Source organism: Diadema antillarum, unplaced genomic scaffold, assembly GCF_040938485.1.
Source record: "Diadema antillarum isolate AM-2024a unplaced genomic scaffold, OU_Dant_1.0 scf00000210, whole genome shotgun sequence".
Classification (NCBI taxonomy): domain Eukaryota; kingdom Metazoa; phylum Echinodermata; class Echinoidea; order Diadematoida; family Diadematidae; genus Diadema; species Diadema antillarum.
Genome location: NW_027271099.1, coordinates 455259 through 527347, shown reverse-complemented (window position 1 = coordinate 527347; position 72089 = coordinate 455259). Strand labels below are relative to the sequence as shown.

Sequence of the window (72089 nt, the reverse complement as noted above, 5' to 3'; positions counted from 1 at the left end):
GAAAACCAAACTGTTGTGGAATCAGAACATCTCTCTTCAATAGAATATCGTTTAAACGCTTGTAGAATATTTTCTCTAAAATCTTAGAAAAAATTGGTAAAAGCGCTATAGGTCTGTAATTAGTCAGATTCTTAGTATTATCTTTTTTATACACAGGAACTATTTTAGCTATATATCTTTAGCTTGTCAGGCAAAATTCCTTGCGACAATGATGAAATAGATTGACATGGAAAAAAGATGGGAGTTCCAGAAAAGCAAATCATTGTTTGATATCATGAATGACAGCGCCCCGTCTTATTTGAGTGACATATTCACATTGTCCACCCGCACTCACGGATATAGAACACGAAGTTCCGAGAATTTTGGTGTTATCATTCCAAGAGTAAAAACAGAATGCGGTAAACGTGCCTTTTCAGTTGACGGTGCTCTACTGTGGAATAGCCTGTCACCCCCAGTGCGAAATGCTCAGAGTAAGAACGCTTTTTGTTCACAGTATTTGAAATGGTGTTCTGGGTAATAACTGTTATCACTTTTTTTCTTCTTCGTTGGATCCTGATTTATTTTATAGCGAAGGGTAGTATAAGAAGCAGATTGTATGTTGTTCAATATTGTAAGATGATTGATGTTGTTTATTATTGATTTTCGTTGTTAGAAATGAATGCTGAATTTTGAAGTATAGAAGAGAATAATGTATAAGTGAATTAAGAGTTTAGATATAGTTATTTTTGGGGTATATTGATAGAACAAAAATCAATGGTTGTGTTATCTTTTTTTTTCAGGCACGTATATTTTGATACATATTTGATTGAATCATTTCTTTATTCAAGAAAATGTTTATACATAACCAGGTCAATTATCTCTTTAGGTAATTGCAGGTACACATTGAACATACAACACAAATAACATCCATAAGATTAATGTGCCAGTATCAACAATAATGTTCAACACTAACAATCACTATAACATTTATATCAATTCTTTAGAATATATATATATATATATATATATATATATATATATATGTCGGACGTTTATAGAAACTTCACACTCCGGGCGTACCAATAATCAGTCGATGTTCTGCATTTTTTTTTCTGATTTCGTTTCGTACAAAATCAAAAACTCCATTTACTTCCCCATTGAAAAAAAGAAAATCCGTGGTCCTAAAAACTGAAATGAGCCTTCTTTCGGTATATCTAATGCCATATTACATATTCAAATATAGAATATTACACATATACTATACTAATCAACAAACTTTAACATTTTGCATGCTATAGAAATAAACCCATGGACTGAGAGTGAGCGTTGAAATCTGATAAAAATAAAATGTATATCTATATATACTTTTTGTTTACTTTGGTAATGACGTTTAATCGTCTGCATAAAGGGTATTAATGATATTTTGTCCGTTTAAGTCATAACCATGTTTACATTGAAAAAAAATATATATGTATATTCCAGGAGAGGGTTAAAACAATAAAAAAAATATAACTGGGGATGGATGGTCGCCTTAAAAAAATGTTCCCACAAAGGGGCTGACACACATCTCTGAAGCCTGCTCTACAATCAATTGATGTAATCTACCAGGAGGGTGCCCTGAATCTACTGAACTGGGTACATTGTAGCAAAGAAGAAAAAAAAAGAATATTTTTTTATTGTTATACTTATTATAGAAGGTTCATTTTTCTTTATAAACTCAGTCAGTTAGATTCTTTTTTTTTCATCCTGGTTACAAACTGATATCTCATTCCTTATTTTCTCATTTTTATGAACAGTTCTGTTCTGTATGATGTATGACCCATTGTGTTATGTTCATGTTATTTGTTGTGATTGTTACTTTGCATGTATGTGTTTACAGGGCCCCCTGGAAAACAGTACTTGATTACTGACGGGGCCACCCTGTATAAATAAGACGAAATAATAATGATATTGATAATAATAATGATTTTTTTTTGAAAATATCACATAATGGATCAGCAATAAAATGAATGAATTCCTTGATAACCCGAGGGGCATTATCATCCGACCCACTTGACTTCGATGACTTAAGCGAGGATACAAATTTAGTGATTTCAAATACAGAAGTTGGACTAAAAAACAAGGATGAATTATCACTACTTGGCTTTAAAGGAGACCTCCGGATGATTTTCAGATTTTTATATTTGAACAACTATAAATTAGTTATACTGAGGACAGAGTTTCAGAATTTGTGATGATTGGGATGAAGAATAAGAATATTTTCTAAATTTAGAACAAATTGCAATGAATAAGGATGATGACATGGCAGAGTCACCATAAGAATGCATGAGTTGGGGCTCATGGAAGCTGCAGAACAAAAGAAGAAGGCACGCATAGATTATGCACAGGTGAACTCGCAAGCAAGCGGTATTGTAATGAAATTACACTGCTTAATTTCTGAAATATGTGAACCTCTTATAGCTGTGTTCAGACGGAGGCAGTTTTGGTCGGAGTAACTTCGGAGGAAGGGTCGGAGGAAGCTAGGTCGGAGTAACTTCAGAGGATAGGTCGGAGTAGTGCCCGTCTGAACAAGGTCGTGGTAACTTCCTCCGACCGGAGGAACTTACCACGACCTCTTCCTCCGAACGAGATACTCCTGAGTTTTCTCAGGAGTATCTCGCTACCACGACTAGCCGGTCGGAGTAAATTGCCCGTGCGGACAAGCCCTCGGAGTATCTATGAACTTACATACCTTACGACCTAGGTAAAACTTCCGGGGTCAAATCGCAATGTTGACATTTTGCAACTACACGTGCGCGTGTACAGTGCAATTCTAACCTAGTCGATCGCGACGAAGAAGCTAGCGCTCATGCAGAAATTTCCATCAACAAGAATGGAGAAGACTAATGCCACAGACAAAAAACAATCGCATGGTCGACGTGCGCGACGCTACCACTTCCGGAAGTTACACCGACCCTCGCATATAAATTGGTCGGAGTTTCTTCCCACGACCGTCGTGTGGACACAAGGGTCGTGGTAAGATATGCATCAATTTGAATTTTAATTGCCGTGCCATAAATGTTAACTCCGACTAGAAATACGTCTGAACATGGCTTATGTCATCATCCTTGTTCAGTGTAATTTGTTTAAGGTTTTTCAAAGTATTGTTTCTCTGCTCAAGAACCACAATAAATTCCACAACTCTATACATGGAATTGTCAATTTATGTACTACATGATGTGAAATCATGAAAATCATCTGGAATGTCCCTTTTATTCATAAAAAGACTGTGGAACTGAAGGAATCTCTCTACTTATTTTAGCGGGTAATCCTATAAAATACCTGTTAAAAGCTTCCGCCTTCTGTTTACTCGACACCAGAGATGATCCTTTATGAAACATCATTACACTGATTTATTGCTATCATTATTATCATTTTCATCATCATCACAAGAAACTTGTGCCCTCAAAAAACATGATCTCGTGTGCTGGATCGTGTTTGTTTGTTTGTTTTTAATGTTTGTCTTCGGATTCGATCGGTCGGCGGTTGATTTGCTTGTGTTGTTTCCGTTATAAAGTATTCATACACAGATGAATACAAAATACATGTAAGCAACAAAAAAAAAGTGTTTAAACAAATATTTCATTGTATCCTCTATTGACGAGATGAATATCCTTCCATACAAATGAATATGAATATGGTGATAAATGCAAGTGTGTCTGAGTTAGAAATGAAGAAGATCAGATGAAAGAAGAGGCCACCTGTGAATAGGCAGTGATCATCAGTCGTGTCATTGCAGTTAAGCTATATTTCATCGTGTCACTGTTCTGCACTGTGTGAGTGTGTGTGTGTGCCAATAAAAAAGCCCAGAACATTGATAAAACATCTCGTGTAAATCTAAATTGTAAAATCATACATTATGTAAACAACAAAGAACAAAAGCACAAAGACATTATGCGTTGCATTTGACTGAGCACTGAACGTATAGACATGATATGCAGTGAAGTGTGTTTTTAAGGCTGTTCAACATGATCTTAGCAACTTTTTATTGCATGCGTATTTACGGGTGTGTGAAAAAGGTTTGGCTAAACAGTTACTGCTGCATTCGGGCCGTAGGAATAACCATATCATTTCGAATAATGAATCTCAGGAATAACGAACCCTCAGAATGAAGGGCCGTCGTATAAAAGGAGCTGTAACAGTATTACTGATAAGTTTGAGGTATGTGATATTGTAAAATTCCATAATGTTTGGGTTTTATGCTGGTCGTCTGATTTGAATTCCACTCGAACAATATATTTAATTGTATTTTGATTTATAAAAGTGGTCTGCTGAACAAGAAATATAAGGGAATATACTATTCTTGGCCAATGATTTTATATTCGTATTGGGCTTAGAACAAAGACATCCGATATCATGCAAAACGCTATACAAACATAACGTAAGTTCAATTTCCGGTGTGACGCGCGCACACACACACACACACACACACACCACACACGTTCCAGATGTGAAATATGTGGCACAGCAATAAACACCCACTGCAGAAAAACAGTCGTTTGCGTTTTGGAGGAACGTATATGAACGGTCTAGTTGCGGAACAAGACGAACAAATAACGCACTTGGGGCGATTGTGTACAGGACAGTGGAACGTACGCAAAGGCATGAGAAACGAATATGAACCGCGCTCATGCCCACCAGACAAAATGCGAGGAACAAAAATGAGTGACGTATGAGACGTACATCGAACGTCAGAGGACGACGTTTTTGTATGTCATTGCAGGAATCAGTTGCAGAAAGGCCGGTATATATTCGTTTGACATCAGCTTCATGTCCTGTTCATATGTGCCTTTACATAATTCTAGTCGGTGACATGAATTGTGATATTCTGTCAAAATCTTTATCAGCTATGAGTAAACGATATCAAGAAATCAATAATATGTTCGGTCTGGTACAAGCAAACGAAACCACACCAACTAGAATCACTCCCGTCTCAGCAACTTTGGTAGATCACATGATTACTAACTGCCCGTATAAGGTAAAGAAATTTGGAGTAGCTCACAACGGTATGAGCGATCATTCTATTAAGCTACTTATTTTGGAATTGTGGACCAACTTCGACTTCAAGACTTATATCCTTTAGAAATGGCAAAAATCTTGATCCAGACAAGTTCAGGGACGATGTTCGTGGACAGGATTGGTCAAAGATTACCGAGTGCAATACAATCGATCAAGCCGTTGACGCATGGCAGAGCCTTCTGTTAAATGTAATAAATAAACACATGCCGATGCGTACTAAGAGGATTAGGGATAGGGATTCGCCCTGGATGAAATCTGATATCTACAAACTTATGAAAAAACGTGATAAAGTGAAAAAAAAGCTTCTCAACTAAATGATGATAAACTTATGTGTGAATATAGAAAATTGCGTAACAAAGTAGCAGCAGAGATTGCAAAGGCAAAGAGGAAATACTACTCCGATAAATTGGCACAGTGTAATGATTCAAAAAATACCCGGAAAACCTTTAAATCAATCATACCTAACAAAAAGGTGATTCTACAATAAATTCTGACTATGTTTTAAAAACTGCAGACAAATTTAATAATTTCTTCGCTAAGGTCGGAAGTAATCTTGCAAATAAATTGTCCAATATTCCCTTTCTTCAGGAAAACACTAAAACAATAGATGAACCATTTGAATTTACCCCTGTTAAGGAAAATGACGTCATAGATATTGTACGAAATCTAAGGAACACAAAGTCTGTGGGACTAGATGATATCTCGGTTTTTGTTTTGAAATTATTATGTGCCCATGAAATAGCTCCTAGCATTACTTACTTGATGAACCTCTCCTTAATAAGTGGCCAATTTCCTAAGCGATGGAAGATTGCTAAAATCATTCCGATACATAAAAGTGGTGATAAAGACACTCCATCAAATTTCAGGCCCATCTCCCTCCTCCCGTGTGTATCAAAAATCTTAGAACGCATCGTCCAGCGACAAATAGTTTCATACTTACATAAACATAATATCCTCTCACCAGCACAGTCCGGGTTTCGTGCAAAACACTCAACGATTACAACCCTGATATAAGGTAACGGATGATTGGTTCCACGCAATTGATAGGAAGGAATACACAGGGGCGGTGTTTGTTGATCTAAAAAAGGCCTTCGATACCGTAGATTGGGATATTCTTTTTGAAAAGCTTAGAAACATTGGAATTAAAGGTAAAGCATTGATATGGATGGAAAGGTACTTATCTTAACGGGTAGAGTCTGTAGGACACGTGTCAACTCAGAACTTTCTACCGAATCGAGCATTACTTGTGTAGTCCCGCAAGGCTCATTACTTGGGCCTTTGTTTTTTTATTATTTACATAAATGATTTAGTAGATTGTGTTAAGTCATGCCAGGTCCAGTTGTACGCCGATGACACTGTTCTTTATTTCTCACACTCATCGACCAAAAAAATTGAGGCAGCTCTTAATTCTGATCTTGAGAATGTTAACAGCTGGATGAGCAAAAACAAGTTAACTGTCTATTGTAAGAAAACAGAATGCATGCTGATTGGAAGCAAACACATGCTAGCTAAACAAAATGTTTTAAATGTAGTTTTAAATGAATCCCCATTAAACCAAGTACGGCAACTTAAGTACCTAGGATTGATTTGAGCTGGAATCACCACATTGAAACTTTACTTGAGAAAGCTGGTAAAATGGTAGGATTTCTTGGACGATTAAGACGTTCTTTGAATGAGTCGGTGGTGAACTCAGTATGTAAAGCCCTTATTCTACCATATTTTGATCATGGTGACATAATTAATATCTCAGCCTATGATAAATATGTTGACAAACTCCAAAAATTACAAAATAGAGCGGCTCGTATTATACTCACAGTAAAGCCAGAATCATCTACCGCTGAAATGCATAATGCACTGGACTGGAAATTCCTCGAAAAGAGAAGACATCATCATTCTGTTATATTATTTATGTACAAGGTAATGCATGAACTGACTCCCTCGTATTTACGTAGTGAATTCGACCTTGCTCCCCAACATTACTCTTCCCGACTACAGGCGAAAAACTACTTTTACCGAAACCACGAACAGAATCTCTAAAGAAGTCATTTGAATACCGAGGTGCGAAGGCGTACAACGCCTTACCTTCTCATATAAAATCTTCTACCACAATATTGATGTTTTCAGATCCAAAATAGCACTAATTCCGTTAGAGTTAAATTTAAACTTATTTATGAATTTTTTGTTTTTATTTTTTCATCCTATGAGGTAAAACTTTCAAGCTATTCAAGTACATGTACTGTTCAAATTTTGACCATAACCACTTCATTTTTCCCATTCGCTAACAATTGAGTATTATAAGAACGACCCAAGTCCATGGAAGACCATTTCGAGTAAACTTAAAAGAAAAACCTTCATATCTTTTTTATTTGTCCAATAATATTCTATTTAACTGTGATGGGAAGGCAACATTGTACATACAAATTAGAATATATATTATTATGACAATTAACATTAACGTTTTTTGTGGAGAGGCCATTTTGTGTGATGGACTTGGGTCGTTCTTTGAATCATACACATGATATTCTGCCATAGAGATGAGAGAAGGATGAGAGGGGGCGCTATAATATGAATGTAAGAATGACCCAAGTCCTTCATTCTTACATTTATAAGATTTAAATCATTCGTTTCAGGCACTTCCGGGGGTAATTAGGATTTATCATTTATACACAAGATGAGTCCATGCATAAGCTACAATTTCCCTTGTCAAACTGAATTTGGCCAAAAATTGGACTTGGGTCGTTCTTATATTCAGGTCTTCAATTGTTATTCAACCCTCGTACTTGATTTTGTAATTGTGTTTTTACTGTTCTCAGATTTATGTCATACTTGTTATTTAAGTTTCATTCAATTGTTTTCTTGAAGTTATATACAACGAGATATATTCTATTTTAGTGTAGCATGTTTTCTTAACTTGTTTCTCTCCATTTCAGTAGTGTGATTGCATGCCTATATTAATTTTCAATTGCTTTATCTATTCTTTGAATTTGCTCTTGGATTTCTATGATTTGTTTATGATTTTAAACCTATGTAAATGAGTATTTATACAATCAGTACCAGTTAATACTATTTTGTTATTTTTTTCTCACAACTTATGACATTTGAAATTCCGAATCAGCTTTCCCACCCATTCCACATTTCAAAATATTTTTTAATTACTATTTATAAATTGTACCTGTTTTATTCATTGAATTATTATCCTTTGATTTCGATGCGTTTTTTCTGTTCTTAGATTTATTTCATATTTGTTTTTCAAATCTCACTTTTTTTTAGTTATATATAACGTGATATAATCTGTTTTGGAGTAGCGTTTTTCTTAATTTTTTTTCTTTTCATTTCTTTATTGTGATTGCATGCCTAGTAGTAATTTTCAATTGTTTTATTTATTCTTTGAATTTGCTCTTGAATCTCTGTCATTTGTTTATGATTTTAACCCTATGTAAATGAGTATTTATGCAATCCGTACCAGTTAATACTATTTCATTATTTTTTTTCTCACAACTCATGACATTTTAAATTCCGAATCAGTTTTCTCACCCATTCCATCTTTCAAAATATTTCTTAAAAACTGTTTACAAATTGTACCTGTTTTATCCACTGAATTATTATCCTTTGATTTCGATGCAATTATTATATGCCTCACGTTTAGTTTTCCTTAACATATCACTTGCCACGAATTTTAGTTTTCTAAAGTTGTCATAGATCCATCTAAGTATTTTGTACCAGTCTCCTGTTTCTTTTTCATTCGTTTCTTACGTATTTCTATCTAAATTTATCAAAGTAATTACCTTACAACATTCTGGTTTTTTTTTCTTTCACTGCATAAGTATGATTGAGGATTTTACTTCCAAACACTCCATTTTTATATTTAAACATATTTTGATTTGTTCATTGTTATACTTAATTGCCTGTAAGACCTTTCCATTATCATTTGGTTTTTTATCTCTCATTTTACTGTTTTTGTTTCCACCTGCATGTTTGTATAAACGTTGGTTTCATTTTGTACGTGTCCATTTTAAATAGTATATTGTATTCATTGTATGTGGACCCCTGGAAGAACAGCGTTGCCATGTTGGCAACGCTGAATATGGGCAATCCACCCGTATTTATTGTTTTTATACGGAAATAAATACCATACTATACCATATGTGAATGTGCTGTAGATATCCTGCAGATATGCTGTAATCGTCACTTATATGGCCGTTCTGTCCGTTTGTCATCCGTAACTACATTTTTGTCCCCGCCGAACGAGTTCGAGCAGGGGACTATGAAACGGGCTCCGTACGTGTGTGTGTCCGTGTGTCCGTGTGTGATCAAAATGTTCAATTTGCTACTTCTCTGTCATTTATGAGCCAATTTTGATTCTGTTTGCTTTATATGATAGCACTACATGGGAGCTTTGAAACTTCTACACAGAATTTCAGTTGTGACCTTTGACCTTGACCTTTGACCTATATTGTACATTTTGCACAAAATGTTACTCCTTCGCCATTTCTAACCCGATTTCGATTCCGTTTGCTTTGTGTGGTGGCACTAGGTGAGGGCTTCAAAACTTCTACACAGAATTTTGACCTTAGCGGATCGAAACGCATGGAAAAACGACAAAGCACAGTGCAGAATACAGAAGAAAACGTACAACTATCGGACAAAACGGTCAAATCGCGCTATCCGTTTTTGGCGAGAAAAGAAAAATTGTATGCGTAACGTTTTCTGGCCGCTGTGACGGAAATCATCGGAAGATAAAATTCCACCCAAATGATACGAAGAACATGAAACACATTTTAACGGATATCGACGGATGCTAAAAATCGACAATCATTTCTTTTGTGCGTTTGTGGTATCCGGCAAAGTGTGACAGGGACTTTACTCTTCTCCCACTACGTCTATCTCAATAGCCATTTCGTCTCAACCCACATGATCTAATAAGCCAGTTCGGAGATAGCTCATGTGCACATTGGTACAAATGACCTTTCATTTTTGTCAGTTGGTTAGGCACTTCACTCTATTTAAAGCGACATAATGCAGCAGCTTGCCGAACATAGCAATTTGTTGAACTCGTACTCTAACAAAGAATGAACCTGTGTAGATGAGATTAGTGACCAGAATGGTTCGTCGATCAACCCTTTGGGAAGCATCTATTTCATTGTGCTGTTTTGAATACGTTAAGAAACTTTTTCTGTTAACATTGCCAAATACCAGGCTTGCTGTCAGGTGGATGTTCTGGCAGGCACCATTTATAAGGATTCTATGAATAATCATAGCATTACAGATGCTTATCTCAGTAGGCGTTTTCACATCAGCCCGATAACAATCCAAGCTCGAGATATTTTTTAATATCCCAAGTCAGAAAAATATCGCGCTATTTCGAAACATCGGGCTGATGTGAAAACGCCTATTGAAATGAAAAACCAACCTGTCTCTCGGTATATACAAATGACCTCTTTTCTGCTCATGCTCAAACTGGAACCCCGAACTGGCTTATTCTGTTTCGTCTAATGAACATTTAGTCCAATTGCCACTTGGCCTCATTAGGCCTATACCACTTCGCCTACTTCCAAATGAGTCATGTGGGTTATGCTAATTTCATCTAATACCCTCAGTTTAAAATGGGGAAATAAATCCAAAGAGACAAGATTAGACCATCGACGGTCATTAGACGAAACGGTAAATAGCCAAACTGGGCATCAGATCAAGTGAGGATGAGACCAAACGACATTAGACGAAATCAATAGTAGACCAAATTAGTTTAACCATGCTGGTGTTAGACGAACTTGGAAGTAGACCATCTGATATCAGACCAAGTTAGTGGCGATAAGCCATTCTGTGTACCTGCTCCCATACTCTGCTCTTGTATTCATTCATTTTTCCCCATTTTATTTTTTTACAGGAGGACCTAAATGCGACCATTTTGACTTCAGCCGAGTTTGGAACCCACGGTGTTGTGTTCTGGGGTAGTGTCCAGGATGACGGTAATCGCCAAACGTGCCTCGAGTTGCGTGATTACATCGAGACAGCTCTCGGCCCGACGCTGCTGATGGCGAGAGATGGGGCTGAGGCGTGCAGTAGCCGAGTTTGCTCCGGGCATGGCCGATGCGTCGGCAAAATTTTGTCGTGCACGGGAACTTCTCGTCTAAACAGAAAACAGCCAGAGTTAAATCCTGGACAGAAGAATTGGTCACATTCCGGAGGACTTGAAGAAACTTATTGTTCCTGTAGATGTTTCCATGGATGGCAAGGGGACGACTGTAGCCGTCCAGAATAATGTGTAGTCCAAATAAGGCTGTTATAAGCGAACTTACCCATGGTGCATTTGGGGTGGGTAGTGAGGCACAGTCAATTAATAATAATAATATTGATGATAATAAAGTACATTTATAATGCACCGTATCTATCATTACTGATACTCTCGGCGCATGAGAGCCTGCATAATTCAACAAATACTGTGTACACATAAACAGCTAATAGTATACAACCTTCCAAAACCCAGTCCGTATCCAATATTACATTAATTAAACTCTATTTTCTATCAGAACTTCAACAATTCGATAAAAAAGAATAAAATAAAACAGAACAAAAACGAGAAAAAGCAAGAGATAATAAACAGCAAAGTTGTCAACACAAACAAATCATGCATGCTATAGACGTGATTCGTATTATAATCTCAAGGAATCATAGGTTGTTAGCACACTAATACATTCAACAAACTAACCAAGTTCAGCAAATTCGTAAGGTGAAGTAAACCTAATTTTATCCTTATCTTTCATTTTGTCAAATTCAAACTAATATTAAAAGGTGATTTTGACAGATGAAGCAATATGTTTCCAACCCTTTACAGTCTATTGCCACTGTTTTTGTTTTTGTTTTGTTTTGTTTTGTTTTTGAAATGAGGTCATCATCAAGACAGAGAAAATGAATCCTCTAAAGCGTGGTTAACCTGTGCGTGCGTGTGTGTGTGTGTGTGTGTGCAGTGTGTATGGGTTATAATCTTTGCAATGATTTTTTTTTTACACAGGAGAAAAGTTGTAACACATGTCATTTGCTGCATAAGTGGAAATATTCGCGCATTTCACGCAACGAGAAACTAGCGCGAAAATAAAAGCACTCGAATATCTTTGCTTGCAAGAATGTTCCAGTAGATGATGTCTTGATTCCGCAGAATTAAAAACACGCGAAACTCTTCTTACCCCTATACGAGCGCGAAAACTTAGTCGTGCGAAAATATCCACTTTTACAGAGTACGTAGTTCAACGTATTGCAACAATACGATATTCTCTCATAGCTGCAATATATTAATTCTAGGAAGAAATCGACCCTGGCTTTTCAAGTTGGATATGCTCTAATGAATATCATGAAATATTCAAAATATGGTTAATTACGACGTGTGACTGACACACTGAAATTCAACATTTTTGCTGTAAATGATAAAACCAAGAATTGCATGAAGATGTGGTAAATATATCTACATATTCCATTCTATCCAAATTTGGAAAGTAATTTGGAGGCCTAATTGCCTAAAGTTAATGTTTACCGAAATGTGGTTGATTCATGATGCCTATACAGCTACCAAGTATAATGAGCGATAATGTGTGTTTTACAACACGGCACGTATGTGACCCCACGGTCGACGGTTAGGTGATTACACCTAAAACATATCATTATATTTGCTAGTTGTGTGGTGAAAGAAGACATTGAAAATGTGATTTCTATTGGTCATTGCGCTTTTTTTTTTTTGAGAAGTAAGGGTGACACAAGATTGAAGACTGTAATGGAAAACGTTCCAAACGAAATCAGGTGATAATATGAATGAATATTAAAATCTATTTAAAGAAAAAACGTATACCTTTAAGCATTAGAGTTAGCTGATACATGGATATAAGTAATGCATTTCATGCATTCAACTTCTCTCAGAGTTATGTTTCTGTTTGAAATTGAAAATAAACGAAAGAATGAGGAAATACAATTTATATCTAATGTTACGTGCTTTTACTTGTGACTCACATGATATTAGACTAATTAGGGCCTATCGTATCATGATGACAGATAAGAGAGATAGATGGATAGAAAGGTACAGAAAAAGAATGGTAAAGATAAAGATATCATGTCAACGATTTTAAGCATGCAGATGAAGATTAATGTTGAGTTAGCAAACAGCTGGCAAATATAAGGGAAATACGCAATACACATCATTTGCAACACAGGATCGAGGAAATCGATGCACCAATAAAACAAGGATATAAATATAATTAAGCAAAACAACAATAATATTAGATCTTAATTTCCTCATTCACTATGACAGGCATCGTTGGGTCCTTGGAAATCAATGAATTAGTATTTAAAGAAGAAATTCAGTTTAAATATAAGTTAGTCTGATATAAAAAAAAAGTGTAAAATGTGACTGAAATCGGATGAAAAATAAGGAGGTAATGGCATTTTGAAGTTTTTCGGATTTCTGCAAAACAGTTCTTGTACAGTGGATATGAATATGTAAATGAGTGAGCTAATCATGTCATACCCTCACAATTTTCCATTGATCGTGTACCAAATAATAATAATAATAATAATAATAATAATAATAATAAAATGACGAAAATTCAATGTTTCTGTCACTGAAGTCTGAAACATGTTATTCCTGGTTGAATAACTTCAGAATATGCGAAGATTTGAGCCTCGGACAAAATTGCGTTTGAATGAAAAACTGGAAATTTCAATTTTTATGTACAAACTATATGGTAAGTTGTGAGTGAATGACATGCTCACTTTCCATTTGCATAATTCATATTGACTGTTCAAGAACTGTTTCCCTCCAAAATAGCGAAACTTCAAAATGACATAACTTCCTTATGTTTTATCCGATTACGATCAAAATTACACCGTTGAACTCGCAGTATTTTACTTTTCTTATCAGACTCACTTATATTTGGACTGAATTTCTTCTTTAAGCTAACACATCGACGAATCTTAATAAATGAGTAAAACATTATAATATCATAAGGATTAGGATTATTTCTCTTCATTAACGTCTTAATACATTTATTCTTTATTGAATTCGGCAACAATTTTGGATATACATGGCCGGCGGAACCGTAGGGGCCGTGGGGGCTCGGGCCCCCACACTTTTTGTGCATCATACAAAGGAATACATAAGGTGTCATCACGTCGGGTCCCCACACTTTTTTTTTAACCCGGAAGTACGTAAGTGGCATTAAATAGAAATAGAGATCTTGAAGTGTGAGCGCAGTAAGGTTATGTTTTTCCACTGAAGAAATTTTTTTTTTTTTTACTTGACAACTGAAAAAAAAAACCCGAAAATGGAAGTTTTTGTTTTTTGTTTTTTGTTTTGTTTTTGGCTTGTTAGCTCATGAAACTCAGAAGTGGGCCCCCACACTTTTGAAAACGCTCCGCCGGCCCTGATATATACCTCATCATAATTTCAGTGGGTTTTCTATATAATCAGCACATTTATAAACATTATTCTCTACTTTAAACACGCGTCCTTAAGTCGATTCTATAGTTTTTAGTGTCGCCTCTTTCCCACGTCCCGGAGATTGTACATCGCCAGGCGATTACCCACGATTACCAAGGCGAGTGGCCCACATTCTTGTCTTCTACGTGGGTCCCTCTTTTCCATCAACGTAATTATTTTGAATAATATATTATTAGTTCCATAATAATGCATTTGCTGTTGTTGTCGTAGCTGTTGTAATACATTGTACGTTTTGTTTTCTTTGAATCTGTATCTACAACAAACAAAACACGTGTTATTGGAAACAAAATTTGATCTGAATTTAATTTAATTACTTTTAGGAAGCCTCCCTCCCCCCCCCCCTTTCGTAGCCTTACTTATATTGCAACTTCTATGATTTTGGTGGACAGACTCTCGGAATGGCGCCAAACAGTGGCCCGACGACACTGTTTCGACATCATGTGACCGTGATACTCTCTCCTTGGCCTTGCTACTACTACTATTAATTAGCAGTGATGTCCCTATGCGCTAAAAAAATGGAAAGATTATACAAAAACATACAATGATGGTACCGAGTTTAATTTTGCTTACACTGCAAACAAATGCATTTTCAAAGCAGACTTGAATCTATCATTTGTAGATTACGTAGACAAATCATTGGTATAAATTCATATTATGCATTTATACCAGTGATTTGTCTTGAATTCTGGGTAGATTATTTCATAAGTTAGGGATATTAAAAGCAAATGTTCGTTTTCCGTACAATTTTGTTCTTCTGTTCGGAATAACAGATATATCTTTGCTTTTTGAATGAAGGTTCCTCTCTGGTGTGTATGTGGAGCAATATAAATTCTAGAAACATTCAAATGTTAGTACCCAGTGGCGGATCAAAAGGGGGCGCAGCGAGCGCGCGACCCCTCTTTATTTTTTGTTAAAACAAAAGAAATATAAAGAAAAAAATGGGAGGTGCGCGCATCCCCTTTAATTTTGCAATGGCGCCTCCCCTTTAGGAATTCCTGGATCCTCCCCTATGTAGTTACCAATATATCTTCAAATTCAAATTCAAATTTATTCCGTTTTTCGACAATAAAAAATAACATGGCATACATCACTCTTTCTTTAGTGACAGGAATCATATAAAAGAACAAACAAAGTGAGTTTAACAAAGTAAAGCAGTCCTTATAATACTTACAGTAAAGATACATTGCAATGCCTGAAGTAAATTGAAATAAAGTGGAATATCAACGTACACAAGGCGAAAAACGGAGGGACCCACTAAAAAGACGGAGCTTGTAGAGTGTGGGCCCCTCGGGAGAGAGAGAGATTCAGTGGATGATATTGGTAGCAATCGGCATCAGAACAGAACAAGAATGACTGAAGCAACAACAGCAGGAAATAGTTGTAACAGCAAAAAAAGAAAAAGTAAAGAAAGAAGAAAATAGAAAAAAATTAAAACATTTGACAAAGTAAAAATAGAAATAAACAAAATGAAAATAGAAATGGAGGCCCACACAGTCAGATAGAAAAGGGAAAAAAACACACATAATGACAGCACTAACATATAAACAGACATGAAGCGACAAAGGGACATCGACGAGGCTAGTTAGGAGCAAAAGACAGGCTACGACAGGAAGCAAGACTAGCACAACGGAGATAACGATACATGGGGTTGGACGATGGCTAACAAAATTTAGACAAAAACGGGACAAGACGGGAAGAACTCCCTCATTATATAAGCGTACAGAGAAGAAAATCCTAATCAATTTAACCCAAAACTTTATTCACGTACTTGGTGATGGTCATCCAGTGCGAGCAACAATGTCAAGAAACTATGCGGATTATACAAAGGAGGTATCAGCATGAAGAATTTATTAAACTAATCCGATTCATTACAGATGTTATTGTAAAATTGCAAAAGAAAAGATTTTAGTTTCCGTTTAAATGAATACAAAGAGGGAGCTATTTTTATATCGTGGTTTAGAGAATTCCAATAATTTGGACCAGTGTAGGTAAAGAATTTTCCCCTAAAATTGTTCGGAAAAGAGGTAATTGGAATTCATTTGACCGTCGAGTGGGGTAGGAGTGAAATGCTTGGTTTTTTAGGAACATAGAATCAAAAATAGACGGAAGTAAACTGTTGTTAAACATGTACATAAATTGACCTAAGTTGAATAAAGACAACTAATTTATTTTTAGTAACTTATTAGACGCAAACAGTAAATTTGTATGTGAACGTGTAGGAGAGTGATAAATAATACGGAGGGCCTTTTTCTGCAGTAACAACACTCTATTCAAAAGGGTCTGGTGAGTATTTCCCCACGCTATAATTCCATAATTCAAATAAGGCTTAAACTTAAACTTAAACTGAATCCCACTTTTGTTTCTCATATGATTTTGGATACTACTCGTGCAGCAGAGTTTTGGATTGATTGTAATCTCTGTATCTGTTTGACGGCAGTCCATAAAGCAATCCGTTACAAAAATCAAGGTGGGCACATGACAAAAGCATGAACTAATTATTCTGCGATATGTTTGTCAATAAATTCTCGAATTTTCCCAATTTTGTATAAAGTGCAAATGAAGCAGAGCGACATTTTTGCGACCCAAAATTTTCCATGAGCAATTTATCATTCAAGATTACACCTCAATTTTTAAGCGTGTGCTGCATGGATTGTAGTACCATCGAAATCAAGAGACTGTATGGATTCTACTGCACAAAAACGCGAAGAGATAGGCCTAATGGAGATATTCTACGACGAGGAAGTGCATAAAAACAAAACCAAAGACAAAGACGGCATCGTCCCTTGCAGCTCTGGGCACGAAAGATTACTTCCGCTTCACACACAAGCCTAAAGCACAAAGCATGGACCTATATCCATACTACACAGCTCAATGGTCAAAGTAATGTACAGTGTTCTTGCTGGTTATACTAATAGCAAAACCTTGGAAGAGAACGACCCAAATTGCACTATACCGTAACTTTTATTACAGAACCACTGAGAGTGCCTGATGGGTTTAGTTCTCTGTGCGTCTAAAATACTGCACTATTGACCGATTCGGGTTCGTTGAGGGCAGCAGACATTTCATAGCACTGGGCGCAGCCCAAAGAGATTATACCTATTGACCGATTCGGGTTCGTTGAGGGCAGCAGACATTTTACGGCACAGGGCGTAGCCATAGTGGGTGTATCAGCCGACCCCCCCCCCCCCCTGCTCTCCCCCACCCCGGGGCAACATGTTTATCGCGCACTTGTGACAAAGGTTCGCGCACTAGCAAGCATTCGCGCACTCAGTACGAGACGCCCATTGGCTGAAGCAGTTTTTCATTCTGCGCGCGTGCTAATGTAGGGAGAGGGGTGGGGGAGTGCGGAGGGGGGGGGGGGGGGGGGTCGGCTGATACACCCACTATGGCTGTGCCCATGCCAAAAATACACATAGCGCGTCACAGAATCGGTCAATAGAGTAAGTAGTCGCCATACGCGTGCGTACAAATAGTGCGTCCAAAATTGAAGAGGGAGCGCACACTCGGCTCCTGGCACTGGATCTAAGTCTACGTTCAAGTCATATCTTCTCATATCATATCTGGGCCCCGTTGCTAGAAACTTTGCGTTTAAACGCAACTTGCAACTGATTGTCACTGGCCAATCAAAATCATTGTTGCATGCATGTCTTCTTAATAGGGCAAACCCTGAGCCAATCAGAATGATTGTTTCAAAATTAGCAATTATTTGCAATTGATTGCAACTTTCTTGCAACGGGGCCCTGGAATGATATGTTATTCTTCATTACACATGTCCATTTTCAGAATCACAATGTGGTTAATTGTTTAGATATTAGTTTCTACGATGATATCATATCATTTGAACCATTTGGTAGAGTCCAGACCTTTTTGTTGTTCGCAAAATAAACAGTGGGAACTTGGGTGTAGACTAGACAGTACTTGAGCATTATGACGTTTGTTTCGCGTACATTCCCACTCACGTCATAAAATCAAACAACATCAGCACCATTATGATGCTTAGACATGACCATTGTGACGTCATGATAAAACAACGCAAGGTCACTGCGCCGAATATTCAAGTCGAGCGCATTAAACAGTGCGCTGCCATCTACTGTACAGGGGTGGCATTCTGAACACCGTTTTATCTCTGTTGTAACTTGTGTTGTAACTTGTGTTGTAAGTCTGTGAGTTACAACACCGCTAAAACAGTTGTAAATCGGTATTCTGAAAACTGTTTTAACGGTGTTGTAAGTCATGATAACCACGCCCATCGCAATAATCATATCCAATAGGAAATATCGTTAGAAGTAGCATCTAAGACATTTCAACCAATAAGATTGCTCCCTTGGGCAAATGCGCCTTGCTTAACTCTGCGCGTTTTAACAAGCGCTCATTCTCTGGCGTGCGCACAAATAGGACAATGGCATGCGCAGGTAGAGAGAGCCAGAGATGAAATAAAGTTACAACATTATACCTTCTTACCGGTTTTGACGGATAGTTGGTGCGGTAGGGGATTCGCAAAACTATCTGAAATTGAGTCTTTTTATTTGAAATTTTGTTGAAAAAATAAGATATCTGGCGTTCATATATTGAGGAACGCAAATTTCATGGTTTATGGGGAGCTAGCCGCTTCTAAATTAAGTTGAGCCATTGCAATGCCATGTCATTATCATTGTTATTCTATTATTATCATTGTTATTATTATTGTTGTTGTTGTTGTCACTATCTTCAGAAGATATCTCATGCAGATCAATATCACGTCAAGTTCTATCATGGAACCTTAGACTTCTAATACTTTTCTCAAGATTCGCGCCATCCTCAGCAATAAATATTTTTCAAACACCCAAAGGTACTGATAATGAATTCTTATTGGTGAAGATAGTGAAATCATATAAAAGAATGTTTAATATTTTGAAAGATATGTTTGAAATGAATAGTGCTTAAAACAAACTGCCGATGATGCCGGTAACCTTTCTGTTTGTGTTTTATCTATGTGCATAATTATACTACGCGTATGTCGTCGGTGTTTTCACGAACCGACGCTATTTCGATTTTGGTCAAAATTTTCAAAATCGAGATATTGGTACCAAATGAAAGTGCTTTCAAAACTCTACCAAATCCCAAAATTTTAGATCACAAAATTAATTATTCTTAATTTTATCAAAGAAAGAAAAAAACGACGGTACTCGAAATATCGAGAAATTGAGAAAAAGGGGTTTCACGAACCGACGCAGTAAAGATACGCCGGTTCGTGAAACCCGAATTGCTAGGGTGAAGAGCAATGCGGGTTTTACGAACCGTCGCAGTTGTATTATTTTGAGCTTTGTTCAACTTACTGGCCTAGAATTAGGTTTTTGCCCTAATCCAGATCTCAGAGTGAGAACCAAACCTTCTGAAAGATGAATGACGACCTAAGCCAGCCCACTGTCCACGAGTGAAGTGAATGGTAAGCTATAATCCTATCAAAATCATGCTCAAAATAACAGTTTCAGTTGGACTACCATAACCATTAATTGCGGTAGAGTGTAGTCCCATGTATTCAATCGCGTGATGCTTATGAAGCCTAGTCTGTAAACGCCATCCAATTTCAAATTAGATCCCAAATCATATTATTTATAGTTTCTTTTCAACTTATGTCGTTACTTCTTAGACTACTGAGTATTGTAGTCGTAACGTCTGTGTGCAAGACATGCAAGATGTCAGTCTCGAAGACACTCGTGGCTATGCCTTGACTTGAGTTGAAAATGAAATCATGAGATTGACAAAGTAGGCCTACTAAACTAAAAAAAAGTAAAAAGTCTAAAAGTAAAACTCAAAGGAAGAGTAAAGAATAAAGTTAGACATGTTAGACTTTAACTTTCAAGTTTAACTATTAAGTCTAAGTTAAGACTTTACTTGTAATGCCAGTTACTAAAACTAAGATCAGCTGAAGTCTAAGACCAAGTCAAATTAACACAGAGTCTATAGTCTAGCTCTAGATCTACATCTAGACTAGTGGTAATAGTAGGTAGAGTCCACCCATTTTCCCCCCAATTTTTACTGGTCCATTCCTGAAAAAGTTACTGGTCAGTGTCCAACAGTGATTTTTCCTGGTCAGGGACCGTCGGACCAGTTCCAGTGTGCAGCGTTGGTGTAGATGTCATCTATGACAGTATGTGGTCTAGTGATACTACCTAAACACTACGAGTAGTACTCTACAGGTTAGGTGGCTTTCCTGTACAGTGCAGTGTTATAGTATACTTGTGAATTCAGCCCTAGTACCGTACTGTGTGTAGATATGTGACATTATGTCTAACGTTAGTTCGAGTGGAGTACCTTTGAAGCACAGCGGTGGGGCTTTTTTTCCCTAAAACTTGTGAATGCGGCCCAACCAAATGGCGTTTACATATTTACGCGTGATTGATAGTGATACAGTAGCGCTGTCGATTTCCACAGCAGCCATACATAATCTTTTGTCCTTTCTTCTTTCCTTTTTTCCCTTTGTTCTTTCACCCTTTTTATTCTTGGAATCGAAGGCTTCTAAGAAATGTCCCTCGACTGATTTAACCAGGACTCTTGAGTCCTGGTAGACCTAACCCGTTAACATTTGTTAGGCCTAACATAACAGTAACACTGACTTAGCCCTGTATTGACTTTGTCTTTGGCCGACTTACTGAGATGGCGAGTCTAACTCTTTAACGTTAGTCTAAATGTAGTCGTTAGATCTGTCAGTGTCAGTGTCACCGGTTATTGTATGGTGCCATCTCTAACGTACGTTAACAAGTTGATGTTAGTTATCTATGTCAACTTACTGATTCAGTAATAGTGGTACTGTCATCCTGTTGGATATCGCCGCAATATCATTCGTGACGTGTTAATTTCGTGTCACAAAGACAAAAGTTGCCAAGATCTAATAGTATTAGATGTCTAGATCTAGATGTAGTCTAGATCTATAATATATATTTTGTGAACCACTGGTAACTTAAAAGTGAAAGGTCTAGACTTCACTTAGTCTATAATTAGACCAGACATTCATGAGGCAAAGGCCTATTTAGTAGATCTATTATTCTATTTTAACGTCAATTCCTACTAACTCGCCACGTGTTATTCCTAAGGCCAAGGACTTCCGGGTTAGTGACTTTTTTTTTTCATAAATACCAAACAGCAGACGTGTTTCATTTGCATTCTTGTGCAGACTTCATGAAAATATGTGCAGTATCAAAGAAATATGATGCACATGACAATGCCAGTGTTTTATAGGTGAATGGTTAATACCTTTAAAAGCTGAATGATAATGTAGAGTCTAGGTCTAATCAAGATGTTACAGTCTCTGATAAGAAACAGGTTTGATTGTCATAGACTGTTTCCCAAATGCAGGTACATGTAGTAATATTCAGCTATTTCAATGCAATGCCATGTTTACAAATACATGTAGATTTATATTCATGTGAATGATAATTCAATTTCTACATGAGACATACTAAGTGCTAAACATAATATCTTGCATCAGTAAAATGTGTAAATGACGAGACAATTTGAATATGCATCAAATACAAACAGCAGCATTTTTTGACATTCTTTGATCCTGCGTAGGCCTACCATTTTGTTTTATGTTTAATATAAATAGAGCAAAATAATTTCAACTTCAGTTTTGTTGGCTGATTTTTTTTTTCTTCTCAAAATTAAAGTTGTATCTTGTGCCATGATGTTTGATTTTAATCAAAAGTTCTTTTCTTTCAGATGACTGGTGCCATGTAGTAGCGAAGAACTGGACTGTCTCAGAAAAGAAAAGGAAAAGTACAGGGTCGTGTACATCACCAACGGATGTGAATACAATGGTAATGTAGAGTCTAGGTCTAATTAAGATGTTAAAGTCTCTGATAATAATCAAGTTTGATTGTCGTAGACTGTTTCCCAAATGCAATTAGTAATATTCAGCTTTTTCAAAGCAATGCCTTGTTTACAAGGACATGCAGATTTATTTTATTCATGTGAATAATAATTTAAATTCTACATGAGACTTACTAAGTGCTAGACATAAGATCTTGCATCATTAAAGTATGTAAAAGGCGAGACAATTTGAATATGCATCAAAGACGAACAGCAGTATTTTTTTGACATTCTTTCGTCGGCTCAATGGAAAAAGGGGTTAGCGCACCTTCGGGCTCAAATTTTCCAAGAAAATAAAAATTTGTCATTCGAAAGCAGATGGCATGAGCTACATTTTCATATCAACAGATATGTCAAATTCGATCTAATTTTGTAAAAAATCCCAAAAGAAAAAGGCGATAACGTGCCGTATGCACGTCTTTGTGGTAGCAAAAAGGGGTTAACGTGAATGCGCTCTTTCGCTTCTCTTGCCTAAAGCATGGTACGAGAAGCATAAAGGGGTTATCGTTCATGCACAACCACATAACGCTTTCTCGTAATTTCGCTTGCAATGCGTCCTGACAAGTGAAAAGGCGTTATCGTCGTTCTGACGCGCGCGCGCGCGCCGCCTGAGATGAGCTAGCGCATCGGCTGCATGCTCAATATGCCATGTACATGTACAGTATGCATAATGGGTACGGTTAGTACGCAGAGTCTACCGGTATTAAAATTGACTTCAATATGATATCATTAATTGCATTGGACTGCTGAATTGAAGGACGTCAACTATCTCATACTCCGTAGATCTACCCGTGATCGACGACGAACGTCAGAGTTCAGACGAATCGGAAAAATGGTAAGGATAAACCTTAGTAGATCTAGATCGATCTAAGGGCCAAATCGTGAAATCAGCCACCACTCACCTCGCTCGTGCGCTCGCTCCGTATACAAAGTCGATGGGAGAGGGTAACGGGCAACAGCACTGACGAAATAAACGGCAGTGAATGGACTGGGGACTTATTTCACGATAATGCCGATCTAATTAAGTTAGACGACTTTATGTTAACACTATTTTAATTGCTGTTGGGGTTTTTTTTTGTAGAATTAGCAGCATGATTCTCATAGGATTACTTACAATTTAGATTTGCTGGACCTCGATCTAGATCTAAGTTAGTAAGTAGTTAGATAGACCTAGACTATAATCTAGTCTGAGACTAAAGTTAGATCTGGTCTATAATTTTAATATTATAGAATATAGATATGTATAGATATGTATAGACCCTAGATCTAGATGTTAGTTTGGGCGCTAATTTAGTTTCGTATCCATGCTCATAATATATGTTCTCCCGAGTAGAATTTCACGAAATTTCTAGACCTAACATTTAGAGGCTCGACTCTAGATAGACCTAACACTAGTGGTTAGATCTAGATCTAAATAAGTTACACTCGCAGGAAATGTTCTCAAACATCAAGTCAGTCTTCCAAATTTTGAGCGAGATCGGATCACGGGTAGGGTCGATATCGGCTTCGAACTTAAGTCCTACATTGTCACGTCACTCGCATAGCCCCATTCATTATTTTGTGTAAAATCTAGATCTAGCGTTAGGTAATATTTCTAGATTCTAACGTTAGAGAGGCAAAATCGTGTTTCCGGCCCCATTACTTGAATCGATCATCGCGATATAAGAGACAGATTCACGGCCTAGGGTTAGGAAGATCGCGATAAGGAGGCAGACTCACGGCCTAGGTAGGGTTGGGGAAATCCTGATATACATGTAGGAGACTGATTCAAGGCCGAGGGTTAAGGAAATCGCGACATATTGATAGGTTAGGTTTAGGGTTATATAAAAGATGCACGGTGGATATCAGCCCCACCAATGTGGTAAGCGCGCAAACGCCGTTTGGTGGGGTCGTAAACACGAGTAGATCTATGATACTGTGCTCACCAGCCCCACTGCCGTATAAATCCTGTAGGCCCTAGCTGTAGTCTGTACAATTCACATCTGTTGGTTCTGAGCGCGATCAGTAATTTGATATAGAGAGTTATGATCGATCAGCATGTAAGGTCCCATATCATATGTATTTGTAGTGATGGGGCCTATTTCACGAGTAGATTGATCTATGCCTCTACTAGAGACTAGACAAGTAGACTCGTCTATCGCTAGCTATCTCGCGATACACAAAATACCGACTGTGGCTAAGTCAGTGGCTGTGCGAGCGATGACTCGTCGCAAGAATAGCCACTACCTCAATAATATGCTAAGTCTTTAGATCTACTGTAGTTTGAGTTTGTCTAGATCTCTATCTAGACGTGGAACACCATTCTATTTTTCTAAAAAAACGTCATTTGCATTGCGTAAACCCATCCATTTGTCCATTTGCATTTAACAAAACAAAAAATGACACTGGAGTGGACCGTAAGTACGTAACAGCACAAAAATATACAATTTTTTGGACAGCCATTATGACTGAATTTCATACCGTTTTCAGTATTCACGTTGCGTACATGACATGTCCAGCTGCCCTGAAAACTACCCTCTTTACTTGACCTTTTGGACAACCCTTAGATCTATACCATTTTCAGATTTACAGTGGGCTCGTGAATTCCATATAAAATATCAAATATATGTAAATCTTCTGTATCTGTATCCTCTTAAATCATTTTAGGACACCATTTAACTGTTACTGGAAGCCTCACAGTACAATCATATAGACGTCAGCATGGAAGGGCCTCTGGAGAACAAGTCTGATGGTAAGGGTGAAAATGCCATTTAAAATTGATCCATCGTTTGTTGCCAGATATATTCAATTTCAAATGTTAGGGGAGGGGAATGTTATATGACATTTCCATGTCATGATGTATAAGAATGCTATTCGCTCCGTCTTTTAATTTGTAATAATTTTGTAATATTTATAACATTTGTGATGTACTTTAGTATGCAGCTAAGTGGCTAAATGTAATTTAAAGTTAAACGGAATATCTATGTGTTTATTCCTTGGCATGAATGCAGATTAATATCTATTAATTTTAGAGCAAATAACTGAAATGAAGTTTGGCAGAAACTATTAACCCAATTACCGTACTCTAAAAGTACTCAAATACTTGTATGTTTCACTCATCCAGTTCACCCTGGACCTGAAACTGACTTGTTGATGTATGTTGAATGGAAAAGTAATAAATCCCGCTATTTTTACTTGCACATTCTCAAGTCTGCCTGAGCATAATTATAATAAAGGACTAGAGCTTGGTGAAACCTATCAAACTGCTTGTATTATAACTTGCTGAGAGAAAACATTCTAAATATTGCCAGTGTTTTTAGTGATTTATTGCATATTCTTTCAGAAATGAACCACACAGCCCAGCCCAGCCAACTTTTCGAAGGCCCACTTAGGGAACCTTGTACTACCGATGCCAAGAATGAATCAGTGCTTCATCGTGGTGACAAAGACGACAGCAGTGACGACGACGATGACTTGCCCCTAGCAGTATTGATTAAGCCAGGTATATACAGAAAAAACCCCAGCTACGGTAAAGTGGTAGAGAGTAACGTGTTTGTAAATTCCCTCTTAAAAAAAAAAAAAAAAAAAAAAAATCATTGACAGATATGCAATTCCATTTTTAAATTACCTATCTTAATTCTTCAAGGTATGTTGATTACAACGAATTGCAGGATTGGAGTCGATCTCGTCAATTAAAATTTAATGTATAAATAAACATAGCCAACTTCCGTAATGCTGATGAGTTGCCCTTTGGTAGAATTTACTAAACAGGGTGTGTAATATACATAAATTAGCACTTATGTAGAAATAAGTGAGCGTGAAATTGAAAGTTCATTTAATCTACATTATCAGGGACAAGTTCATTATACCATTATTACTGCATATTCTAAAGTCTTCCTGAGCATGATTAAAATAAAGGACTAGAGCTTGGTCAAACCTGTCGAACTGCTTGTATTATAATTTGCTGAAACAAAACATTCTAAAAATTGCCTGTGTGTTTTTAGTGATTTGTTGCATACTCTTTCAGGAAAGAACCACATAACCCAGCCCAGACAACATGGTAGTGACAAAGACGTCAGTGGTGACAGTGGTGTTCACCCTGGACCTGAAACTGACCTCTTGATGTATGTGGAATGGAAAAGAGATAAATCCCGCAATGTCGTCAAACTGAGTGAGGTGAAATGTATCGGACTTCCTCTACCAGGGAATACAATAGAAATGAAATGTGGTAAAAGGAGGAAGGACATCTGGAAGGCGACAATTATAGACACTGAGGAAATTTATGATGATGACTGCAGTGATGATGAAGCCCCAAGTACCAGCTCCTACATCGAAAAAGAAGAGGAGTCTCCTCGTGCTAATTCAACCCAACAAGGTTTGTAATGATTTGTGCGAGATTGTATTGGGGCATCCCATATCAACCGATGTATTTCTTTAAAATGATAGGATAACGAAAACAAAGGATTCAATATTAATGGAACTAATCTCAGTCACCTTCGGTGTGTTGATGTGATTGTCATAATTTGAAATACAACTAGCTGAGACTGAGATGTTGTCACAGCTTGATAAGGAGAGTAAAGTGTGTATTACAATTAATATGTTCAAAACAAAAGTCATCGGCCAGTGTTAAGTAAAAATAAGATTTGAAATGGTAGAACAAGAAATTTAATAAGAATCCAAAAAAGTTGATTGTTAAAACCAGAATTGTATAGTTCGAACAATAACATGTGTAAGGACCGAGTGCAATAATTTCCTGAACAATTAGAACACGTATGGTCTGTGTACCTTGGTTAACGTTGTGCTACTCTGCCAATATTTATTTACACACTTCTCTTCTGATATACTCTTTCAGAAATGAACCACACAGCCCAGCCCAGACAACTTTTCGAAGGCCCACTTAAGGAACTTTCTACTACCGATGCCAAGAATGAATCAGTGCTTCATCGTGGTGACAAAGACGACAGCAGTGACGACAACGATGACTTGCCCCTAGCAGTATTGATCAAGCCAGGTATATACAGAAAAAAAACCCAGCTACGGTAAAGTGGTAGAGAGTAACGTGCTTGTAATTTCCCTCTTTAAAAAAAAAAAAAAAAAATCATTGACGGATATTCAATTCCATTTTTACAACTCTACATTATCAGGGACAAGTTCATTATACTATTTTGACTGCATATTCTGAAGTTCTTCCAGAGCATAATTATGATAAAGGACTAGAGCTTGGTCAAACCTATCGAACTGCTTGTGTTATGATTTGCTGGAAGAAAACATTCTAAAAATTGTCATTGTTTTCGAGTGATTTGTTGCATACTCTTTCAGGAAAGAACCACATAACCCAGCCCAGACAACATGGTAGTGACAAAGACGTCAGTGGTGACAGTGGTGTTCACCCTGGACCTGAAACTGACCTCTTGATGTATGTGGAATGGAAAAGAGATAAATCCCGCAATGTCGTCAAACTGAGTGAGGTGAAATGTATCGGACTTCCTCTACCAGGGAATACAATAGAAATGAAATGTGGTAAAAGGAGGAAGGACATCTGGAAGGCGACAATTATAGACACTGAGGAAATTTATGATGATGACTGCAGTGATGATGAAGCCCCAAGTACCAGCTCCTACATTGAAAAAGAAGAGGAGTCTCCTCGTGCTAATTCAACCCAACAAGGTTTGTAATGATTTGTGCGAGATTGTATTGGGGCATCCCATATCAACCAATGTATTTCTTTAAAATGATAGGATAACGAAAACAAAGGATTCAATATTAATGGAACTAATCTCAGTCACCTTCGGTGTGTTGATGTGATTGTAATAATTTGAAATACAACTAGCTGAGACTGAGATGTTGTCACAGCTTGATAAGGAGAGTAAAGTGAGTATTACAATTAATATGTTCAAAACAAAAGTCATCGGCCAGTGTTAAGTAAAGATAAGATTTGAAATGGTAGAACAAGAAATTTAATAAGAATCCAAAAAAGTTGATTGTTAAAACCAGAATTGTATAGTTCAAACAATAACATGTGTAAGGACCGAGTGCAATAATTTCCTGAACAATTAGAACACGTATGGTCTGTGTACCTTGGTTAACGTTGTGCTACTCTGCCAATATTTATTTACACACTTCTCTTCTGATATACTCTTTCAGAAATGAACCACACAGCCCAGCCCAGACAACTTTTCGAAGGCCCACTTAAGGAACTTTCTACTACCGATGCCAAGAATGAATCAGTGCTTCATCGTGGTGACAAAGACGACAGCAGTGACGACAACGATGACTTGCCCCTAGCAGTATTGATCAAGCCAGGTATATACAGAAAAAAAACCCAGCTACGGTAAAGTGGTAGAGAGTAACGTGCTTGTAATTTCCCTCTTTTAAAAAAAAAAAAAAAATCATTGACAGATATTCAATTCCATTAACATCAGGGACAAGTTCATTATACTATTTTGACTGCATATTCTGAAGTTCTTCCAGAGCATAATTATGATAAAGGACTAGAGCTTGGTCAAACCTATCGAACTGCTTGTATTATGATTTGCTGGAAGAAAACATTCTAAAAATTGCCATTGTTTTCGAGTGATTTGTTGCATACTCTTTCAGGAAAGAACCACATAACCCAGCCCAGACAACATGGTAGTGACAAAGACGACAGTGGTGACGACGACGACGACTTGCCCCTAGCAGAATTGATTAAGCCAGGTATGGAAAGGAAAATTTGAAATAAAAATTAAAACACATTGCACTATACCAATTTGTAATTGCCTAGCTTAAATCTTCCATGGATGTTGATCACAACAAAGTGCAGGTCTGGATTTGAGTCATTCTGGTCAATGAAATATGATAAAAATGAACATAACCAACTACCGTAATGCTGACGAGCTGTCCTTGGCAGAATTGACTGAACAAAGTGTGTTTATATAGATATAAATTAGCACACACATAAATTTAAATGAGCGTGAGAATTTATCTGCATTATTTAAAATACTTTTAGGGACAGGTTCATTATAGTATTCTACTGCGTATTCTAAAGTCTTCCTGTGACATAATTATAATAGATAACAAATGACTAGCACTTGGTCAAACCTATCCAATTGCTTGTATTATAATATACTTAAGAGGAAACATGAACTAAATGCTAGAGTTTTCTGTAACATTTTTTTTAAAGGAATGGATGACATTAACCAGGCCACTGAGCCCATGCAACTTTCTGAAGACTCAATTGAGAAATCAGTGGGAACAGCCAATGACAAGGATGGTGGAGATAAGTCACCTCTACCAGAATTGACCCCAAAAGGTACTCAATTAAGATTAAGAAATGTTAACCAACATATAACTTGCGAATAGCCTGAATGAGAGATTAAGAGTGGATATACGATGTTCAGAAATTATTATTGACAGAAGCACAACCGTTTCACAAGCATATGCCAGAGTTCCGGGAATTAGATAAATGTAAATGGCTTGAATTCAACTTGTCATGCTGCTTGAATAGAAATTATATATCTATTTCATTTACAAATAGGCCTGTATGACAGTATATGTCTTGACAAGAAAATATAATTGACACAAGTTCGGGTAATTCATCTACAATTTTGTTAGATTCCATTTATGATGATCCATTCGATGTCAAATCTGCAAACCCTAGTGATATAAATGTGATTATTGTATGGAGTCTGGAAACTGAATTAAGGAGCAAGATAGCCAAGCAGACACGATAAAGAATTCATGTATACGTTCTTACAGTTGGAATAAATATCACATGGTTATGATATCACCAACAAAATATTGTTCACATTTTGAAAGACAATGAAAGGAAATAAGTGGCACATGTAATTTTTCGATGGCTACCCCTTTTGTCTGGGGAAAGGGGCTTTCACAATTGGTTGTGCGATCGCTATTGCCATTATTTCTTGATAGTATACTTTGTACAGGATCGCAAGCAATCGCAAGCGATCACATGACTGATTGCGAAAGCCCCTTAATTAGCAGCAGTGCGTATGATAACAAATTGCTAGCACTGTGAAACCTATCCAATTGCTTTTATCATAATTTGTTGAAAAGGAAACATGAACTAAATGCTAGAGTTTTCTGTAACATTTTTTTAAAGGAATGGACCACATTTACCAGGCCACTGAGCCCATGCAATTTTCTGGAGACTCTATTGAGGAAGCGGTGGGAACAGATACTAATGACGAGGATGGTGGAGATGAGTCATCTCTACCAGAATTGACCCCAAAAGGTACTCAATTAAGATTAAGAATTGTCAACCAACATATACTTTGCGAATAGCCTGAATGAAAGATCAATAGTGGATATATATGATAAGAAATTATTATTGGCAGAACGCACAGCCGTTTTATGGGCATGTGCCAGAGTTTATGGGAATTAGAGAAATGTAAATGGCTTGAATTTAACTGGTCAGGTTGCTTGAATAGAAATTATATATTATTGCATTTACAAATGGGACTGTATGACAGTATGTGTCTTAAAAGAAAACAAAATCGACACAAATTCGGGTAATTCATCTACAATTTTGTTAAATTCCATTTATGACCATCCATTCGATGTCAAGTCTGCAAACCCTAGTGAAATAAAATTATTATTGTATGCAGTCCGGAAACTGAATTAAGGAGCAGGATAGCAAAGCAGACACGATACAGAATTCATGTATACGTTCTTACAGTTAAATAAATATCACATGGTTATAATATCAACAACAAAATCTTATTAAAATTTTGGAAGTGAATTAATATGAATAAGTGGCATATGTCATTTTCCAGTGCTACCCCATTTTTCTTGGTAACGACGGTGGGGTATTATTTGTGTGAAATATAATTTTATGTATTACTTAAGCCATGAGTTGGTAACAGTTAGTTAAAACAATGTTGGCTGTCACATTCTACGTAATTACCTAATTCATGGTCATAAGGGAATATTGATTTGAAAGTGTAAGATAAAACAACATACAAGTCCTCTCTAACATATCGGGCGAAGAGGTTATAATTTCATTAGTGTGAAAACATGAAAATGAATCTGTTGTCGAAGACTTGAAGTAAGCCATCTCCAAAATGGAAATGAGCCACGCCCCCTTAAAACACAAGTGAGCAATAAGGCAACTGACATTTGATAATGTGTTTGGAATCATTCAAAGTAATTAGTTGTTTTACTAAAAAGAGGCATTTGATCAATTGAATGGAAATATAAATGAAAAGTTAAAGTGATTGGAATTCGGCAACGAGTGTTAACTTGTTTTCCATTTTAGGTACTTTCTTGGATATAAGTCAAGCATTTCCTGAGTCGTTGTATGAACTGCAACAGGGCCTACCTATGTTCTGTTGTAATAGAGGATGTACTCGTGAAGTTTACCAGGAATGTATGACATGTTGGAAGCTGATCTGCTATGAACATTTTGTCGCAAAGGATCCTTGCAGTTGTCACGATGGCAAAGCTTGGGAGGTAAGAGTTAGCACGTTAAGTCTAAGCTTTAATTTAAAAATATCAAAAAGAAACTAAATACTAACAGTTCACCAATAATTCCGCGTGAGGTTTCACATACTTGACATAGTAGACAGACCTTGACATACTATTGTTATTTTCATGAACTTCTCATAAAAAATATTGTCATGGTGACTTACAGTAAGCTTGGAGCTCGTTATTCAATATACACATGCATACATGAACTTGAATGTGATAAACATTGCCAGTCAATATTTATTCTAATTCTTCAGAGACTGTACCACAACATATGATTATTTCTAATGTTTCTATGTTGTAATCAAAATCAAACAAAAACTTAAGTCAATGGAAATGAACTAATATTTCTAATATTGATTTCTTCTTGCGAACAAACTAATGCAGATAGCATAAGAACTAAACAAGAAATCTTCAACACTTCGTTCACATGTAAACGGAAATAGTGTCGGAATTGAAACCAGATATGTTTTGATGCATTGTGTGTGACTCGTACTAATTATAGATAATTAAAATTGCGTTTAGTTCTTTATGAGAATTACATTTCTGTTTGATTCTGATATATATATATATATTATATATATATAATTATATATATGTAGGATGTTACAGACTTCGAGCGAGAGCGAAGCGACCGTGAGCAGCAAGATCCAGAGGTCTCACTTAACCATGCAGACTTCGAGCGAGAGCGAAGAGACCGTGAGCAGCAAGATCCGGAGGTCTCACTTAACCATGCAGACTTCGAGCGAGAGCGAAGCGACCGTGAGCAGCCAGACCCGGAGGTCTCACTTAACCTTGATGATGCTGAACAGCAGAAGGTAATACGGATTTTTTTCTTCTCTTTCAAATATAAATCAGTGTGACAACAAGCAATCACACAATTAAAGACATATCGTCCTTTTTGCAGATCAGCAGAAAACCATCCAAACATCTGTAAACCCTAGAGCATGGTGGGCAGGTTGTATATTCAAAATGTGAAATAGTTAAATCATGTAAAATTCAAATAATGCACGTAAACAGTGCATGAGAGATAGTCTTGCTCAGACACTTGGAAGTTTTGTTTCTTGAAATAACAGTTATCTGTGTGTAATTTAAATTACAAAACACATTATGAACATAATGTACATTATAGAAGACATTATTCAATATTTTGTAAAAAGTAATTAAAAAGGACTGTGTCAGAGACTAATATATTTTTTCGAGGTTCGAAAAAAATAAATTCAAATTATAACGGTAGTTTGTACTTCACAAATGAAGACCCTACAGGTCTAAAAACTACACAAAGGTTTTTGTAACAGTGTCTTCTTCATTATATACCTTATTGTTTTACACCAATTGTATACACAAATTCAATGCAAAAGAGACATAATGTCTTTAAGGCTCTCCTTATCAATAAGTCCTCTAAATCACAAACTTATTAAAACAATCATATCAATTGTGCTTGTGTACTAGCATTTTGCTTATTTCTCCTGATGGCATAACGGCAATTGACTAAGCTCCGAAATTTAGCCAGGCAGAACGATAGCAGCCTCTTCCCGTGTTTTGAATAAAAGCGATATTTTTTATTCTTAATTCATAGATTTGTGAATTTATAACATAGTTCCCTGAAGACAGCATGGGCTTTCAGTTAAAACTATTAACATGTCATCACAGGCACCTTCAAAGCTTTTGAAAGGCTAATGAAAACTTTGCTAAAAATTTAACCCCCTTTTTGTATTCTCTGTTTCTTTTTGTTTTACTGAGTCCAGTTAGATATTCAGATAATGCTCTTACGTTGGCTTCTTGTCTCCATATATCACTCGAAGGATGAAATATATGAGACGGAGCAAGATCAAGGTGACCGTGACTCCCTCGAGCATCAAGAGGGTCAGCATACCCAACATGAAGATAACATGCACGAGGTTCAAGACAGTCAGTCTGAGGTGATTATATGATATGAAAGGTGTCATGAATTATGATAATATGAGCAGTATTTCAACAACAAAAATCTCTGTCAAATCATTATCTACACTTAGTAACTGCTTATTTCGGAAAGTGTGATTGGCTCTTCATACACGGGTTATGTACTGTAGTTCAATTACAGACTTGCAATAGCTTACAATCAAGTCCATTGCAAACGCGCCAGAAATTTAGTTTCTAAATTCTAAATTCCAAAATTCGCTACAACTTGGGGCACACAAGGATCAGACTGGTTCCACTGTATGGAATAATCTCCTTTTAGTTAGATAAACTTTGCTCTTCATCAGAGTCCTTTAAAAGTAGTTTAAAACTCACTTCTTTAATGCTACCTTTTGATTACCCATGCCTTGTATTAATAATTTACTTTCTATCTTACTCTTCTATTTTCGCGTGGAGCATTCTACAGAGTGGATTTGCCGCATTACAAATCTCATCAATCATTATTATCATTATTACTTACTGTTGCAGAATTTTAGGGAAACTAATATGAGAACTGCCTCGTGCCGTTTTTTCGACCTCTAATTTACGTCTGTAAACTCGCTGTAAAACGCATACGTTTTTAGACGCTAAACGGTTCAGTGTAGGACAGTACCTTTGTATTCACGAAACATGGCCCATATCTAATATTGACTTTTCACTTGCATATTGACATGTTTCTGTGGATTATTTTTGAACCTTCAGTATATTCCCACTTTTTTACAATAAACTTATGAAACAAATTTCCTTTTTACATTCTGTGTGCTACTTGTAGCAAGGAGAAAGAAAGAGTTAATCATGTGTTATTTTCTATTTCAGAAACGTGGGAGGAAGAGAAAACGGAATCCAGAAGAATGGAAGAAAAGACAGCAGTCAAGAAAACGTAATCGGGGAGAGGAATATGTTGTACGTAATAAAACAATCCCTGCCAGAAAGATAGGAAAGAAGTGTAACACAAAATGTCCCCATAAGTGCTTCTCTAAGTTCTCTGATGAAGACAGGAAAACATTGTTCGAGGATTACTGGAAAACGGGCTCCTACACCCGTCAGCGAGATTTTATTCATCACCATATTTCTCGGTCCAAAGCAATACCTAGAAAAAAGAGAAAAAGTCAGAAGCGAGTGCGTCACATGTACAAATACCATCTCCCGCTCACATCACAAAGGGAACGAGTGTGCAAACATTTCTTTCTCAGTACTTTGGGAATTGGTTCCAAGCTTATTGAGTATACATTGAAGAAGTATGAAGGCCCGTTTGCACGAGAAGACAGGAGGGGAAAGTTACCGTCAGTGAACAAAACTTCAGAAGAAGATGTTAAAAAAGTATGTGAACACATTGATTCATTTCCTGTTGTTGAATCACATTACTGTCGTGCGTCTTCAAAAAGGAAATATCTGGACCCTTCTTTAAGCGTTTCCAAGATGTACGCAATGTACGAATCGTCTGTATCGAAACCAGTTTCCTTCGCAGTGTATAGAAACATTTTCAATTCCCAATATAATTTGGGATTTCATCATCCGAAGAAAGATGAATGTAACACATGTGCTTCATTCAATAATTCAACTCCGGAAGAAAGGGAAGTTAAAGAGCAGAACTACAAGAAACACATTGCTGAAAAGGAAAGTGCAAGAGAAGAGAAACAAAGAGACAAGGAACGAGCAAAGATCGATCCAATCTTTAGCTCCTTTACTTTTGATCTTCAACAGGTCTTGACTACACCCTATGGCCAGACATCTTCGTTCTATTACAAGCGGAAAATGTCTACGTATAATTTCACTGTATACAACCAGGCTACTGCATGTGGAAATTGCTTTGTCTGGCATGAGACTACAGCGAAGCGGGGAGCATGTGAGATTGGCTCATGCCTCTTAAAGTTCATGCAGTCACTTGATCCTGATACCACACACATAAGTTTCTTTTCTGACTGCTGTGGAGGCCAAAATCGGAACAGAATTATAGCTTGCACTTTGCTATATGCAGTTCTGCACACTAATGTTGCCATCATTGACCATAAATTCTTGATCAGCGGACATACTCAAATGGAATGTGACGCGATGCATTCCTGCATCGAAAGGAACAAAAGGGGAGTGACAATCCATCACCCCGACCAGTGGATACCAGTTATTCAAACAGCAAGGAACAGGAATCGGTATGAAGTTACCCACATGACGAAAGAGGACTTCCTTGATCTGCGTCAGTTGACAACACCCTGTGTGAAGTACATGAAGAAAGACAGGGCTGGCAATCCCGTCAACTGGTTGAAAATTCGTCAGATCCGCGTACAGAGGACAGACCCCTCTGTCATCAAAATAAAGTATGATTTCAACGAAGACTTCGTAGAAGTTCGCGTCTCGGGCTCAAGTCGAAGAAATGACATGCGTTTGCCTCTGTTGTACAAGCAACATCTCGCCCTCTCAAGGGAAAAGAAGCAAGATTTGCTTAGTTTGTGCAAGGACAACATTATCCCATCGATGTATCACAGCTACTATGAAAACCTCACGACAGAGGTACAACAGTCTCAGAGTGATGAATCCGAGGAGGAGGAAAATGATGGACACATGCATCAAACATCCGAACAGTGAATCATATTGTAGGCCTACTGTTGTGGCTTGAACACAGACGACAGTACAAATACATATACAGCTGTAGTACTCTTGTGCATCGTTTGAATTCTACACATCTTGCGACTTTGACATTTCACAGACATGATCCAAATACTAGTATCATTAGTTGTATAGAGTGTTTGGTGTATTTAGGGAAGTCTGCAAAAGGACTTTCTAACTTTAAGGCGGAGATACACATACAGTATATAACATGAGCCAACCTGATGTCTGCATTAGAGCCTATTAGCATATGGAATGGAACTTTAGATTTCATACTGCCTTACTTTGGTAAAAGGAATCAAGAGACATACCATCCAAATTTGAGTAATTGACGTTTTTATATTACACCTAATGTGCTCTTCTTCCAAGTCAAATTTAATGCACAAACACTCACCTTGCTCAGAGATATAATAGGTTATACATTGTGATATTCCATTGATGCCCTTGCAAATTTGAGACACATTTTGGTCATTACAAGGAGTATCACTTTTGTCGCTTACTTCGTTTTGCCCAACTAGGGCACCACATTGAAGGGAGAATGCAATGACTTGGACTTGGACATTACTTAGATTGAACACGTAGGCCTGTACATAGAAAATACAGTAAGTATGTACACATTTTTGGATGAATTAAAATGTATTCTAGGAATTCTGTTTTTCCATTGGTAATTCGAAATATTCAAAATTAAGTGCAAATAAGGACACTAACAATAATTACAGAAATACCTGGTATAATGTGTGCTTGTGTGACAATTGTATCATAATAAATTACAAAACGAATTGAATCGAATCTGCAAATCCTTAAACCTTGGGAAATTTGAATACATGTCTTCTTGTATTTCAAAATATTCCGATGAACTTGATGAGATTTGGGGTTTTTCGCCCAAAGTGAAGAAAATTTATGCTTAATTTACACCATTATCTTTATTTTTTGAAATGTAAGTATTGGAAGAATGTGACATGCCCTGCAAAATTACAAATGTGTTGTTTGAAAATTGATTTCTAAGTTGCAATTTGAAATGCCACGATTTCACTTTCTTAGATTACTTTCACAACATAACTAATAATTGTGATTAGCATTTTGATATTCTGCGATGCAATGACAGCAAGGAGAGCATGAATTCATATTAATGTAAATAAAGGCAAGAACAGTAAAAAAATGTCAACAAGTTTTGAAAAAGTATCATAGTTAGAGACGCGAGTATATACCTGGCAGAATGTCATCACAAGTCCTGCATAGATGCAACACTGTGTATTATTCGAAATGTATTAATCTAATTGTCGATTTCACTTTCGTAACTATATCTGCACAGCATGAACAAGAAAGTGAATAATATTTTGATATTTAGCATTGTTTCATATTTATGCCTCCGCCAACGAAGTGGCCGCAGGCGTTATGTTTTCGGGTCGTCCATCCGTGCGTATGTCCGTCCCATTTTGTTTTTTTCAATATCTCAAGAACCGTGATGGTTTGACATCAAACTTAGTATGAGGGTATATGGGGGGGGGGGGGGAATAATACTTTGGTTCGATTTTGGGGTCATTGGGTTAAAGGTCAAAGGTCACAGAGGTCATTTTGTGGAAAAATGAGGTAACTTTGAGAAAATAAATAAAATGAATTTAATTGTATTAACTGCCTTAAAGATGGTTCGTTCCTTGAATAGCTATGCAACATCGTAAGTTGATTAAAATGTAATTTTAGACAATCTGAAGCTTTCACGTTTGGAATCTTGATGTATACACGCAAAACATTATGCCGTTAAATTTCAAACGACCTTTTTTCATACCTCGAAACAAATATTAGTCTGTATTACAGTCCCTATTTGTAATTATGTAATGATGTGTGAAGTCCTTATTTTTACCATATTATTACAATATTTTCCAAAATATCTTCTACAATAATGAATAATATGTTCAACATTTGTTTTTTTTTTCAAATTATACACAGAAACCTATTATTTCAACAAATAAACATGTCAATTGTCTGAGCAAGAACTATCAATCATGTATTGTTTATGTGTATTATTTGAATTTCGCGTGACTTATCGACTTCAAATTTTGAATATATAGCTTAAAAGTGTCATGTCAGGTAGACCGATGCCGCAATTTAAATGTTAATTGGCTGTATATATATATATATATATATAATAAACTCATTTGAACATACATGGTGTTTGATTTGATTTCATTGTTGGTATTTCATTGGTCAGCTACATTAGACCATTAAAGCACAAAGATAGCTTTGATAAATCTGAAAACCTTTGAAAAATACTTCTCAAAAAAAATTGTAGTATTAATTTTGATCATGATCATTGTGCCAAGTCATTGAGCAGTAGTAATTGCTCTAAATTTCTTCATTAATTTCTAAATAATTTATGTGAGTTATTTAAGAATGGTCTCGAGGGCATTCGAATGAATACATGCACATTATCAGCTATAGTTTACAAGGTGTAACTATGAATAAATCGTTAGTCTAATATTTGTTCAAAGCGTGAAAATTATTTAGAAACACTTGCGAGAATGTCTTAAGATATAAAGAGCAAGTTCTATTTTATTTTCTGTTTTTCATTCCCAAAAGTATCTCTGTGCTTAGTACCAGACCACATTTAAAATTTTCTCGTACAATATACATGTATTATCTATGCGTAACTCTTGATTATTTTTTCTTTAAAAATTATGAATTATGTACCAAATGAAATAACCAATGCTGCAAAATATTATCCCCTTTTGTCACGGGCAAAATATGTTGAAATAGCTTGCAGGAATTATCTAAAGGCAAAATAAGCTGCAAATCCTTAAATTGGCAACATAATTCTATACACTGTTGTAGGTGCAAATTGGCAACTTTTTCGATTGGAAAGGATTGCCACATGTTTTTATGCCATATTGTATACACAAAGCATACATTTTCATAGAATTGACTTAGAAATGAAGAAATTTATGTTGCTAATTTTAATACTAAAAAGCGATTGATGTCCTCTTAGGAATGTGGTCTGGTATGCATGGGGTTAATGCATTTCTCACAAATACAATATATTGAATCCTATAATTTAGAATTTTCCAGTAATAAAATGGGGATAAGGCCCCACTACAGTATATAAAAGACACGACTGATAAAGCCTAGCAGTTACGTTAAAATCACTATTGGGTACAGACAAACTTAATGCACACATGTTATGGAGTGACAGTACCCTTTCAACACCGTCAGTTCGTGCGATGTTAAATGGCAAGAAGGGGTTATCGACGCGCGCTTTAGCGTTAACCCCTTTTTGCCATTCAAAAGCACGCGAAGATATGGCTGTATTAAGGTTACTAATGGAAAAATTGTAATTACTCAAAGATTTAATGAGGATTATCGCTGAAAGTACGCTTGTAAAGTAATTAATCGTTAATCTACACTATATATAAGAAATGAAGGAATCAACCTTGATTAAACCCAATTTTGAAGCCAAAAAACCTTTAAAGTCGATTATCTCGAAAACTTTTTTCGCGCAGCCCCGCGTAGCTCGGATGCGTTAACCCCTTTTTCCATTGAGGCGACGGTATGACCTTTTTTCAGTTCTTCATTTACTGTTCTTGCTAAGATATTTGGGTCAGGGTGGGAAAAGAAAAGGTTAGAGTCATCCGCGAATAATATGAATGATAGTTTCTCCGAGGATCTATGAAAATCATTGATATAGATAATGAATAACAATGGGCCTAGTAAGCTCCCTTGTGGAACACCACATGTAATCGTTCTATTTTCAGAGTCAAAGCCGTTGACATGTACAAATAGGTAACTAGTGAACCACTCCAAGACATTTCCACGTATGCCATAATGGGATAATTTGGCGAGAAGTATTCCATGGTTAATCGTGTTAAAGGCCTTGGAGAAGTCCAAGAAGATACCTATTGTGTGTGAAAATGTGTCGAGTGCGTGTGTGACTTTGTCGATAAGGGCGAGTAACGCGTGTGTTGTGCTGTGATTTTCCCTGAATCAAAATAGAAAGTTTGAAAATATGTCGCAGGTTTTAAGAAAACGTACTGTCCGGATGTACACTTTTTTTTCATGAATCTTAGAAATAGAAGATAATAAAGATATGGGTCTATAATTATTGACATCATCCTTCTCCCCTTTCTTATAAATAGGAATTACTTTTTAATTTTCATGCTATTTGCGATGAGTTGATAATGCGTACTATAGGGGATCCACTATTTGGGGGATGATGCTTTTTATCAAGTGGTTGTCAATTCCGTCGTAGCCAGGACTTTTTCCTTCTTTCAAATTGGCAACGATCTTTGTTATTTCTTCTTTATATGTGGGGTAAAAAAAATAGTTTTGTAGTTAGGTGTATCTAAAAAATCACTAAAAGTTTTACTAGAAGGAGGAATATTTTGAGAGAGACATCATTATTTCTTAACACAGAGAAACTTAACACTCAGTGACAAAATATACATCCATGACATCCAGTTTTGCACCTTTTTTTTCTTAATGTCTATCCAGATATTATATATAACAGCAGTTGTAAGATACAATAAAATACAAAAAAAAGAAGAAGATAAGGTTGATACAGCACATACAAACAGATATTGACATATCATCCTATAAAAATCTGAAACAACACTATCAATAAAAAAAGTTATTACCTGCATAAAACTCCCCTTATAGAAACTCAACAAATTTGAACAACATCCCACCCCACAGAGAATGTGGCTGAAACAGCACACACAAGAATGTACCAGGTGCAGGGCATACAAGAATGTAACAGCTACAGCTACAGCACAAACAAGAATGCGAGTGGTAAAGTACATGTACGCACACCCGAGAATGTGGCATGGCATTTGCATTTACACCATTTCCCAGACAGGGGGTGATTTGCGCATGAGACTATATACTCAACCTTATAATAATTTCCTGTCTACAGATATCATCCCATAGATATTGCACACCAGTAATTTTGCTTACTTGTTTCAGTATCCTTATGATTTGAGCCAGTTTCCCTTTCCTAAGACTGCTATAGCAACCCACACTCACTTTTGTCATGAACAATAAAATCCCTCAATTTAGATGTATGAAAGTCAAGTTGAAGGGGTCATTTACCTTTTTCACTTCGTTATCAGATGGAATTGTAGTACACTCGTTCTTAGTAATTAGAAAGTTTGATGCGACATTTGTAATGATTGTGCACTCATACCACAAGCAGAGATTAGCAGACGTGATGAATACATGTATGTTGCATGCAAGGTCAAATGGGAAAAGGCGGCAAACTTCGTTTTCAACAGTAGATTCTCGTTTGCTTTGAGGATAGGCCGAGTGTAGTTCATGTTGGATTCTGCTAACAACCCCCCCCCCCCCCCCCCCCACACACACACACCCTTTACGAGTTAACCTTTTTGTACCAGTGACTTCAGACACTGGGGGATACCATTCATCTTGCCCCCCCCCCCCCCCGAAACGTTTCACGACTCCTTTTACCAGCTGAAGATGTTTCTAAAACTGACGACTTCAAATTACGAGTAAGACGCGTATCAGGGCAATTACCCACCCCCCCCCCCCCCCGGCTAAATACTAGTGGCTCGTGATTTTAAAAAAAATAGGAATAAAGTAGGAACAGAATCTTTAAAAAGTAGAAAAGAGTAGGACATGACAGGTAAAAAGTAGGGCATTAGAGAAAAAGTAGGAACACATGTAAATCAGGACATGTGCTGGCTTTTTAAAGTAGTTCACGTCGATACTCACCAGAACTATTGATGGTACATGTAAATCTTAATTTGTACTCACAGCCCTGCTGCCTCAGCCTCACTTTTGCTCCTGGGAAAACCTAAAAAATACAACAAAGGCAGACACTTATTAAAGCTATGTCAGGAAACAAACACAAATGCATGTTCACAGTACAGGCAATATGAATCTTGATCACTTACTACAATACTAGCATAGAAAAGACATCATTCTGTGACTGACGAAAACACCTATCGGAACCACGTAACATCCAACAAAATATGACATAAACGTTCCATGATGTGTAAGCTATACACTAATGCCTAAGGTACATTATTCACTTCCATTTTAAAGATGACATATTTTTATCTACACTTGAAGTTGCGAACATATGTGTTTCATTTCAAAATGTGTACAAGATTGGAAATAATGATATTTGACAAAAGCTATTTAAAAATGACACTTTTATCTGCATTCATTTGAAGTTGTGAAGATAATGTGTTTCATTTCAAAGTGTGAAGAAGACTGGAAATAAGGATGTTTAACAAAAAAAAAAAAAACTATTCAAGTGATGCTAAAAACAAGGTTAGTATGCTTTCAAGTTCCAGCTGAATGACCATGAGATAAGCAAAAGACTAACCTTCCAAGAGACTTTCAATCTCAAATACATGTAAGCACTTAACATGCTGTATTCAAACATTAAAAAAAAAAACTACTTATAAGTAGCGCTCAGTATAAGTCTCTGAGAGCACGTATCACCATATTACATTTGTACTTTATCACTTGTGCATGCGATGTACAGGCAAGACATGCATAAAGGATGGATTGTCTCATGACAGTAAAGCCTTACGAAGTGAAATTATATCTATCAATACATTAACATCTCCATTTTGCAAATCCTGGCCCACTACAAATGTACACACTTGAATACTGTGAGTTTACGCCTCAGTGTCCACCACTGAATTTCCAGTGATATAGATTATCTTGGCATAGTCACATAATATGGATGGAAATATATGGCAAACTCAATTTGAAACACTTTAACCAACAGAACATAAAACATCCAAAGAGAGAGAGAGAGAGAGAGAGAGAGAGAGAGGGAAGCAAATACTTTTCATTTCCCTATCTATCAGGTAAATGTAGTATTGTCGCATGTAGAGTAACAGAAAACTTATTTGTGGAATAAGCATTCATTATCTTTCCTGATTGTTTGGTGTTTTTTCAGGTGTGCTTTAGATGGCTTTTCTCTAGTATTCTTGAAAGTTCTGTAGGTGTCTTCAGGAAGTTGACATCAACGTCTCGTGGTTTCAATTTCAATTGAAATATTGTTTTTGTGATTGTTTTCCATGAAATTCCTCCATTGCCTACTTTCTTCTAAGTTCTTCGAGTTAATGTATGTCTTACCTATGATACATATCAACCTCTTAAATAATACTGGTATGAAGATGTAACAAGCCATCAACTTTTACGATTATCCATAGAGAGGTTTTTGCTCTCCTACTAGTCTTATCTTTCTAGATGGCTAAGTAATTACTTTATGTTCTCACTCCTTATTAACAATTTGTGGGATCTGTTAATTAAACATTTCCCCCTGTTCATCTGATTTTTCAGAAACTAACTTTCCTCAGCTGTTTAACTTCAGATGAATTAAGGAAGATTTCTAGAAGTCGCATATGCCACCTGCCCATCATTCAAATGGATATCACTTAGTCATATGTCTCATGTTAAACCTCATAAGTCTTCGAAGTTTTAACTTTAGACAAATTTGGCAACTTTCTTTTCTTGAACTGTTGCCAAAAGATCAAACTAATGTAACCTGAGTGCTTTTGATTTAGCCTCAGTAAATATGCAAGTTTGCATGCTTTCTTGGGTATTACTCATCCTCACATCAACCAGATGTAGTTTCTGTTGTGAAAAAAAAAACTTACTTTCATATTAAGTTTGTCATATCGTAATCATTGTTAATTATTACCAAAAACCATATATTTCATTTCATTTATTTCCACAGGGTAGATAAAAAGACATACAAGCATTACGTGAGCGCAACTTACATTATGCAAGATGCAATGCAATAAATGTATAACACGTGGAGGAATCAACAATAGGCCATAAAGGCCTTTCAAAGGCTGATCCCTGACAATTAAAAATGGTACGATTATTAATTACTATCACAGAACAAAACATTACAGAATACATGGGACTATACAGATGACAAAACATTACAATAAACAAGTGATTAGGCAAGCAGTATATTATCTAAGTCATTCATGCGTGTGTCAAAGGAGATTACTGAATCAAAAGAAATTGTTTATACTTTCTTTTAAATGACGAAAGACTAATGGTACTTTTAATGTTGTCTGGTAAGTTATTCCACAAAAGTGGGCCAGCATACCTTATAGTACGTCTAGAAGCATTGTATTTATAAAATGGAATATATAACTTATTACTTTGACGAGTACTGTATACAACACGAGTATTGTTTTCAATGAAGCAGTTGTCTAAAAAATGTGGCAAGATATTGTTAATATAGGAATATACAAATGTGCAGGTAACACATTTATTAATTTCATACACAGAAAGCAATTTTAGCTTTTTGAACAAGGGACCTGTGTGGGTTTGGGGCTGTGAGTGGGTAATAATTCTTATTGCACGTTTTTGTAAAATATAAATACGGTTTAAAAGAGATTTTGCACAGTTCCCCCAGATGATATTGCAATACATGAAATGAGGCAAGATCATGGTATGATATAAACTTAAGAGTACGGCAGGAGGAACTATTGCACTTATTCTATTTATTGCTCCAATTGCCCTAGATACTTTAAAACATACATCCTCAACATGATTTTTCCATGTCAGATGATCGTCTAGTATAACTCCTAAAAATTTTACTGTATGTACAATGGGAAGGCTGATACCTGCAATACAAATATCGATATCATTAACTTTTACCACTTTATTTCTTGTTTTAAATATCATACATGATGTCTTGTCAATATTCAGCTTTAATTTGTTTGCTAAAAACCAATCTTGAACTTTGGCTAATTCATTATTCAATATTGCACAGGTACTAGTGATATCATTGCCAGAGATAAATAGATTGCTATCATCTGCATATAAAATTGAGTGTAAAATGCTACTTGAGTACTGCAGATCATTTATGTACAATATAAAAAGTAACGGACCTAAAACAGAGCCTTGTGGCACACCAACATTAATGTTCTGAGTTGGAGAAGAATAACCATTTACATATACATACTGCTTACGATTTTGTAGATAACTTTTAAACCATTCTAAAGCGATACCTCTAACACCATAAAAACTTAATTTGTGTAAAAGAATATCATGGCTTATACAATCGAATGCTTTAGAAAGATCTAAAAAGACACCAATAACAAACTCCTTTTTCTCAAATGCCTGTGCAATTCTATCACAAAAGTCAAGGAGAGCCATATACGTTGAGTACCCAGGTCTAAATCCAAATTGTTTGGGATATAAAATCCTAGCATGACACAAATAAGAAAGAAGACGTTTATGTACGAGTTTTTCGAATAGCTTGGAAAAAACAGATAGAATAGAGATTGGTCTGTAATTTGATATACTAAAAGTATCACCTTTCTTATAAATTGGTATAACTTTAGCAACTTTTAATGATGTGGGAAATACACCTTGTTCAAGAGATAGATTAAGGATACTGCACAGTGGTTTGGCAAGATTTTGAATAGATTGCTTTAACACATAAGAATCAATTTCATCACAGCCTGGACTCTTGTTATTTTGAAATGTTAAAACAACATCAAATAATTCTTTTGGCTTTATAGGTTTCATGAAAAAAGAAGCAGAAGACTTCCTAAAACACAAGTAATCATTGAATTTTCTGGATGTATTCGGTATCTTATCTACTATATCGGATCCAATAAACCTGAAGTAATCATTAAACAAATTAACAATTTCTTGAGGATCAGATATGTCCTTATCATTGTGTTGAAGATGTATATATTGCACTTTGTCCCTTGTTTTATTCAAAATATCATTTATTATACGCCATGTCCCTTTCATATCCTTACGTACTTTATCAAAGCGGCTTTTATAATAATATTTCTTTTGTTGACGAATACAACGGGAAACTATGTTTCTGTATTGGGTATAAACCGATTTCCTATAATCTGTGGGGTTCTTCATGTATTTACGATACAAAATATGTTTTTTTCTGCACATTCTTTTCAATTCTTTTGTAAACCATGGATTTACATCTGTTTTTTTATACAATACTTCTTTCTGAGGGAAACATTCATCATAAACAGTAGACAGTTTAGTCATAAAAATATCAAATCTGCCGTCAACATCATTACTTTCATTTACATCGTTCCATTCTACAGATTGTAATAAACTATTGAATCTATTAATACTATTATCATCTACAAAACGTTTACATAAATTAAATTGGGAACATTTATCTTTTTGATGATTGACAATTGCAAATACACTTAAATGATCACTAACATCATTTACAAGAATACCACTTTTTAAAATATTTTCAACATTGTTAGTGAATATATTGTCAATGAGAGTAGCCGTCTCTTGAGTTATCCTTGTCGGGTTTAGAATCAGTGGAATACAAGAAAAAGATGTTAAAAGATCAATAAAACTATGGACATGCTGAGTGGTGGCCAAAAGATCTATGTTAAAATCACCTACAATAAAACATTGTTTATTTTCACAACTTATTGCACTTAGCGGTTTTTCCAATGCAGATAAAAAGTCATATACACTTTGCCCAGGTGGCCTATAAACAATAACAAAAATGATATTACCTGCTTTAAAAGATACTTCTATGAATATGGTTTCTATGCATGAATCAAAAACTTCCAAATCTTTGCGCCGTTTACTCCGTAAATCTTGTCTTATCAAACATCCAACCCCACCCCCACGTTTATCATTTCTCCCACTTCCAAAAAACGTATAATTTGGTATATGAATAGAATCAACATCTGTTAACCAGGTTTCTGACAACGCTATACATGAAAATTGGCAAGAAATACTGGCAATAATGCTGCAAAGGTTATCGAAGTTTTTCTTCACACTTCTGCAATTGAAATGTACCATTGACAAAACATTGTTGTTTTCTGCACAAATGTTATTCATCAAGTCGTTAAAATCATTTGGAAGAATATAATTCACATTATCAAGAGTCATATATTCACTGGAAATGCTTTCGTCTTCATGACCATTCAATATACACGCGTCACAATCTGAGTTGGAGGTATTTAATACAGTTTGCCTACGACATGTAGTACACAATTTGGACAAAGGAAACATACACATACACAGGGTTATAGTTACTTTCACAAAAATACATTAAATAAAACTGCATATACATGCATATCAAATATCAACTGAAAAAATGCAATAAGATGTAGACCTATGAAGAAAAAAGGGTATTGGAGTATGAAGGAAAAAAGGGTATTGGAGTATGCAAAAGCTTTCCTGAAAAAAAAAGTACTTATCAAACTAAATCAAATTAAATTATACATTACACCTGGAGATCTATTGCCAAAGAGCCAAAAGCGGCCTTTTTATATGTCATACATTATAAATACACTGTGTGTAGATTCATGTTTGTCGTTTCACATTTTGGCAAGATTTCACAAACTATCCAAGTCTCTTCTAGAGTGTACCATCTTCTTCAGAGTACCGCCACTTGATGTGTTGATCGACACACAGATTCTGCCATCCACACTCCATGCATGGGCGATTTTGCTGTTCGGCTTGCCTATCTTGGAGAAGGCATCCCACAACAATGCTCTATTTGCATCTGTCAAGTCTTCATGGATCGAGATCCCGGTTTTTTTCTCCTTCAGTTTCTTTCTGTTCATCAACAGGGCCTGGCGGTGCTGGTATGAAGTCAGCTTGACGATGATGGGTCGTGGCTTGCCGCGCATTCCTTCCTGATGAGGATTCCTTCGTCGCACCCGATGACTGCGATCAATGGCGCTGGACGGGAGATCCACACCAAGCATCTGCTTGGCAATGTGGCATATTGTCTCGTTTGTGTTCTCTTTGTCTACCTCTGGAACTCCAAAGAAACTCCATATATTATCGAAAGATTTGAGGCAAAGGGGATCTAAATGTGTTATTTCTTGTTTTGATATGACCCTACGATCTACATGGTAAACTACATTTTAGCAAAGGAAATTTCTGGTTTCTGAGAATTTCTGAGAATGCATGAGACATGATTATGCTTGAACTCTACATCCATTAAAACTGGCTGTAGGTGGCATTTTTACATCACTTGTATTCTTTGGAAGTCACACCCATGTCAAATTCTATTTTTAAGTGTGTTTTGAGCGATGATGAGAGCTGGTTGAGCACTTCTCCAAGTCTTAGCTGAGGTCGCAATAACAGTGGGATCAATCCACATCTGCACAGGAGCAAAAGCTGTGAGGCTGGCAGCAGTCTTGTGGTTGATTGCTCTGTGTTATCCCTCTTTTATGCTGAAGAGGCGCTCTCCATCAGTTAGAATCTGCAACTAGAGTCTACTCATCATTTCTAAATATCAACTATTCAAGTGGTCTTGCACATTTTTACGCGTTTTTTTTTTTTTTTACAAAATAAAGTAGGAAAAAGTAGTTAAAAAGTAGGACTTTAAGCAAAGAAGTAGGAAAAGTAGTAGCAGCAGTAAAAAAAAAAAGTAGGAAAAAGCAGGAAAAGTAGGATCACCTGGTTACAGTTGGAGTTTGGGTTAAGGTTGGGATTAGTTTCAGGATTAAGATTAGGGTTAGGGTCAGAGGAAGGGTCTGGGGTAATTGTCCAGGCATGGGTAATTGCTCTAGAACCGTAGGAAACGTGCTATTTTCCCCCCAAGACGGCTTTCCTACATGTACATGTACATGTTCATCGAAAACTCGAGTGCTTCACCCTACCGTATGCGCTTTATGACATAAATCAACACATGTACAACAAAATATTCAACGACTTTACGAACTCAACGCTGTGATAACACATATGCACGTACAGAGTACATTAATTCCTGGAGTTGGCGGCTTTCCACATGTGAATCCAGGAAATAATACTCCGTATGTGTGTAAGGGCGTATTATATGCGTGAATGTAACACGAATATGTTTGACAACACGGAAATTTCCTGGAAAATTTCCAGCAACTCAAGTGTAATGCAGTACTGTGTGCAAACAACTCCATAATTCAAACAGATATTATTCTGTGGTTGTAAAATGATCGTAGGATGATGATGTATAAAGTCCCTTGTGAGGAAAAAAAATGTCTCATTTGCCTGCATGCCTGCGGTCAGCATTGTTTTGTTCTCATGATCTCATTTTCACAGAATTAATGTTAAACACAGACAGACAGACACACACACACACACATTGTCATAGAGATGTCTCACATAAACTCGTTATTAACTACACCTATTGTATAAGATTTCTAGCCTCATACTTCAGTTTATGTACAGTGATATATCGCTCTGAAAACACCGAGTTAATAATTGTGATAATCATATCTCACAAAGGTAAACAAAATTTGTTGTTAAACGCGAGTCCAGTGTACCTGACTATCATTACCATTTTTTGCCCCAAATCCCCAGACCCCTCCCTTCTCCCGTCCTACGGATCTCTTCATACCCATTTTTAACAATTTTATTGTACGAACTGGAAGAAACCCCCCAGAACGTATGCATCTTGTCTTTCAGCGCAGACATTTTCTAAGCTCAAATTCATTAAATTCTTCCGTCGACATGTTTTCATGGCAACGGATTGACAAAGTGCCCTACATCGGTGTATATCTTATGTTCGTCGATGTAGGGCAATTTGTCAATCAGTTGCAATTTTCTAAGCTGTTAGAAGTGTTGGTGTAGCTGTTCCCTACGGACACGACATAACTTCGGCCCATGAAAACACTCAATGATATGCTTGCATCTTTATGTTTATTCAGACATGCTTGGACAAGACCTCTTTAAAACAAAAAATAAATATGAAGTGGTACACAGTAATGACACAACGGTGACGGGAGTATAGATTTCTTAGGGAACAGTTCTTATAGCATAATACAGAAGCCGGCCATGAGACCAGTTGCTTCATTTATCTGAAAGAATTAATAATGGCTGACTGGTAGAATTAAGGGATCTTTCCGGAGACTTTATGGCCACAAAACAAGATCCAATCCCACACAAGGAAAGGTATTTCTTAGAACTACAGACACAGTCAATTTCGCCGAAGTCGCATCTGGAGGGATCAAACAATAGGTTTTGACACAGGCAGAATTCAACATGAATGACTGAATTAAAGCACACATCTGCCACACATTGGACATTGAAATTTCTTTCGACTTAGATGATAAAATGTGACTTTGACTTTGGGGAAGGCAACTGTATTATCTTCCCAGCAAAAAAAAAAAAAAAAAAAAAAAAAAAAAAAAAAAATCAAATCAAATCAAATCTAACGAAATTAAATTAAATAAAAAAATTAAAAATAAAAAGAAACAGCGATGTTCATCACTTCCTCTTCATGTTTGATTCGAAATACAAAAGGAACTGTCTTTTAAATACAGCGATAAGAAAGTGCCTGTTATTATGTGCTTCGTCGAGACCCAGGTCTACCACTAAATTGCAAAGTACAATGTACACGTACACGACCCTGGGGAACAAAAATGAAATTCAGGAAGTGAATGAAACAGTACTTATCTACAGGAAATGATAACATACAGTATACAATTGTATATCCCTGTACTTACTCTTTTCCCCCCTCAGAATTGTACTGAATAGCATAAATCATGATTTTTGCAGTACATTTGTAAATTCAATCTTGTTGTAATTCTACTGAAGCAATGCATAGCGTATCAAGCTTTCAAGTGTATCATGACATTTGATAAACTCTTCCTTTATTAACTCTCTTTGGACCATCATCTTTATGTGCTATTGACATTGTACATATGGCATGTGCCGGCAGGACTGGAAGGGCTAAACTGAGATTCACACATGATGCCAGACATAATGTACATCGTACTTGTTGAAGGAATGCATGATATCTCCATATTCCATGAGCCATGGGACTGTAATAAAAGTCATTCCATGTAGTATCACTAACCATCTGTGAGTAACATATCACATCTGAAATACATTTAAAGGTACAGTTCCAAAGACTGGACTGACAGATCTGCCTCGATCTGAATGCGATTTGCCCTTTTCTGCCGCACACTTACAAAAAGGCCGAAGACTGCACCCATACATTTCTCATTGGAAGAGCCGTTCTCGTAAGTATGAGTAGCAAGTAACTGTGGATACAAATCAATATAGTTTCTGCTGTAACTTAGTATGAATGCACCTGCAGCTAAAAGTAATGTCCCCCCCCCCCCCCCACCCTGCCCCTTTCTCTCGTCAAATTTCATGCTCCAAATCATGGGATATGCGACGTGCTGTAACACAGGATGTTTCATAAAAGTCATTCCTATCATCCATTACGTACAAAGTTCCTTATATATTATTTAAGTTGATGAAATTCACTTTGGTAACTACTTCATGCTAAATACTTCAGAAACTTTTTTTTTACATTCAACTTACATACACAAACAATGATTGTTATGGCACTGTATCGGAGTCACAAACCTTGTTAACCTTCCATATGATATCTATGATGCTGCAAACCTCCTGCCTACCCAATGAGAGACACATATGGATATGTAAGTATCTACCTACGTGTCTACATGGTGCAGTTACACCACCACCACCACCCCCACCAAGTCTAACATGTCCCAGGGTCTAGCAGACAATCATCAAAGTGTTCTATATAGTACGCATTCAATAGCAGTTTAAAGGGACTGTACAGTACTGGTTGAGGTAAGGGATTCATGTTTTGAACATTTCGAAGTGAGATAGTTGTAGAACCTCTTAAGAAATATGAAAGAGCATGTCATTTTAAGAAGGATTCAACGTTTATTTGATGAAAATTGGTTTTGAAATGGCTGAGATATCCAAAAAAGTGATAATAATAAAAGGCGACAGGCCACAACTTTATTAGGATCTCTTTGTTTCACCTCGTTTTTGGATATCTCAGCCATTTCAAAACCGATTTTCATCAAATAAACTTTTGATACCCTTTAGAATTGCATGCTCTTTGGCATCTCATAGAGTGGTTTCTGAATATCTCGCAAAATGTTAAAAGCTAAATCCTCACCTCGACCAGAACTGTACACACCCTTTAAAGACAAACTAGAGAGTGAAAACTGATACACTACATAACTTCCCAATCTACTTGGTCTGCTATTACTACAAGATTCAGGTCTATTAAAAAATTCCCTACAGAGGAACACTGTAGACTTGACAACGGTATCTTATCACCAAGTACATTATTGTCATACACGGAGTGCGCACTTGAATGCAATTAAATGATTCATTCACTGTTAGGATGGCTTTTGTGCAATGACTGTCCACGACTCGAGACAGAGATTCCTCTTAATATTGACACGACTTCTGCATAATCACGCATTTATTATCTGTATTTATCATCAGTAGTATCTGTAAGTATCTTCGACGGTTCCTTCTGACAGATGAGCGGGAAGTCACTGGATCCATAATATGATTAATGAATTACTGGAAAAGGTAAATACATGTATACAAAAAGAAAAACACAAAACAATTATCATCTTACACCATCTTTAAGTGATTGATGAAAATATACCCCTATGAATGTCTAGCATGTGTGAAATGGAAGAAGAACATTAATGTCAAACCACTGCCAAAAAATAGTAAAATTTTGAAACCTTTCATATCTATTTGATGGCCTCCCGCTCAACATAGGAATGTTCTAAAAGGGCACACACATCTCGATGTATCATACCGAGGTGTTGAACAAAAAGAAAAAATTGCATATAACTGGGTGTGGGCAAGTGGCTACAACAGTTCAGGACTCTCATAGTGATATATCATCACTTAATTTCTTTCTTTGCTGTGCAGGCTGCAAGTCTCTACTTTCTTCCTCAATAGGCCTGTCTTCATCAGACAGATGTTCAAACTAGCGGGCTATTCTGCGGTAGGAAAAATAGCAAGACATTATGAATGTGCATCTTCATTAAAGAGCCCACTTGGGAAAATTGGCCCAAAATTGATGCATGTTTACTCTGCATCATTTCCTTGGCTCAGCCACAGAACTCTATGTACGCGGTTTGAATGATGGGATGGAGAAATTTGGGGCTAATGGAGATGCAACCCACATAGCCCCCTAATTCACAAATTAACACGCTATTTCACAAACTTCACCACGATTTTGGGGGCAATCAAGTAGTGCGTTATTTGCTTCTTAATTGCATGGATAGTGCGTCAATTTGACAGCGGGCTAATTTCCTAACCACAAAATAGCACAATATTTTGAAACTCCGGTCTGATGAACACAGGGTTGGCCCAATGCTTCCCTTCTTTAAACTGACTGCATAGCAATGCATTCAAGTGCCACTATGATGCACACATTTGTGTATGTATTCATAAATAACACATTATTGTCATCAAAATTTTTTGTTTTCAATGTCCTGAATAAGTGACTTCTTTTATGTCTGCCATAAGTTATAATTCTTACTGTTTCTTAATTGTTTCCTTCTTTTCCATTTTATATTTCATTTCAGGAAAATGAAACGGTGCACAGTATACGCTATTGGTAAAGAGAATTCTTTCAATCATGAATTCTACAGGGATTTGTGTGCAACTACTAGAAGCCCAAAACTTGGCCAAAAAAAAAAAAAAAGAGGAAAAAATCAGTTTCTCCAATCAAACTACAACTATAAGAAAAATCAAAGGATGCCAAGATCCACAATGTTTAAACTCAGAGACAGAAAAAGCAGGACAGCGCATATGACACCAAAGATTTTGTGAAGCTGTGGAAACATCGCACAAGGTTTTAGATGCCAAGGTGCGATGAAACACCAGTGGTGAGATTCAATCCACAATGACATTGATCCGGTGGTAGTTGAGACTGTGGTCTGCTCATTTCGACTTCTTGGCTTCAGCTGCTTTCTCTTCTTTCCCACTCGTGTCGTCAGCCTCTTTGGGAGCGGGGTTGTCTTCATACCTAGGATTGAAAGAGACAGAGACAGACGGGTAGACAGACATACACAGGGAGAAATAAAAAGAAGCAGATAGACAGACAAAGATAGAGATAGAGAAAGAGATGGAGATATATATATATGTATATATACATATATATATACATATATATAGATACATACATACATACATACATAAATACATAGATATATAGATGGGTAGATATATAGATAGATAGATAGATCAAAAGATAGATCAATAGATAGATAGATAGATAGATAGGTAGATAGATAGATAGATAAGAGAGATGAGTAGATAGATGAATAAATAGATAGATAGATAGATAGATAGATAGATAGATAGATAAATGATAGATATGAAGGGAGAGACAGACATACAGACAGACAGGTATGCAGGGAAGTAGATAGACAGGCAGAAAAATGGAAAAACAGAAATACAGACAGACAGAGAGGTAAACACAATGCAACAAAAGGAATAGAAACTATGTCATTGCGGAAGGGTACAATGTATACAGATAATTAAACTATTTTGTTTATTTAAGTGTACACAACCTATGAACTTTTAAACTATGGTTGCAAGTCAAAGTGACTGTGCGCTTTCATGAAACGGAGAACTAATCTATGCCACCACAATGGCACATTTTTCATTAAAATAAAACATCATTGTTGATCTGTCACAAACGGATTTGCACTCAACTGCATGACTAAAATTTATCAAAATGACTGGTGCTATTGGTGCAGTAACAATACAATAATGATAATAATAAAAGTAATAATAATAATAATAATTAATAATAATAATACATGTAAAAATGATAATAACAGCACATTTACATTGCAAAGCTACTTTAGTAACACACTCTACTGCACATTAAAAAAACAAGTTATACTGGTGCACAATTCAAATAAAGTTATATATTTCAAGAAGATGAGTGCTAACCTGGTCAAAAACTCATAAACTCTAGCTGCTACGGAGGAAACCCCTTCAGTTTATAAAATACATAGAATAGTAAAATAAAATCATCAAATACACACGAGAAAAATGACCTCTTTGAAGGAAAAGTCAATGTAACGAAGCAGCGCGCACCCAGCTATTTTCCTCATTAATATCACATTACATCAGTGTTCATTCTGTCTAGTTTCACCCCTATGAGGTCTAACTGATAAGAGCGTCTTACTTGAACAAAGCCTTCAGGTCTCCTTTCACTAGAGCTACAAATAGCGGCAAACCGATGCAGGCAGGCACTAGGTAGAGCAGAGCCGGCTGGGCATGCTTGAAGCAGTGCATGACAGCGATGGTGGCGAGCAGGCCCAGAAGGTATGCTGTGAAGCCGGTGTAGAAGTAGGTCCGCGCCCCTTTTCTCCTACTGCAAATGACAACAAGCACACAAGTGGTGAAAAGTCGAGAAGAAAAAATATGGTTTTAAACTACTTTTTAACCAACTCTTGCATCCTAGAGAATTTTGAGATATTGTAGATGGTCAAAAGAAATTGAAATTCCTATATATTTCTTTTTTAAGTTTTGAAAAATTTTAAAAAGATTTAATTTTACTGTATTTTGAGGGTGCTGAGTCTGAATCTGGATGGTTTTAAAGTATCCAAAATGGCCACCAAAAATTGACATTTTAATATGGATTATTTCCTTCTACGTGGTTAAAAAACAGAAAACAAATCGATGGGTTTATCTTGAGGGTGCTGAATCCGAATCTGGCTGAGGCAACTGTTACATTCCTGAGGGTTGCGACATATCCAAGATGGCTGCTAAAAATGGGAATTCCGATATAAGTATGTCCGTAACTGGTGAGAATATCAAAAACTTTTTACTCCTACATCGCTCAGGGTTTTGCGATATTCAAGATTTTTCATTTGATTTGATTTATCTATTTTGTTGTTTAATTAAATGACTGAGCTTCAACCAACCTTGAATTGTAGAGGGCAAGCTTTCGTCCTCTCCTGAGGACTTTCTCAAGCCTAATGCAGTGGAGTGTTGTCTTGCTGCCGTTGCCTGTCTTTATTAATCACTGGACCATAGATTGGTGAAAGGGTATATCCCGAGTCTCTGTTGAGAGCTGGATTGACCCTTCTGATCCAAAGTGTTTCCTTTATTTTTCTTTTCAACCAGTTGCTTTCAAAGTCAATGATACGCGCCTCATCCCATTCAATGTTGTGTCCTGTGTTGTGAGAGTGCTCAGCTATCGCCGAGTGTGATGGGTTGTTTAGTCTCAGTGCCCTTTTGTGTTCCTTGAGTCTCTCGTTCAAGGTTCTGCTGGTTTCCCCAATGTAACAATCATGGCAATCAGCACAAGTGATCTTATATACAATGCCTGACCTTATTTGCCTTGGGACTTTGTCTTTAGCATGGACTAGTCTACTTCTCAGGGTATTAGAGCTCTTGAATGCAATGTCAATGTCCTTGTTGTGGAATGCTCTTTTCAGACGGGAGGATATGGTGTTTACGAAGGGGAGGACTACCCTAATGCTAGCCTCCTTTCTTTCCTTTGTGGGTGACTTAGTTCTTGTTTTGTCCTTGGCTTTTTGTCTCATCCAAGCTGGGTATCCACATGCTGCAAGGGCCTTGTCAATATGGTGGAATTCACTCCGTAGTGCATCATTGTCAGAGGTTACATTTCGAGCTCTCAAATACAAAGATCTAGCAACTTGAGTTGCTAGATCTTTGTATTTGAGAGCTCGAAATGTAACCTCTGACAATGATGCACTACGGAGTGAATTCCACCATATTGACAAGGCCCTTGCAGCATGTGGATACCCAGCTTGGATGAGACAAAAAGCCAAGGACAAAACAAGAACTAAGTCACCCACAAAGGAAAGAAAGGAGGCTAGCATTAGGGTAGTCCTCCCCTTCGTAAACACCATATCCTCCCGTCTGAAAAGAGCATTCCACAACAAGGACATTGACATTGCATTCAAGAGCTCTAATACCCTGAGAAGTAGACTAGTCCATGCTAAAGACAAAGTCCCAAGGCAAATAAGGTCAGGCATTGTATATAAGATCACTTGTGCTGATTGCCATGATTGTTACATTGGGGAAACCAGCAGAACCTTGAACGAGAGACTCAAGGAACACAAAAGGGCACTGAGACTAAACAACCCATCACACTCGGCGATAGCTGAGCACTCTCACAACACAGGACACAACATTGAATGGGATGAGGCGCGTATCATTGACTTTGAAAGCAACTGGTTGAAAAGAAAAATAAAGGAAACACTTTGGATCAGAAGGGTCAATCCAGCTCTCAACAGAGACTCGGGATATACCCTTTCACCAATCTATGGTCCAGTGATTAATAAAGACAGGCAACGGCAGCAAGACAACACTCCACTGCATTAGGCTTGAGAAAGTCCTCAGGAGAGGACGAAAGCTTGCCCTCTACAATTCAAGGTTGGTTGAAGCTCAGTCATTTAATTATTCATCATCCCCAGCCGATGAAAGTTTTTAGTATTATTTTGTTGTTGTTTTGTTTGTTTGTTTGCTTGTTTGTTGTTGTTGTTTGTGTGTGTGTTGTTGTTGTTGTTGTTGTTGTTTATTTTATTTATTTATTTATTTTTTTATTTTTTTTTTTTGGGGGGGGGGGCATTTTGGTGGCCATCTTGGCCGGACAGTAAAACTGTGTTCAGCCTCTGGCACCCAGACTACCTCACCATAATTAGAGTCTCAGATGCCATGTGAGGACACAGTAGATCTAGCGCCTCACAAGGGGACTGCCTCGAAAAAGCGAGGAAGAGTTACTTCAGCATCTAGCCAACGAGGAATAATCATTCTTTGCCGGTCATATCACAATCAAACTCACCTGACATCAAAACGCAGAAGGAGGGCAATGAAGATGCCTGGAATGACGATGTCCCCGAGACCCAGCATGGCAAAGTTGTTGGCTTCCAGACCCTTCTCTAGGATGTCTTGTGGGAACACCACTGCAAGTATGAGTGTACCAGGGTTAGATGGCTTCATATCGAATTTGAGAAATCACCATACTAAAATAATCTAAAACTTTCTTTTCCTTTCCAAACGTTGGCTGTTGTTGTTTTGTTTTGTGCTTTGCAAGACTATGCAAAGAACCCCAGTATATGTACAGCCAGGAATCAAATAAAGGATGTACCGTAAAAGTGGAAATTTTCTCGGTGTTGAAATTTTTGCGCATTTCACGCAACCAGAAACTAGCGCAAAAATAAAAGTATGCAAATATTTTTGCCTGCCATATGTTCCAGTAGCTGAGATCCTGATTCCACGGAATTAAAATCACACGAAACTCTTCTTACCCTGCTGAGCGCAAAAAGTTAGTCACGCGAAAATATCCACTTTTACAGTATGTGGGACTTCAAATTAAAAACATACACGTAACTAGGTTGCAAATTCTTAGTTGTAGGGGCGTATTCCGACAGAGGATAAGGATAGTTAATGCAAAGTGATACATGCACATGACTTATCAAACCTGGATGCTCTATACTGACTAAAATTCTTGATGGGAAATGTACCCTATCAGAATATTTTTTTTTGTTTGTTCATTGTGATGTTAAAGCCACAGGAGCTACCACCGACTGTTTTTTTTTAAAAGTTTCTACAGTGTTTTCATTATTACCTTAATACAAATACTTCATGGTGGAAAATAGAAAAAAACAAAAAATAAAAAACAACTTGAGATATTTGCAGTGTAAAAACAAAAATGGTCATAAAAAAGTCATACCGTATTCTATCATTCCAAACTCTAAACTCAGACAGAAAAGGAATGACAACACTGGATCCCCAAATCAGCCATGATTTTTCAAGCCTTTTAAAAACTTGCTAGATTTTATGAGCCTTGTGATGCATGGTCAGAAATGTCATGTTTTTCTTGTCTACAAAAACCAGTCCACTTCAGTTTATCTCTATTAACATACATTCGGACTAGAAGTGAGAGGTTATAGTAATATCATTATTACAAATATGCATACACATTTCAATCTACATACAACGTATTCATAAACAGAAGAAAATGATTACGACTGTTTATCAAATGCTCACGTTTGATTGGCGCTTCAAACGACTTGGCAACTGTCACCATGACGTTGGTACCGAAGACCCAGAAGATGTCGTAGATGAAGAGCCCACCTAACAAGATGCATCCTGTCATAATGGTGTTCAGCTGGAGAAACTCTACGCCATTGAGAGCAAAGGCCAGGCCAAAGACATTGTTGGCTACCCAGTGCTGGAAGTCAATATTTCAAAAACACAAAGCAAAACAAAAAAAGAAACAAGAAAGGTTGAGGTCCATAAATGTCCATAAATGGTAATTTGCACTATCTGAGCATGGAGAATATACAGCATCACATATTATTGACAATGAGTGTATCAATATCTTAAACTTCTGTTTTTTTAGTTACAACTTGCCCACTGAAATTCTTATTTCTTTTTTTCCTCTAGTCCCTGAATATCCACAATATGGCTTGTTGTTAGCTTCATGCACGTACAGTGGAGCCTTCGAAAAAAAAGAAAAGAAAAAGAGAAACTTACAGTGTACACAGAGAATAGCTGTGATGCCAAAAACCAAGAAACGAGGTTTTTTGTTTGTTTGTTTTTGTTTGTTTGGTTTTTTGTTTAGAGAGACTGATATTTCAACAATCCCATTCCTCCTTGTTAAAATACTATAGAATGAAGTTTGTATGTATATTTTCATTGTGTGTCTGTGTGTACATGTGTCATCGATACAGTTGTAAAATCCTTCGCAAACTGTTACAAATTATTGCTCTGCTTAATCAAACATCTCTCTTTCTCTCTCTCTCTCTACTTTTTATGACACTTTGTGTTAGTAAAACATTGCATATGATGTCAAATCTCAAACCTCTCAATGTGTTTTGCTGTTACATTTAAAAAAATGTCAGCTATCCATACATATGACTCTATAGGGTTCTACTCGTATCTAGTTACATTGATGGCACAAATGAATCAATGAAATAATGTTAATTTGCTAATATGTAATGTGTAGCTCACATGGAGGTGCACACCCCTCAGATCTGCTTTCCCTATCCCAGTCATTCCCAAGGTCTTCACATTGGGGCTGATATATCTGCAGCAGTAGCTCAGCAGAGTGCAGAACTCTTGTAATTTCTACATCATGAACTACGTATGTATGTTTACAGTGAATCAGCTCTAGCTACAAAAAGAGCAGCAGTTTGTAGAGAATGAAAAATCTTATCGTGTAGGAAACGGAGTTGCGTGTTGCACTCACCTTTTTCCAAAGATACCACACACCAAATGCTGCCCCAACACCTAAACAGATCAAATCTTTGTTGTCAAACTCGTAGTTCATTAACTCTGTGAACAAAAGGAGAAACATACAGGTATCAGAACATACATTGTACGTGTACATCATCTGGGAGTACTGACAGAATACAAACCTAAGTTTGACATTATAGTGTACCAATTCCATGTCGATCGGTTTAGCGAGGTATCAATTAAGGTACATTGCACAGAAGCACATGCATTAATATTATTATCATTCAGTTCAAGGCATACTTGGAAAAAAGATATATATCGATAGCATGATCATTAGATTGAAAGAGTCAGGTGATCGATTACATGTAGTCTATTTCACATCATTTCTGCTTTTGTCTGATTTCTAAAATTTACATTTAAACCCTAATAAACACTGACAAAAATGTCTAATATTTTGCTGAGGGCGTGTCTAAAGTATATTCTACAAATATAGCAAACACAATACTCAAGGCATTGGAACACTTTCATATCGTCATTACATCTATAGGGATTTTCTGAGTGGGTAAATCAATACCGTACTTCAGCTATAGGACACAGATACATGCATTTTTTTAATTTGACAACCAATCCAAACTACTCCACATTTGTAATGAATCTCTAAAAAAAATGATTTACTATTTTGAAATGTACAAACAAGTATCATTTTATTCAATAAAATTTGATCGTGTTTTGCTTTGTTTTCCTTCCTGATGACAAATACCAACATATAATGATATCTATGTCTGCATTTGCGTCAGTTTGTTTTGAGACTATTAAGAATGAAAAGACAATATGAACACAAGGCTAGAATTAACACAGGTCTGTAGATTCAATTGTAGGTCATGGATGATACAAAAGTTGATTGTAAAAATGAGTGTGACATATCACATACAATGGTACAGTTGTAGCAGACGTCCAGTAATAAATGCACACTAACAAGCATAAAATGATGTGCAAGGTACTGTATGCCTGTTTCACGCGTGGGGCGGAATCCACGTGCCCCCCCCCCCCCCCCCCCCCCCCCCCGTTTCGTGCAATAATTCTGCCATGCGAGAAGACCTTGTCATGGGGCTTCTTGACATTGTTCTTTCAAGTCTAGCGTAAGTTTTGAGACCAAATTTTGCGACATCTGCGCGGACCATTATGAAGCTACGCCCATATTTAAAACGGCATGTCACCCCAAAACATGCACACTTTTGTGATCATTTCCTATGGAAAACAGTGCTCTGTCATGAAACTCATGAAAAACCTGACTTTTTTGTTTATACTATTCATCACTTTGGTTGATGATTTTATTCTAATTATGGAAGACATGTGGTCCATGACAATTTGCATTGAAAAAACAGAAAAATACAAAAGAAAAAAAAAACCACAAAGAAATACATAAGAAATTCTGAAACAATAAGGATTTAAATGACTTCTGGAAGTTTTTATGATGTTCAGCTGTTGAATATGTTAAATGGACTTGATTTAAGTTGCTTTTGTGAAATCCAGGCTTCTAACCAAAAAAATGGCATGATTACATTAACCCGTTGAGGACGAGTCCCGAGTATACTTGGGCAGGTGTCTATGGGAAATGCGTGCCGTAGCAAATCAGTCCATCCTCAGGAGACGCAACTCTCCATCTACACACCTGAAAGACTTTGAAGATGTTGTTACATGTAACATATAAGTCACTCTTTTTCTTACCCTCTTTCTTGTCATCCTTCCCTTTAACGAACAGCAAATGGTAGCTCTCGTTGGGCATGGATTCTGGAACCAATTTCCTCACTACAGGACTGGCGGAAGATAAAACAAAAGACAGAAACAAATGAAGAGGGCTACTGCACTCCAACTACATGTTTAGTTTCATTAGAACAATGGTCCTGTGGATTCCTCTGAAATCTAATACCAGTACATAATGGTCACGCACAGAAGCTTTTACAAAATTAATGGCAAAACATAGTTTCAGTATGCCTGACAAAACTTTGATGGGTAACAACGAAAATTATGCGAAATACACAATGTACTATGTGCAGCTGTATTTGAAGACTAATACGCCTATAGTGTCTCTTGTAGAGACTCCAACTCTCCCGTTTTCGACGGGAGATCTCCCGCCGAAAGCCCATTTTTGCACAATCTCCCGTTCTCCCGCTTGAGATTTGATTTCTCCCGCCCTGGCTCTGTGTCTCCCGTTGGAAAGGATTTCTTACTTATTGCTATATCGTATGTTGAAAAATAGGCCTTAGATAGCACGAGAGAGCATTTAGAACCCTAGACTGGACCCCGGCCACAAGGAATTTTGCGCTTCGCGCACATCAACTTGGAATCTCCTGTGTGCTAGGGGTCTCAGGCGGGAGAATCTCCAGATCAGAAGGTGCTTGGGGTTGGAGTCTCTGCTCTTGGCATGTCAATTATGGTTGCTGATGCTTCATCATGATTCTTTACAATCAATAACAAATTGGGCCATAGTAGCACCCATCATTCTTCAGCCGAGAATGAATTGCATGCATTTGTTGGGAAATACTGTAGTCGGTGCGTATGCAGCCGGCAGGCCAGTAGCTGCAGCTGGGCTGCAGAGTGCTGTATTATCCCCGTTAGCGACACGTAATGACGACCGGCCGAAAGTTCACGATGTTCGAATCCATGCTATCACCATGCATATTACATGTACAGTGGCTGTGCTTTGGAGTAATAATTGGCATGTAACACAGAAAAGTATGAGTGAGATCATATAATGCTCAAGTTTGTAGATCATTCATTCAAAGATAAAGTTGTGTCAGATGATCCCAACAATGTTACACTTTAGATCTCAAAATACTCCAAAAACAACTTGTTATCCTTGCAGATTGTGTCAGCCAGACAAGTTTCTTGGTTGACCCTTTTGAAAAACAGATTGCAAGCTAATTCAAAATGGTGGAAAGATAAATTTTGAATCATTCCCAGGATGCCGTTTAACCTTTAAGAGCTAACTGGTAAAGTATCACCACTAGATGGCAGCAAACATGGCTATATCCCTCACCAGAGAGACAAGTGTTGAAGAGTTTTTAAAAAGGGTCTTTGCCCATGCTGGGGCCTGTGTATCATGGAGAAAGTCTGGCTAATAGTTGCGACAAGAGTCAGATGCTGCTAGCATGCATAATGCAGGGTGCTGCAGCCCCTTTGCCTGGTTGCTCAGGGCACCATGTGGCCAGGCAGGTGTGAGAGAAGGTTTGGTAATGTCAAATGTTTTATCACATTCCCTTTAACCCTAACCAGGCTGGGCTTTTTGGGCTGTTCTGTGGCCAGGGAGGGTTGAATCTACAAATTGTAACCCTACCCAGACCCTATTTCAAGCATAATCATGCTAAGATTAATTGATTTCAGCCAATGAAAGTGAAAATAACCACATCTTTTTGAATAAAATGAGAAAACTCCATAGTGTCGCTGCGGTGACAAGACCTTGTACATGTACCTCAAATTTTGGTAAAATGACTTTTTTGGATTAATTGTCCGAAAATCAGTTAAGTGCTGTCCTGTCCAAATCCTACAAAATGAAGCCACCATGGCATGTCAAAGAAATGGCGTTCCCATCTGATAAAAGTGCATTGGCCACCATGTTTTTTGCTCTCCTGAACATTTGACATTTTGTAGATAAGAGGTCTTGTCACCCCAGTGATCAGATATGCATCTATAGACTTTGTACACAAAATCACGTTTTTGAGGCATTTTCGGTCTGACAGGCATGTATAAAAAGTCGTGCAGTGCTGTTTGTAACTGTGTGCCTGATTTTTACAAAAATGGTGTCATGAGATGTGAGAGACTTGAAAGTAAAAAGTCAGCGAACAGCACGGTCAAAAAAAATTTTGCACGGTTGAATAGTTGTGAATATATTGAGGGGGGCTGATTCAACCCTCCCCCCCCCCCCCCCCCCCCGCCGTTTTAGGGTTAACCCCAACTAGGCCGGGCTATTTAGGTACAACTCGGCCGTCGACCCCGCGATCGCGACGAAAATTGGCACACACATTGCCTATGACGTAATCTATGGTACCACGACGTTGAATTTGTAAAAAAATTATCATTTGTGTTAAATTATGCTAATTTATGCATATTGATGCATGAATTCAGACAATTTGGCATAAATCACTAAATAAAGCTCAAAATGGGCACATTATTTGTGTAAATATTCTTTTTAGTGTCCTGAGCAAATATAAGAGAACAAAATTGCGGCATCAGAAAAAATTTCTTAAGCATTGTATTGTTTTTTTAATTTCTTATGTATTTCTTCGTTTTTTTGACTTTATGTTTTTCATTGTTTTTTCGATGAAACTTGTCCGCGACATTGTTCCGAACAAGAAAATATACTATTCATTGATTTTAATCAATAAAACCCCCATATAATCATGCCTGAAAGCACAGTTTGCATTGAAATTGTACACAAATTCACATTTTTGAGCAATTTTTGGTCTGACATGCCTTTACATATTCGTGTGCAACTTTGGAACCGCACGCCCGGGCATCGCAAATTTGGTGTCAAAAGATGCGGGAGACTCAAAAGAAAAAAGTCATGAAACTTCGCGGCGATAGCTTTTCGCGTTAGCGATACATCGCGCGGAACGTCGAGGGGGGGCCTTGGAGGCCCCCCGGCCTAGTTAGGGTTAAGATGTGGTAGTGTCATACAATGTATAAATAAGTTGTAATGTACGACAAAAACAAACACAAAAGGGCCAAGATATGCATGTACTTATCTTGTAGGTAAATGTTAGTTTGGTAATCTATTTTGCATGTGCAATTTCCAGGTAAAGGTTGAGCCTGACCTCCTCAAAAGCAGTTTTCTTTAGCTAATAAGTGTGCCCCTTGGAAAGTTTGCAGTGAATAGCCACATAATAAAGACAATGCATGGCCATCAAGTCAAATTTGGCAAACATGATCTTTATATCATTACACCAGTAACTGCCATATTAATACACAGAAATAACCAGAATTTGAGAGGCAAGAAGACTTTTCCTCTGTGTGTGTGTGTGTGTATGTATGTATCATGTGTGTGTATCTACATTGTAAATGTAAAAGGGAGGCAATCCCCATGTAAGGGGAAAAAAAGAGATAATTAAAAGCTATAAGGTTTCTTCAGAACATAACAGGAATGATAAATCTACATAATCTTTGATCCTAGTGTGTTGAAATAAGGATACAATGAACTGAAAAAGAAAAAAGTTTAAAAGAAAATTAAGATTGCATGTTTTAAATCAGTATGCCGAAATGGTGTGATAAATTTTTTTCTTGTAAAATATGTCAGTGTGTGTATGTGTGTGTGCGCGTATGTACAATGTATGTGTGTATTAACTCATAAAGAAATGTATTCATTCAATACTTTAATATCTTATGAATGAAATAGTATGGGGACAGGACTTTTATATAAGGCATAGCCTTTCTGTCTGTCTCCGAACACTTTCAAATGTATTGTATTTTCGTACTGATGTTTATTGTGATCATTCTTTTCTTGTTATTATGGTGTTGTCAATTTTCTGTATTCTCCTGTTTGTTTGTTTTTTACTGAAAGTGTTGAATAAATCTGAATCTGAATCTGAATCTGAAAACTGCCCAAATGACTTACCTCAGAATGTGGGCAAGGGCAAGGACTCCTAGAAAGAAGAAGTATATCGTCAGGAGCAGGTTGATATATTCCTTGGAGAAAATCTGCAAAGTGACAAACACACCATAAATGGAAGATTTAGACAATGAAATAAAGATGAGAAATGAATAACAAAAGGACAACAAATATTTGACTGAATTATCATGCACAGCTAAAGATATACATCACATTATGTAACACAACTATCAAATCCTAATGTTGACAAATCATCCAACATTACTGGGTTTGTTGTTACTGTTCTTTTTCTTTTTCTCTCTTTTTTCTTTGACTGCTGAGTGTATGGTTGGGAGGTGCACAAGTACTGCACTAAAGATATTGAAACAACATACCTGGAAAACAAGATATATTCCAAACAGTGTTGCACTGGCTATGATGGGAAACATGGCTGCGTCTTTGTCGGACATGATTTCTGGTGTTTCTCCATTCTCCTGCAAGTAAAGGAAGAGCCATACAATGTATTGTATGCTGACATTGACAGTTAATGTAGTATTTACCTGTTGACTATATTCAAAGCAGGATAAGCATATCATGGCTGCAAAATACAAGAAGAGTTATCAAACTGTAAATGCATATATTGGAAAAGACAATTTTCACTTATTTTTTACAAGAAACTTGCCAGATGCACATGTACAATGTACAAAAAAAAAAAGAAAAAAAGGAAAGGTAAATGAAGGATTCCGTTTAGATGGAATCCCATTTTCTTTGCTTAATTTTCATAACTTATATATCTTTCTGGTCAGTTTCCCTTTGTTGCATTTAAAAAAGGAAAGGTTTTTCAGTAAATGAGGTAAGGATACATACTTAACATAGGTTTCTTGTGATGCTTTGAGCAGGTGGGTCCTGCTGCTCCTGAATAAAATTGTACACAGTGTATGCTGTATACAGTGTATTATTCTATCTGTGATGTCTACTGTAGGTTGCCTACATACAATTCGGTGGATTCCATATATGGTGCGCCAACTATCGGCTGTAGCGGACAGGCCGATTTTCAACTTTGGGGTCGACATCGCGCTAATATATGCAGCTAGAGCTACGCTGCAGTGCAGCAGACAGTAGCTGCATGCGCAATGCACCGTTTACTGTACAATAACTGTACTGGCCTAGCGCCTGGCGATTGGTATATGCGGTAACTAGAGGTACGCGTTACGGTCGCCACAAAGCACAGCGGACGTAAAAAAATGGCAGACCCTCCCAAACCCAAGGCCCAAGGCCAAGGCGAAAATGGCAGACCCCCAAGACCTAGCTGTCTTCCGGCGAATGCGAGTCGACGAACTGAAGAAATACCTGAATGATCGTGGCATACCTCCCGTGCAGTCAGGAGAGGCGGGCCAAGCCAGACCAGAAGGCCAAGAAGCACAAGGAGGCTTTGGCAGCCCTGGTTGAGTCTGTTTAGAACAGCAGGTAATTAACAATTTGGCATGTGAGATGCCTTTTTTTCCAACCAGCTTTGGTGTCTTTTGCCAAAGAAATAAGTCAAAAGCCAAGCCTGCATTTTGGAGTGTACATACGTCGCGTCGAACATGCAACACGGAAAAGCCAGTTTGCTGCTAATACCATACCGTATCGATCTACTATCTCTCGATCTCACATTTGATATCTGGCCGGCCCAGCCCGGGCGCCCGCCTGCCTGGCGCGGCCAGCTGAGCTGAGCTGCTGCATGTGCATATAATGCGAGTAATTTTGATGTCGACTTTTTCCCATAAGGCATTGCGGATTTCGGCCTTTCCACTATAATCGATAGGTGGCGCACCGTATATGGAATCCACCGAATTGTACAATGTACACGTATGTGTATGTATGTGTAACCTTAATAGTTCTACTTCACATACAGTGTATAACATGTAGAGCCTAGAAATTTAGAATTAGAGACTACAACTGCAAAAAAACATCTAGACAGTTTGTAAATTTTCAGGATAGAAACGTTCCTGACTTCTTTGTGGTGTGTGTGTGTGTGTGTGTGTGGGGGGGGGGGGGGGAATCAAAAGCTGACCAGATTTCATTATGAACTACATAATTGTAGGCCCTATATAATTTCCCTTTTGACATGAATTTGAGCGTAATCCAAAAGGGCTGAGCTTTTAAATGAACATTAAACTGACATTTCAAAATCGATTATGCACTTGTCAATGTAATGACTCACCCCACTACCCGCGGACATGGGTGCGTCATTTCCTCGTTTGGTCCGTCAAATTTGTGACCCAGGTGTTCGTCATTTTACCAGCTTTGTCCGTCAAATTTTTGACCGAGGGGTGCGTCAAAATCCCATCATTGTCGGTCAAAATTTTGACCGAGGGGTGCGTCATGGTACGTCACTTGGCTATGGAAAATAACACGCATTATTTTGAACCGAGGGGTGCGTCATGGTACGTTACTTGGCTATGGAAAACTGCACGCATTTTTGCACGCTACCGGTCCCGGATACGTGGTACGTACCGCGAGTGAAATTACAGTGAGCGCTTTCCCGCGGCAAGTGAAAATCAAAGTCGGGAAGCGTTTTGGAATAAGAGGAAAAAATGCTTGCCAGAATCTGGCAAGCAAAGAATTTAAAAGCCACCCTTTCTCCTTACATTTTCCCTCCAACAAACCCATGAAATCATGCATACTCAATCTCAAACCAGGGACTGTTCAGCGATGTAACAACTTAGTTCAATCTTTCCTGTCGAAACGGCAGCAGAAGAACTGCCTGCCGCATGCTATTTTCTGCTCGCGGGATAGCCCGACCAGCTGGCCAGACGCGCGCGCGACGCTGTTAGCTGTGCGAATCTCTACGTACCGCGACTAGGCTGTAGTTACGCAGTACTCGAGCGGGAATATGAATGCCGTGGCGTGGTGTGTACCTACCTGCGCTGCAGCAGTATGCATCCACCGCACTAGCAATGGCCGCGCACACACAGCGCATTCTGCACACACAGCGCATTCTGCACACATGTGATTATCATGTATGGATTGCATGCACAGAATACATACTACTGTTCGGAATATCGTACTCAGCAGCGTGATGTATGGTGAATGACAATACGGTGCTTACATGGTAAGGGAAACTTGCCGAAACTTTTACAAATTATGTTTACGAACCAAAAGAAAATGAAATTGCTTGAATAAAACGTATGCAAAAATCGTTTCAGTATTTACGGGGGTGCGTCAAATGTACCGAGGATGTCCGTCACAAAAGTGACCGAGGTGTGCGTCACTTTCGACGTGTTGTCCGTCAAAAAAGTGACTGTGGTGTTCGTCACTTGCAGCGTTATGTCCGTCAAAAAAGTGACTGTGGTGTCCGTCAAAAACCACCCCGTGTGGTCAGTCAAAAAATGACCATGACGCACCCATGTCCGGGGGTAGTGGGGTGCGTCATTACATTGACAAGTGCATTATGGTCAATCATTAGCAAAGGATACGGATCTAGAGAATCTATGTTTCTTTCGCAAATTGAGACCGAGGTTTGCAAGTGCACTACGAGCCTATAGCGCATGGCGACATTTTCACGTGTTGTTAAATTTGCGGTCCAACGGTGATTCATAAAAATTAAACCCTCGCAAAAATAACAGCTTATAAAGTACGTGTACATGTACATGTATGAACAAGAGAAAAAAATTCTGTACGGCAAGCGAGATCAAAGTTAAGAAGGCCCCTTCTTGGAAAGAATGTGTAAAATTCTTTATGCACGACGGACGTTCTCTGCATTAAAATAGAGCTGACAGAAGTACGTTTGTAGTAGCATTCCCACATTGTTGATGGATGGCTGAGTGTAATAGTACTAATACATGTACATATGTAGCAACGACGATAGTATCTATGATGGTGCATGTTTATTGCCAAACCGGGCACCCCACTTAGGACCGTTTTTGCTATTCCCACTATTAAAATGTTAGATAGTCTGAAGTCCCAGCAGAGAGAGTTCTATCCTGATTATGCCGTGAGCAGAACTCTCTAGCCATTACACTACAGACTAACAGTATCAATGACCATATGATCTGAGTACAGAAATGAACTAACTGTACCGTAAGGTGTTCTACAAAATGCAATCTACCATGTCATTTAACAATAACAGTCAGTCAGAGTCTTCATACACACTGTCATTGCATTTGTAGTTGTATTAATTTACAGTGTCTATTTGAGAATGTTTGTTGAGCAACGTAGGCCTGCTGTATTAAATGCAAACTAACGTTAGCGTTTCTAGGCTCTATAACATATATAATAACCAGACCACTTAATATATGAAACTAATGCTGCCGAACTCATGTCTCACGTAACATATAGGGGCTGTAACATATGGTCACACTAAACCACGACCACGCACGCTGCATCCGTGTGAACGCCGGCAGAATTCACTGAATGAGTCTCAGTCTTGATATCACTATCAGTAGTCAGACATTAGGCCAACAACAGGCGTGTGATCAATACATTACAAGCGAAGCTCAGTAGGAAGCCAAACTCACTCTTTGCTCTTTATGATATCTCACGGAACGGAATGAACCGAAAAATATCGGAATCAATGCCATCATCACCAAACTGCCATAAGCCAGGGCCATACCCTCAGAGGTTGCTGGAATTTTAGCGGTTCCATTTCCAGCTGTTGCATTGAGAGTTGCGTTGATGGTTGCCGAGATCGTGTCTGTTGCCTCCTCCGCCATGATTGAGAATGCAGACGTGTTGTAAATTTCAGATGCTTACCGAGGATGGCGCTATTTCATTTCAGTTGATTTCAGTCAACACTAATCTTTACTCAGACTGGTGACTGAATCATGTCAAAAATGTGTACAATTTATGTATGTTTTATTTATACTATACTTTGCACACAACCTTTTGTTGTCCGTTAAACAGTGTATTATAGTTATATTTTGTGTCATTACAATGTAACAATTTCATTTGATTTGTCTGAATAAAGGCTATAAAAAGCGTCAAAAAAAAAATGATGACAGGTCCAAAGAACTCGTGGGATTAAAAAAAAAAAAAAAAAAAATGCTGTATCTTAGGACCGTAGAGTTTACAGTGACTTAACAGCAAAGAGCATGCACTAAAAGACCTTTTTATGGTTTTACATCTTTTTTTTAAATAATTTTTCCCCAAGCTTGGAGGGGGGGGGGATCTTTCTTAATAAAATACACACGCACAAATTCACACACACCCACTCATACAAAGGGTCATCGTCCGAGATGAGGCTTCTTTCGTGGAACTAATGGACTATGGCAGTAAAAACCCTCAGCATCAGCATAACTTGCATGTTTCTACGTGTGATATTAATGTGACTAACAAAAGACATGGAGAGGGAAGATGCAAGTTATGCTGAGTCAAGGGGAAGGTACATTCCAATGTCTTTTGTTAAACATATCAGTACTTCAAAGGACAGGTCCACCTTCATATACATAAGGATTGAGAGAATGCAGCAATATTAGTAGAACACATCAGTGCAAGTTTGAGGAAAATTGGACAATCCGTTCAAAAGTTACGAATATTTTAAGCATCTGCGCAGTCACTGCTGGAAGAGAAGACTACTACAGTGTATGATGTCACATGCGTACAACTATATAAGGAAAATAAAAAGAGAATTTTGACAAAACTTACTTTTTGAATAAAGTGCACATTTCTTCGACTTGCTACTGACGTATGGTAAGGGTAATATTATTCCCCCGCCTTCTGAAAGAGAGAATTCGAGTGTTCTTTTGTTATGCGAGAAAAATGGAAATATGTTGAATTTTCTTTATTCTTTCTTTATATCGTTGTACTCATGTGACATCACAAGCTATAGTAGTCTTTTCATCCAGCCGTGACTGAGCAGAAACTTCAAAAATTCATAACTTTTTAACGGATTGTCCGATTTTGCTCAAACTCTCACTGATGTGTTCTTCTAATATTGCTGCATTCACTCAACCCACATGTCTATGAAGGTGAACTTGTCCTTTAACAATGATTGACAGATGAGTAACAACAGGAATATTGGTTTGTAAGGATTTTCTTCTAGGAGTTCCAAAGTAATCTGAAGAAAAATAGAAGAAGAAACATCGTTAAAAATAATAATATGGAATGTTTCTAGATATTTGTTTCACCGCAAAAATGATGTTGAGGGTATCATAAATCAACATAAATCACTGAACATGCATTTGGATTTCAGGGGCCCTTTAAATT

At 37.2% G+C, this 72089-nt stretch overlaps 3 protein-coding genes across 3 annotated transcripts; 2 read left to right on the top strand and 1 right to left on the bottom strand.

The window, feature by feature from the left end:
* Window positions 1–23547: 23547 nt before the first annotated feature.
* On the top strand, window positions 23548–27547 carry LOC139724290 (uncharacterized). The gene is made up of 4 exons (XM_071635435.1): window positions 23548–25097; window positions 25689–25847; window positions 26373–26720; window positions 27198–27547. Exons 1-4 carry the CDS (start codon window positions 25067–25069, stop codon window positions 27386–27388), a joined length of 729 nt encoding a protein of 242 aa, XP_071491536.1. The 5' UTR covers window positions 23548–25066; the 3' UTR covers window positions 27389–27547.
* Window positions 27548–28779: 1232 nt separating this feature from the next.
* On the top strand, window positions 28780–32921 carry LOC139724289 (uncharacterized). Its single transcript, XM_071635434.1, has 5 exons — window positions 28780–29041; window positions 29508–29636; window positions 30447–30578; window positions 31602–31795; window positions 32413–32921. The coding sequence occupies exons 2-5, from the start codon at window positions 29510–29512 to the stop codon at window positions 32671–32673; spliced, it is 714 nt and encodes a 237-aa protein (XP_071491535.1). The 5' UTR covers window positions 28780–29041; window positions 29508–29509; the 3' UTR covers window positions 32674–32921.
* A 19183-nt stretch (window positions 32922–52104) lies between these two features.
* LOC139724281 (minor histocompatibility antigen H13-like) lies at window positions 52105–70597 on the bottom strand. Its single transcript, XM_071635423.1, has 9 exons — window positions 70403–70597; window positions 66296–66394; window positions 65928–66010; window positions 62045–62133; window positions 60330–60415; window positions 59126–59309; window positions 57918–58038; window positions 55287–55475; window positions 52105–54113 (listed from the first exon to the last, which is right to left on the bottom strand). Exons 1-9 carry the CDS (start codon window positions 70595–70597, stop codon window positions 54029–54031), a joined length of 1131 nt encoding a protein of 376 aa, XP_071491524.1. The 3' UTR covers window positions 52105–54028.
* Between the last annotated feature and the right edge of the window lie 1492 nt (window positions 70598–72089).

What these genes read in the sequence shown, in the direction of transcription:
- LOC139724290 (XM_071635435.1), top strand. Translation starts at nt 25,067, where the DNA reads ATGGAAGGGCCTCTGGAGAACAAGTCTGATG. An exon ending in TCTGGAGAACAAGTCTGATG is followed by an intron (nt 25,098 to 25,688) that starts GTAAGGGTGAAA and finishes ATATTCTTTCAG; the next exon opens with AAATGAACCACACAGCCCAG. An exon ending in AGCAGTATTGATTAAGCCAG is followed by an intron (nt 25,848 to 26,372) that starts GTATATACAGAA and finishes ATACTCTTTCAG; the next exon opens with GAAAGAACCACATAACCCAG.
- LOC139724289 (XM_071635434.1), top strand. Translation starts at nt 29,510, where the DNA reads ATGGATGACATTAACCAGGCCACTGAGCCCATGCAACTTTCTGAAGAC. An exon ending in ACCAGAATTGACCCCAAAAG is followed by an intron (nt 30,579 to 31,601) that starts GTACTCAATTAA and finishes TTTCCATTTTAG; the next exon opens with GTACTTTCTTGGATATAAGT. An exon ending in ACGATGGCAAAGCTTGGGAG is followed by an intron (nt 31,796 to 32,412) that starts GTAAGAGTTAGC and finishes ATATATATGTAG; the next exon opens with GATGTTACAGACTTCGAGCG.
- LOC139724281 (XM_071635423.1), bottom strand. Translation starts at nt 70,597, where the DNA reads ATGGCGGAGGAGGCAACAGACACGATCTCGGCAACCATCAACGCAACT. An exon ending in TGTGGTATCTTTGGAAAAAG is followed by an intron (nt 59,310 to 60,329) that starts GTGAGTGCAACA and finishes ATTGACTTCCAG; the next exon opens with CACTGGGTAGCCAACAATGT. An exon ending in GTTTGAAGCGCCAATCAAAC is followed by an intron (nt 58,039 to 59,125) that starts GTGAGCATTTGA and finishes TCATACTTGCAG; the next exon opens with TGGTGTTCCCACAAGACATC.